The sequence below is a fragment of the Cynocephalus volans genome, chromosome 3 (assembly GCF_027409185.1).
Source record: "Cynocephalus volans isolate mCynVol1 chromosome 3, mCynVol1.pri, whole genome shotgun sequence".
Lineage (NCBI taxonomy): Eukaryota > Metazoa > Chordata > Mammalia > Dermoptera > Cynocephalidae > Cynocephalus > Cynocephalus volans.
In genome coordinates, this window is record NC_084462.1 from 9,938,743 (window position 1) to 9,992,233 (window position 53,491).

The 53,491-nt window shown below is 50.6% G+C and overlaps 4 protein-coding genes and 1 long non-coding RNA gene across 8 annotated transcripts; 1 reads left to right on the forward strand and 4 right to left on the reverse strand.

The window, feature by feature from the left end:
- Positions 1–240: 240 nt before the first annotated feature.
- UBE2S (ubiquitin conjugating enzyme E2 S) lies at positions 241–5,069 on the reverse strand. The gene is made up of 4 exons (XM_063090495.1): positions 4,734–5,069; positions 3,939–4,086; positions 2,412–2,602; positions 241–738 (listed from the first exon to the last, which is right to left on the reverse strand). The coding sequence occupies exons 1-4, from the start codon at positions 4,734–4,736 to the stop codon at positions 412–414; spliced, it is 669 nt and encodes a 222-aa protein (XP_062946565.1). The 5' UTR covers positions 4,737–5,069; the 3' UTR covers positions 241–411.
- LOC134373055 (uncharacterized) lies at positions 5,049–8,320 on the forward strand. Of its 2 annotated transcripts, XR_010022942.1 has the most exons (4): positions 5,049–5,083; positions 6,692–6,851; positions 7,503–7,572; positions 7,729–8,320. It is a non-coding gene; the product is annotated as an uncharacterized LOC134373055 (long non-coding RNA). The 2 variants fall into 2 exon arrangements; XR_010022941.1 differs by lacking the exon at positions 5,049–5,083 and having other exon boundaries at positions 5,496–6,851.
- Positions 8,321–16,455: 8,135 nt separating this feature from the next.
- SHISA7 (shisa family member 7) lies at positions 16,456–27,995 on the reverse strand. 2 transcript variants are annotated; one of them, XM_063091278.1, is made up of 5 exons: positions 27,316–27,995; positions 25,473–25,627; positions 23,830–23,895; positions 23,160–23,309; positions 16,456–21,295 (listed from the first exon to the last, which is right to left on the reverse strand). In XM_063091278.1, the coding sequence occupies exons 1-5, from the start codon at positions 27,993–27,995 to the stop codon at positions 20,649–20,651; spliced, it is 1,698 nt and encodes a 565-aa protein (XP_062947348.1). In that variant the 3' UTR covers positions 16,456–20,648. The 2 variants fall into 2 exon arrangements, with proteins under 2 accessions (XP_062947348.1, XP_062947349.1); XM_063091279.1 differs by lacking the exon at positions 23,830–23,895.
- A 9,091-nt stretch (positions 27,996–37,086) lies between these two features.
- ISOC2 (isochorismatase domain containing 2) lies at positions 37,087–44,789 on the reverse strand. 2 transcript variants are annotated; one of them, XM_063091037.1, is made up of 7 exons: positions 44,655–44,789; positions 40,384–40,548; positions 40,135–40,275; positions 39,790–39,999; positions 39,453–39,523; positions 39,173–39,290; positions 37,087–37,469 (listed from the first exon to the last, which is right to left on the reverse strand). In XM_063091037.1, exons 2-7 carry the CDS (start codon positions 40,423–40,425, stop codon positions 37,407–37,409), a joined length of 645 nt encoding a protein of 214 aa, XP_062947107.1. In that variant the 5' UTR covers positions 40,426–40,548; positions 44,655–44,789; the 3' UTR covers positions 37,087–37,406. The 2 variants fall into 2 exon arrangements, with proteins under 2 accessions (XP_062947107.1, XP_062947108.1); XM_063091038.1 differs by lacking the exon at positions 40,384–40,548 and having other exon boundaries at positions 37,088–37,469.
- A 1,302-nt stretch (positions 44,790–46,091) lies between these two features.
- On the reverse strand, positions 46,092–53,261 carry C3H19orf85 (chromosome 3 C19orf85 homolog). The gene is made up of 2 exons (XM_063088881.1): positions 53,089–53,261; positions 46,092–46,611 (listed from the first exon to the last, which is right to left on the reverse strand). Exons 1-2 carry the CDS (start codon positions 53,259–53,261, stop codon positions 46,092–46,094), a joined length of 693 nt encoding a protein of 230 aa, XP_062944951.1.
- Between the last annotated feature and the right edge of the window lie 230 nt (positions 53,262–53,491).

Here is a 53,491-nt window from a genome sequence, read left to right on the forward strand (position 1 = left end):
ACCAGGAGCAGGCTCTGGGACCCCCACCTCACCTTAGATTAGAAATCTGACCTGAGAGGGATTATGACTTCTCCCTCCCACAGCATGGACAGAGGTGGCCCCAAACCTCAAACAGGAGGCCTGCAAACCAGATGGACCCAACACTGCAGCCTGTGAGCCTCTATGTGCACTGAGAGGGCCAGAACAGGGACTCCAACAGCTTTGAGCCACATGGCAGACCCAATGGTCCTGGGGTACCTGTGAGGCACAGAAGCTGCTTTTCCAACTTTATTTAGAAAAACAAATCAGGTCCCAGTGCTCCCCATGCCCTCCCCCACCCCGACCATAATTTAAATAACTTAGACACAGAGTTGGACAGAGGGGCCAGGAGGGGACAATGGTGTCAGGGGTGGAAAGAGGGAGAAGAGCCCACTACAGCCGCCGCAGTGCCCGCTTCTTGTCCGTCTTTTTCTTGGCTGCCAGCTTCTTATCTCGCTCGCCTGCATGCTTCTTGGCCATGGGACCCTCTGCTCCTCCCAGGCCCCCAGGGACCACGGGATTGGTGGAGGCTGTAGCACCACTGGCCAGCACCCGGCTGGCCTCAGCCCTCCCGCCACTGGGCCCGCTTGCCCCACCATGGATCTCGGTAAGCAAGCGGGCCCGGGCAGCGTACTCCTCGTAGTTCTCCAAGAGCAGGCGGCCTGCCTCCTCATTGAGCGCAGACTCAGGGTTAGGGTGGATCAGCAGGCACTTGATGGTCTGTGGGGAGAGGGCCCACCGTCAGGGAGGGTCAAGCAACCCCCAAGGTTCCACAAGACTGTCCAGCCTTTTGGCTTCTGCACTGGCTGATCCCTCTACTCCCAACTCTGCTTTCTGAGATCAGATTCAGGCCAAGCTCACACCCACATCCTTCTCATCTTTGCTTGGTGACACCCTCACTGGCCACCTCTCCTTTCCCTTACTTACAGTAAATGTTCTGAAAAGGAAACAATGCCAAAGGCAAGTCTGGCCTAATGGTTTAATATCCCTGGTTCTTTGAGTCCCTTGTTGAGTGATGGGGAAAAAGCCAGGCTCCTCTCTCAGGAGGTCCATTACTTGTCTGAGCCTGGGGCTTGAGTCCCATTGTGATTCAGAGGGAGAGCCAGCAGCCAGGCTGAAGTGGGTCTGGGCAGACCAGCCACAGCCCCTAAGTGTGGTGTCTGCCCCCTCCCATTTTCCTTCTAAAAGGAAACCTGTAACACCCCCAGGAACAAAGGAAGAAGCCTTGCTTTGAGTAGGTGACAGTAATCGTACTCCTCAGGGCTACTGTGACACATGCAGAGCACCTGGTTCAGCTGACATCACTAATGATGACCAGGGACACAGTATCCCACCCTAATTCTTATCAATGCATCCCTAAACTGGAGGTTTGGCTGCTCTTCCCGTGCTCCCTCCCCAGCAAAGCCTGTCAGGCCCAGGTGCAGACCCATCAGCCAGCAGGCCGAGTACTGCAGGGCTTGTTTTCCCTGTCTCACAGCTCAACTCCAGTGTTCCCAGCAGATGCCCCTGACACCCCAGGGAGAGAAAGGTGAAACAGGCGGGAGGGAGAGGTTTGGGATATGTTTATCTTAGAGCTCAATCTTCTCCCAGTTCCCTGCAAGAAACCCCAATTCCCCACCTGCCCCAGGGGCTCATTAGAAATTTAAATACATTTTTTTTTTTAGTTTGCAAGAGGGGTGACCTAAATGCTTTGAATGGCCTGGGGAAACCTGGGAGCAGTGGTGTAGTATAGGGTATCTCCACCTCAGCTGACACCAGGGTTGAATCATTCTGTGTTGTGGGGCCGTCCTGCACACTGTACATGTTGAACAGTGTCCCTGGCCCCCACCCTCTAGATGCCAGTAGCACCGCATCCCCCAACCCCGTTGTGACAATCAAAAATGTTTCCTACAATGCAAAATGTCCCTGGGACGAGGCAAAAATCATCCCTGGCTGAGATACAATGGCTTATGAAAACGTTCCAGAATACAGTGGTGATGGGTGCACAAACTTTGGAACTATTAAAAAAACACTGAACTGTATACTTAAGTAAATTTAAAAAATTTTTTTTTTTTTTGTCTTTTTCGTGACCGGCACTCAGCCAGTGAGTGCACCGGCCACTCACACATAGGATCTGGGAGTGTTCTGCGCTCACAGCGCCGCACTCTCCCGAGTGCGCCACAGGCTCGGCCCAATTTTAAATTGTTTTTAAAGCACAATGATACTTGGCACCCTGAGTCCAACACTGTCAATGTTTCCAGAATTTCCCAGAAATACTAGGAACCTGAATTTTTATATGGAAACCCTCAACTATTTCAGAGTTGTTTTAAAAAAAGAAAACAAAGCACCATGGCTCAGATATTACTGGGATGTCCAGAAGGAGGGAGGGGGCCCAGGCCCAGCCTGGAACTCACCAGCAGCACATGTCGGATGCCTAGCTCAGCCTTCCAGTCCCTCTTGAGCACGTTGACGCAGATCTCGCCATTGGCACCCACATTTGGGTGGAAGATCTTGGTTAGGAAGTAGCCCTTGGGCGGGGAGGCAGGGAAGTCCTTCCCCAGAAGGAGTTTCATGCGGAACAGACCTCCGGCATATGGGGTCCCCTCTGGTGTGGAGGGAGTGGGGGACTGGGTCAGGAGACTCAAGACTCCCAGCACCCCACAACACTCTGAAGCCCAATCTCCATAATCTGGCAGTGAGGACAGTGCCCTGACGTCTCCTCCACCAGGCTAGGGGATTCCTGAGAGGAGGAAAGGCCTAGGGTCCCAAGTGGCCACAGGAAACCCACCCCACCTCAGAGTTATGCCCTGTCCTACAGCCCCCACCTGTGTCACCACCAAGCCCTAGTCTACCCCCTACATACCCCTTCTCCTCTCTCCCAAGTGACGGCCATAGTCATGTACCCCTCCCAGAAGGCAGAGACACTTATCTTAGACTCATACGTGGAAGCCTTTCAGGCAGATGATCCAATAGTTCTGTCAACTTGTTAAGTGGGTTCTCTCATTCACCCACTTGCTTTGGTCAAAAGACCTGGGTATCATGGCTGCCATTCCCACCTCAGCTCCCACACCCAGCCCCATCAACATAGCTTCCTGACTGGTCTCCAGCTTCTATCCAGCTCCCCTCTCTCCACTGCAGTCAAAGGGAAATCTGTAGAGACTGGTCACAACCCTGCTTGAAACCTGCCACCAGCTTCCTTTCCAAACTCCTCCCCAGTCCCCAGTCCCCCAACCACCCCACATAGCAAGACATGAATCACCTTAACTGTCACTACCTCAGGGAGGTGTTCCCTGACTGCCTCCTAACCATCACCACTCCAGACTAGACTCTTTCTCCATACGCTCTTGTAACATCTTGGCTTACTTTGTAGAAATTCAGATGATAACAGAAATGTAGTTTGCATGAAACTATATTCTAAATCACTGCACAATTACACAGTTAAATGCAGACACTTGGTTATTACTTGTTAATCCCACAATGCTGTGTCTGGCTTGCTCCTTGCTATGTCTCCAGAGTCCTTCACACTGACAGCAGGACAGAATTTGAGATCATCTGGCCCATCCTCCAGACCTTTGCTGATGCTATTCCCATCACCTGGAATTCTCTTCCCACTCCTTAAACTATATCCGCCCTCAGGTCCCAGGGAAGCCATATTTAATAATCCCACCCCAAATCTGGGTAAGGTGCCCATTATATGCTATCTCAGCAGCTAAGAATTTCTCAACACTTATGGTAAAAGGATATATTATTTGTCATTTCTGATATCCTGCCCTGCAGACCATGAGCACCACAAGAAACTGTGCCCGTCCTGACCACCTCTGCATCTCCAGCACCTGACACAGGGCCTGGCCTGTAATGGGTGCTTTGAAGTCACCTGTCCTAGAGCTGAATGACTGAGGGACCTAAGAAGCAGCCTTTCCTTCTTTCGTTCCGAAACTCACCAGGGCCCTCGATGGTGACCTGCAAGTCAGTTAGGTCCTCCTCGTTGGGAAAGACCTTGATGCCATCGGGAGGGTCTGCAGTCAGCGTGGTCACCTCCTTGTATACCAGGCGTATGATGTGGGGGGGCAGGTTCTCCACGTTAGAATTCTGGGCACGGATGAGAGAAGAGGATAAGCAGCAAGCAGGGGTGGGCCTCCTGCAGGGTCTAAGGATGCAGTTGCCGCTCTAGTCTTGACCCTGCGGTTCCAGGTTGTCAATCACCCCTCGGCTCCCAGACACACATCCAGGATGCTTCAGCCGCCGTTCCCAGGCTGACTTCCAAACAGAAATGGGGTAAGCCTCCGAGGGGGCTTCCGGATGGCTCCACCTACCCCAGAAGCCCCCAAAGCCAGCTCCTAGTACCGCATGGACCCCCAATGGTTTCAAGTAGGCTAGGCCTGAGGCCTACCCTGTCTCCCTTCCCCAACTAATCTTAGTAAAGCCATCCTCAAAACCACGGCTCAGGCCTGGAGGTGGAGGCGAGGCATCCTTGCTCGGGATGACACCCACGGGTGGGCTGCAAAAAGCCCGAAGCCTTCCCGAAACTCGGCCGGGCCTTCCCCACTAGGGAGGCGGCGGGCCGCCCAGGTTCCTGCCCCGCCTGCGAGAAGTACCTTAGGCCCATCCCTGGCCCCGGACCCCCAGGCGGGCCCTCAAATCCCTCAAGGCCGCCCCAAAGAGGCTTCTGAGACTTCGTCTACTTCTCCAGGGGAGCCCCCCGACTGTCCCTTTCGGGCCCGGCCGCTCGCGCTTACCATGACTGCGGCCGGCCGGGGGCGGGTCCCCCCGGCCCCCTTCCTGCGCTTTTCGGGCCGCCGGCCGGGGCGGGGGGCCCAACTGCTGCCGCTGCAGCCCTGGCGAGGCCCCGGCAGCCCCACTCCACACCCCTCTGGCTCCGACGCCCGCCGTAAAACGATACAGCAGCCCCACCTCCCCAGGAACCCTGCCGCACTAAGCCGCTCGCGCGCGCACCACCGCCCTTTTATATCTGCCCGCAGGCCACGCCTACCCCCCCAACGGCCCCGCAGCGACGCGCCTCGACCCGTGAGGTCAGCGCGCACGTTCCTTGGCGTTCGAAGCTCTTGCCCAGACTCCTCAAACCACGGTCAGAAGCGGGAGGAGCTAGGGCGGGGGCTGCGCGGTGGGCCGACTATTGGGGGCGCGTGGGGGGGTCAGGGAGGGACCCCGGAGCATGGAAGGACTGAGAAGGAAAAGTAGAGAGGAAGGGGGACGAGGGAGGCGACGCGGGCGCTGATTGGGCCGTTTGAATGAGACACCTCCGCAGCCCGGCGTACGCGCGCGCGCCCTGACGCCGAGGAAATCACGCACGCGCCTAACGGTCGGACTGGAGGCCGGGGCGGAGCGAGGGGAGGAGGAACTCGGGGGTTTTAAACGCGTGATGGAAGGCGCTCGGGCCAATAGGTATACGCGATTGTGAACTGGGGGTCACGAGACTCGCACGGGCCAATCCCTGATGGAGAAGGCGGTGCGGGGGGCGGGGTAACAGTCGGGAATGGAGAGCGACCAATGGGGAGCCAGTTTAGTTCAGGCTAAACCGCTCCTAGCCAATGAAACCAGATGATTTTTTGTGTATACAAATAGAGGATGCGCAGACTCCCCGCACAAGCCTCCTCTCAGCCGTGGTGTGGGTGTCGCTGGAAATCAATTTACAGTTTTCTACCAGGTGCCATTTTGTGCTGGCATTGATCTGTGACCTGTGTTGCAGAAGTTCGATGGCCAGTTAGAATAACCTTGCCGGTTTGGACCTCCTGGCCCTTAAGTGTGTAACCTCTGACCCCACCAGGCCTCATGGAGGACGCCAGGCCTCAGTTTCCTCATGTTGCAAATGTGCACTGGGATCCTTTCTGATGCCAGGGAAAGGAGTCGGGAGAGTCCCAAGGCCTTATTCGGGGCATTTCTCTGTCTGTGACTGATCCATGGCCACCAGCCACAGGACTTCTCTGGGACTCGGTTTCCCAGTTTAGGGAATGGACACACAGTTGCCTGGAAAAGGGTGGCCAGAGCTGCCTGGGCAGCCCTTAGGATTTGCCAAGCAAGGAGGAAGCCCGGAAGCTGAACTTGGTCTGTTTGCTCATCTGTGCAGTGGGGACGTGGTGCCCATCTCAGTGCATCCCTGCCAGTCTGTGGGTCAGAATGCGAGGCAGAGGCATCCTCCGCACATCTTAGCACCTTGGTGCTCCCACAGCAGTTTAGTTTGTTGGCCTTTTCAGTCGTGCACAGGACCAGCAGTATCTGGGCCTAACTTGGCCAAAGGAACCTGAAAAGACTATTGGCTACCATCTTCCCTTCAAGGAGCCTCAGCTTCCTGGAAAAGGAAAAAGGAAGGTACAAAAGAAACTTTCAGCACAACAATCATCATCATAAGTACAGTTTGTGGAGAATTGGGTACATGTGGGCATTTTACACGCCTTACCTTCTATTTTAGCCTGCTGTGTGCAGACGATTCCAGCCCATTTAACAGGCAAGGAAACTGAAGGAGCAGGAGGTCAGGTGACTTGCCCAGGTCCCCCAGCAAGGACATGGCAGAGCTGGTGGTTAAACTGAGCTGTATCTCAAAAACCCACCCCAAAGACATAACGATAATGATGATAATACTACTGGTTATTATCTATTATGTGTGTGTTGTGTGCCAAGCACTGTTCTAATTTCTTTACATGCTTGATCTCATTTAATCCTGCAACAACCTTGTCAGGTGGCTACTGTGATCCCCTCTGGACATGTGTATTCGTTCAATACATTTTTTTGGAGAACCTGTGATGTGGCATGCAAGATGCTATGGGGATACAGCAGAGAATAAAAGGGACAAAACCCGTGCTTTCCTGGAGCTTACATCCTAGTGGCGCAGCCAGACAGTAAGCAAGTCTGTACTGTCATGTGGGTGAATGATGCAGACTGAAGAACAATAAATCAGTGCTAGGGGGATAGAGAGGGAGGGATGGGGCCTGTTATTTTGCCTTGGCTGGACAGAGAAGGTCTCTGTGATGAAGGATCTTTGGGCTGTGGGAAGGTCTATGGGAAAAGCATTTTGATCAAAGGGAACAGCAGGTACAAAGGCCCATTGAGGGTACTGTGCTTAGTGTGTTTAGGTAGCCATCAGTAGGCCAACAAGGCTGGGTTGAAATGAGCCTGGATTAGTAGAGAGATCTGAGGTCAGAGAGGTAAGTGGCACATGCTGGTTATATCATGCAGGGTCTCCTAGGTCATGATGAGGAGTATGTTCTATTCTTTGAGCATTGGAAAGCCACTGGTGGCTCTGAACAGGTCGTGACTCCATCTCACTTATGGACAGAAACGGAGGCCAGTAAGGCATGTGCATTCATCCATGCTGGGATGATGGCAGCTCTAAGCAGGATTGGTGGCTGTGGGGAGGGGGAGAAATGATGGGATTCAACAGGTGAAGTCAACAGGAACTGGTGTAGATTGGACCTGGGGTGAGGAGAGGGAAGGGATTGCCTGCACCCTGAATAATTGCTGTATGTGTGGGAATTTTTTTTTTTTTTTAGGCGAGTCAAGTGAAGCAGTGGGAGTGGAGAAAGAACAAAGAAATCTGTAACTGGTTGTGATCAATTTGTTGTAAGTACCACTGCAGTGGGACATGCCTGAATTTGTTTTTGTTAGGGTATAGGAAATGGGTGGGGAAATGTCACCTTGGGGTGTGCCCCTCCGCACAGGGAATGTCCATTCTAATCTTCCTGGAATAGTTTTCAGAACTTTTTCTTTTTCTTGAAGCTACTCTTGCTGCCAGCGGCCTCAAGTCCACTGCTGATTGGCTCCTCCCTGGAAGAGAATTTCCTCTTTTTTGGGGGGACACTCCTGTTGTCTGCCTCTTCAGGATCACTAACTGTTTCCTTCGGTGAAGATTTCTTTCTCTTGGGAAGATTTGTGCTGCCAGCTCTCTTCAAGATCACTATTAACCAGCTCCTCCTTGGAAAAAGATTACTTTTTTTTTTTTTTTTTTAAGATGACTGGTAAGGGGATCTTAACCCTTGACTTGGTGTTGTCAGCACCACGCTCTCCCAAGTGAGCCATGGGCCGGCCGGCCTTATATAGGGATCCAAACCCGTGGTCTTGGTGTTATCAGCACCACACTCTCCCAAGTGAGCCACAGACCGGCCCTAAGATTTCTTTTTTTGGGTTTAGAGAAAGAGGTAGATGGGTTTTCCACTCCATTCTCGAGGAGCCTCCTGTGATTTTTGCTTTTTTTTTTTTTCCCTTATGAATAATAGCCTTAAAACTGGGCCAGCAACCCTTTTCCAAAATGATTTTTCGACCTCGTGGCCCATTGGTCTCTGTTCCATCCTGCTCAACTCTGCTGCTGTAGTGTAGACCATAGACTATGCAAACAAATGGGTATGGCTCTGTTCCAATAAAACTTTGTTTACAGAAACAGGCAGTGGGCTGCAGTTGGCCTTCAAGATACTCACCCCTGCTTTAAATCACAAATCTGAATATACTCTGCAAAAACCTTTCAAGTGCCCACTACATTTTAAATAAACCCCAAACTCCCCAAGGTCTGTGAGCTCTTGCACCACCTCCTTGAGCCTTCATGGGCCTTTCTGTCCATTCCTGGAATAAGCCAAGTTCTTTCTCACCTGAGGATGTTGGAACATGCAGTTCCTTGCTTTTCAGCTTCTCATTCTTATCATCTGCTAGGCTTGCCCTAAGGTGTGACCTCTTCAGAGCAAGCTTTCCTCACTCCCATGATCTCTTCACCCTCTTTGATCTTCATGGTCTACCAGAATTTGCAATTATTTGCTTGCTTACATGGTAGCCTCCTCCTACTAGGAGATCAGTCCCAGGAGAGCAGGGATCTTGCCCTCAGCCCCTAACAGAATGCCTAACAGATTGAAGGTGTTTATTCATTCAACAAGTATTTATTGAGTACCTACTCTGTGCCAGGCATCAGTCTGGGTGCTTGGGATACATCAGAGAACAGACAAAGATCTTTGTCCTGATAGGGCTTACTACAGCGGAAGAAGACAGACACAAAAATGAAATATAATAAGTAAACTACATGGTATGTTAGAAAGGAATAAATGCTATGAAAAAAGAGAAGAATAGAGCAGAGGAAGGGGGCTTGGGAGTGCCAGGTTGTGTGGTGGTGAGTTTAAAACTGGATGGCCAGGATAGGCCTGACTGACCAGGTGTCATTTGAACCTGAGTTTTTTTTTTTTTTTTTTTTTTTTTTAAAGATGACCGGTAAGGGGATCTCAACCCTTGGCTTGGTGTTGTCAGCACCATGCTCAGCCAGTGAGCAAGCCGGCCTTCCCTATATAGGAACCGAACCCGTGGCCTTGGTGTTATCAGCACTGCACTCTACCGAGTGAGCCACGGGCTGGCCTTGAACCTGAGTTTGAAGGAAGTAAGCTATGTGCTTATTAGAGGAAGAGTGTTCTGGGCACCAGTAACAGCAGGAACAAAGGCCAAGCATGTCCGAGGAGCTGCAGGGAAGCCAGTGTGGCTGGAACAGAGTGAGCAATGAGGAGGATGGGGGCAATGAGGTCAGATAGATGTGTGGTGGTGGTCATGTGGCATCATGCAGGACCTAGAAGCCATCATTAGGACTCTGGCCTTTTCTCTGAGTGAACTGGAAGCCACTGCAGTTTTGAGCAAAGGAGTGCTGTGGTCTGGTTCAGGCTTTCCAGGTCACTGTGATGGTTGGGTGGAGAGGAGGGTGAAGGGAGGTGGCGGTGGAAGCAGAGAGGCCAGGGAGGAGGCTGTTGCAATAATCCTGAGAAGAGATGGCAATTTCTTGGACCACAGCTGGCCATAGTGGAGGAGGTGGAGAGAAGTGGTCAAGAGAGAAGTAGAGAAAGAGGGTCAAGGATCACTATGAGGACTTACGAACTGGGCAACTGGAAGGTGGCAAAGATGGTGGGAGAAGCAGATTAAGGGGGATAGGGGAAGGGCCTTTCAGGCAAGGCAGCACAGACAGAGGCTGGGAGGTGTGTTGGTTCTCAGTCCTTCTTTTAGATGCCAATGCTTGGAGTGTAGGGAGTGTGGGGGGGATTTGGAACTTGGTTTCACAGGATTCTAAGGCCCAGCTCTTTGCTTGGTACCACAGACCTCTTTTTGGAACCGGGGTTATAGAATGAGAGGAAGAGGGGCAGGTGGTGGATAGCACCATTACACAAGAGAGCGGTAACAGCTTGTGTAGCAGCATGGAAGGGTCCTTTGTGTCTGTGGCATTGCTAAACCAAACCTGATCCTTGCCTTCAGGGAGCTCCCAGTTTACTGAGGGTTACAGAGAGGCATCAGATGATGATACAAAAACACGCTTTCCCTTGTGACAAGGGCTTGGGAGAAGGTCAGCTCTTAGCTTATAACAGAGGGGAGCACAACCTAGAGTTGGGAGCCTCCGAGAAGAGGAGATGGCTGAGCTGAGGGCTGAAGGGAGAATGGGCATGAATAAGACAATGGGATGGAGTGAGAGGAGGGTGTGCCAGGTGGGGGAACAGCCAGCACAAAGGCCTGGTGCATTAGAGAAATCAGTGAGTGACATATTGGTGCCATTTAAAAAGAAAAAAATAATAAGAAGTGGAAGAGAAGAGAAAATAGCACAGTGACACACTAGAGTAAAAGTGTAGGTTTTCTGAAAGGTCACTGTATTAGTCTGTTTTTGATGCTTATAACAAAATACCTGCAACTGGGTGATTTATAAAGAAAAATGACATTTGTTGCTTACAGTTTCTGCGGCTGAGAAGTCCAAAGTCCATCTGGTGGTGGCAACAGTGACCCAGGGGTCTCACATTGCAAGATGGTGGAAGCAGAGAGAGCAGAGAGAGGGCAGAAAGCCAGACTCTCCTCTTCTTTTAAAGCCCTCAGAACCATGCCCTGTACCACCATTTTTAATCCATTCACTGCTGCATGGTCATACAACCCAATCACCTCTTTAAGGCCCTCACCTTACAATTACCATAATAGGATTTCCCACCCTCTTAACAGTCACAGTGGGGACTAAGTTTCTAATATATAAAACATGGGGGATACAATTCAAGCTTCAGTGAGTTTTGAGGGGACATAATTCAATCTCACTTTGGGTCACATTCTTGTGTGTGAGTAACTGTGTACTAGGTCACCTTATTTGCATTTCTTGCTATGGGCTGCAGTCAAAAAACATTTAAAAAAATACTGTGCTTCACATCACATATAAAAATTACTCTAAATGAATCAAAGACCTAAATGTAAGAGCTAAAATTATAAAATACTTAGAAGAAGACATAGGGGTAACTCTTCATGACCTTGGATTAGGCAGTGGTTTGTTAGATGTGACACCAAAAGCACAGGAGACAAATAAAAATAGGTAAGTTGGACTTCATCAAAACTAAAAGGCTTTGTGCTTCAAAACATCATCAAAAGTGAAATGACAACTTACAGAATGGAAGATTTTTGCAAATCATATACCTGCCAAGAACCTTATGTTTCGAACATATAAAGAATTCTTACCACCCCAAAATACAAAGATAAGGTGATTGATCTTCCACCTACCACCTGCCTGCCATTTTCTGCCATGAGTAGAAGCAGCCTGCAGGCTGTGCCAGATGCAGCTGTCCCAGAATCATGAGCCAGATAAAACTTTTCTTATAAATTAAAACTTGAACCCTTGACCTTGGTGTTACAAGGCTGTGCTCTAACCCACTGAGGTAACTGGCCAGCCCTGATTTTTTAAAAAAATTTTTTGGCTGCTGGCCAGTATGGGGATCCAAACCCTTGACCTTGGTGTTATCAGCACCATGCTCTCCGAAGTGAGCTACTTGCCAGCCCTAGCTGTTTTTATTTTTTAAGAATTAAAGAAAATTACTGTGATGGGAGGAACAGAAAAAAAGGGCAGAGTGGTGGGAGGATGGGGAAGAGAGAGGGAGATCTGAGGGAAGAATGTTCTGAGCTGGGAGAGGTGGTCAGGGAGGGGGTAGGTGCTGCATGCCTGGGAAGGCCACAGTGAAGAAGTGAAGAGCCCTTGGGATGAGGAGTTTTGATCCAGAAGTGTGACTGGATTTGGTACTCACATTGAGACTCTAGCTCAGGGCAGCTGTGTAGAGAATAAATTGGAGGGTCCCCAAATGGAAACAGAAAATCCAGCAGCAAGTTGATTATGGCTTGGGTGGTGGGCATGGCGTGGGGCGGGGGAGGCATGGAGAGTGAAGAGAAGTGGGAGTTGAGAGAAGGGGGCAGATTTGAGAACTAATTAGGAGGTGGCCTAGTGATGGGCAGCCTTCTGAGTCCTTTGGGAGACAGGAATTGTCAGAGGATGGGGTGGGGGTGAGGTGGGGAAGGGGGCCCTTCCTTTGCTAAATATTGGTAACCCAGAAATTTACTTTTGTTCAGTGAAACGTAAGTGGTCCCTTTGGCTTGAATTCTAGCTTCAGAAATTAATCTTCATTTCTTTTGTTCATCTGTATTAAATTACAAAAGAAATCTGCTTGGGGGGAAACTCACACAGTTACTGAAGCCAGGAAGTAAAAGCTGGAGGTGCTGCTCTAGCCCTCCTTCCCCTCCGTATCACACACCCCCAGGTAGCCACTGTTCCCATGTTGCTGTGTGTTCTTCCCCACAATTCCTGGAGATTTGCATGGAGCCTTATTTATCCACATACACACACCCTCCCCTGGCAGTTCATGTCGATCAATTTAGTTTCTTGACATTCTCCGACTGATGAGAATTCAGGCCAGGTCCAGTCTGTGGCTGGATGCTGCACTGAGCATCCTTGTCCATTTGTCTTCAGGCACATCTGTGAATATTTCTGAAGGAGAAAACCCCAGAGAAATTCCTAGAAATTCACGGGATCAGAGAGTATGTGTGTTTGCAATTCTGCCAAGTGGTCCTGGGCAGGGTTCTCCTTATTTGGATTCCCACCATCAGGATGTGAAATGCTCTTTCAACCCCTGTTTATTTCGTACCAGCCATAGGCTGGGCACTGTTCTGAGTGCTTGGGACACATCAGAGGACAAGACAGGACACAAAATCCCTGTCCTCCTGGGGCTTCCATTCCAGCGGAGAGACAGATAATACAATAAGTCCTGACAGTAGGGTGACCATCCCAGTTGGCTGGGTACTGAGGAGCAGCTGAGGATGCAGGACTTCCTGTGCTCACACTGGGAAAGTCCTGGGCTAGTAAGTCAGTCAAATTTGTAGTATCAAAAGATATTAATTGCTGTAAAAATTAGAGCAGGCTAAGGAGGTTCAGGAATGCTGGGGCTGAAGGGAGGTACAGTTTTAAATAGAGTAGACCTCATTGAGAAGGTGACATTTATTTTTATTTTATTTTTTTTAAAGATGACCAGTAAGGGGATCTCAACCCTTGGCTTGGTGTTGTCAGCACCACGCTCAGCCAGTGAGCAAACCGGCCATCCCTATATAGGATCCGAACCCGTGGCCTTGGTGTTATCAGCACCGCACTCTACCGAGTGAGCCACGGGCCGGCCTAGAAGGTGACATTTAAATAAAGATTTTTAAAAAGTGAGGGAAGAGGGGACTGGCTGGTTAGCTCAGTTGATTAGAGCGCAGCCTTGTAACACCAAGGTAGTGAATTTGGATCCTCATACCGGCCAGACACCAAAACACACACGCAAAACAACAACAAAAAAGAAAGTGAAGGAGCAAGTTTTGTGAGAATCTGGACGAAGACCTTTCCAAACAGAGAAAACAGCCAGTGTCAAAGTCCTGCCACAGGAGTGAGTTTGAATATTAGCAACCTTCAAAATATTTGGCAGCCAGGAGCAAATAAAGGTGCTTTGTCTTTTATTTACGTTTCTTTTCTTCCCAGTGAGGGTTAGCATCTTTTCTTGGGATTCTGAGTTCACGGTCTGTTGTTGCTAGCATGTTCTCTGACCCTTAGAAGTTTGAATACTTCTAAGTAGTCACTCGTGACCTTTCCAACTTGAAGTGATTGCACAAGCCAGGGTAGGTAATTGACAAGAACCATTTTCTTTTCTTGATGGCTGGCTGGTACAAGGATCAAACCCAGGACCTTGGTGTTATCAGCACCATGCTCTAACCAATTGAACTACTAGCCAGCCCCAACAAGAGCCATTTTCCTTTGTGCCTCAGAAGAAGAAGTTAGAGCTCTTCTGGGTGGGAGGGTCCCTAACTGATGTGTAAATATGCTCTTAAATGGATCGGGTGCTCCCTCTAATGACAGATACACCAGTAATTAAATTCCTTGCTTGGCTCTATACCCCTGCAGCAAACCCTAGAATGTAAGGCAGAGACTTCTCATTCAGTAAAAACACACTTTAGTGCATGAGGAACTTCCTTGAATGACTGCAGAATTGACACCTCTGATGCCACCAAGATTAACCAGAATAATGCCCAATGCTGGCAAGGGTGGGAGCAAACAAGCATTCTTACATATATGGGCTTGGCACACCGGCCAAGTTGGCATTGTCTAGCAAAAGTCTTCAAAACGCACCCGGTTTTCAATCCAGCTGTTCACCTCCTGGGAGTTCATCCTAAAGAAAATTAAGTGAGTACAGTAAGTGGTATGCAAAAAGGTGTTCCTCGAAGCATTGTTTATAGTAGTGAAAATTGGACTGGCTGGTTAGCTCAGTTGATTAGAGCACAGCCTTGTAACACCAAGGTCAAGGATTCAGACCCCTGTACCAGTCAGCCACCAAAAAAAATAAAAGTAAAAATAAAAAATATAGTAATGAAAGCAGGGGAAAACCCAAATGGGGCTGGGAAAAAAATTATGCTGCATCCATACAACAGAATAGTTATTGATAATCATTGATACCAGATCCTGGGCTGGCCAGTTAGTTCAGTTAGTTAGAGTGTGGTAGTGATAACACCAAGGTCCAGGTTTGATCCCTGTACCAGCTAGCTGCGAAAACAAACAAACAAAACCATCAGACAGACTCAAATGCAGGGACATTCTACGAAACAGCCTGCCTGGACTCTTCAGAAAATTTGTGTCATAAAAGACAAAGACTGAGGAACTTCAAGGTTGGAGGCACCTCAGGAGACACAATAACCAGATGCAACACCTAATCTTGGAGTATCATGTACTGAAAGGAAAAGTGCTCTAAAGGACAATATTGGGACAATTGGTGAAACACAAACATGGACTTTATCAATGTTAAGTTCTTGATTATGATAATTATACTGTGAATGTGTAAGAGAATTTCCTTGTTCTTCAGAAATGTCCCATAGGGGTAAAGGGGCTCAATGTATGAACTTACTCTCAAATGCCTCTCCCTTGGATTGAATGTTCTCCCAAAACTTGACCCACTCTGTGACAGTGTTAAAAGGGTGGGAAAGGCTATTGTGGTAGTTGGAAAGTGGGGCCTTGAAGAGGTGATTGGATTGTGAGGACTGTACCCTCGTGAATGGATTGATCCATTCTTGGAATAGTGAGTGTGGTTCTGAGGGCTTTAAAAGTAGAGCACATGAGGGCTATCTCTCTCTCTGCTTTTGCCATCTTGCAATATGATACCCTGTTTCGCTGAAGCTATCACCAAACAAGACCCCCGCCAGATGTGTTCCCTGGACTTTGGACTTCCCAGCCTCTGAAATTGTAAGAAATAAATTTCATTTTCTTATGAATTACTCAGTTTCAGATGTTTATGTTATAAGCAACAGAAATGGACTAATACAGCCTACAAAGAAAGAGCATGAATATTCATGTGGAAAGAAAACCATAAAGCAATGAGATCCCCTTACCGGTCATCTTTAAAAAAAAGAAAAAAAAAAGATGTTGGAGTCCCAACACCACAGCACCTGTGACTGTCACCTTATTTGGAAATGGTGTCTTTGCAGATGAGCAAGTTAAGATAAGGTCATTATGGAGGGCCCTAATTCAACATGACCAGTGTCGTTATAAAAGGAGGAATTTGGACACAGAGACAGACACATTCAGAGAGAAGATGATGTGCAGACACAGGGAGAACCACATCTACAAGTCAAGGAGTGGCAAAGATTGTCAGCAAACCATCAGGAGCTGGGAAAGAGGCTGGGAACAGATTCTCCCTCATGACTCCAAGAAGGAACCAACCCCACCCACACGTTGATCTTGGACTTCCAGACTGCAGAACCAGAGACGATAGATTTCTGTTGTTTAAGCTGCCCAGTTTGTGACACTGGAAAATTAATACTCCCCTCCCCCCACTTTAATGATAATTCAAATATAAGGAGGTGAGCTCTAGAATCTGCAAATAAATGTTTACATGTTCAGAAGGTGGAGGGCTTTCTTAGGAAGAAACCTGAAACCTAAAAGCACCTTATAATGCAACTCCCTCCCGGCAACTCCCTGACTCCTCAGCTTGGTAATTGACAATGTGGGAGGTGACCCTGAACCATGTGGAAACAGACACTTAGAAGCTCCTCCCCTGGCAAACTGCCAACTTGCTGTTAGCCACATCTATACTCAGCCATATATGTGGGATGGTGGGCTTCCCAATAACCCATAAACACGTGGGTGAAAACCCATCCGTTCCTGACAGTAAACCTGGAGATGTCAGATCAGGAAAACATCTGTTTATTCCAAAAAATACCAAGTTGCAGCTCCTCCAGCTGTTCTCACCAAGGAATTGCGGGAAGGGAGCCAGTGTTGGAGAGAGGAGTAGGAGTGGGAGGGATAAGGAGGGAGACAGAAGCTGGGGAGGGTCTTCTGGTACAGAAAGGTTTATCTTCTTCTCTCTGCAAACACCCCCATGGCCCCCCAACCAAAAGGGGAGATGGGTGTCTGTGTGTGTGTGTGTGCGTGCACACATGTGTGTGCTTGCGTGCATTTTATTCAGGGGCGGGGGAAGACTAGGATGGCGAGGTCCCAGCTCCAAAAACATCAAAGGGGAACTGGCAGGACACGGCCTGCTGTCTCATGCCCACTCCCCACTCTGAGACCTCTCCCCACTATGGCTTATTTGAGATAAGAGGTCAAGGCCCCAGGGTCAGGCTACCTGTGCAGGAGTGAATAAGGGGTGGAGGGCAAGATTCCTGGAATCCAGGCCAGGAGAGAGCAAGTTGAAGGGGGCATACAAAAGCTGAAAGGCCCCGAACCCCCATGTTCCAGGGGCTGGAGAAAGCTGAGTGTTCCAGGGGCGGTGAGTAGAGGGGAAGGACCTGGGAGTGGGCAGGGGCTCAAGCTGCCTCCTTTCTGGGGAAGCCACAAGCTGGGCATGGGGAGGCCCTAGAAGGGATGGGAGAGCCCATCGCAGCAGCTATAAGCAAAAGGATTGAAAACTTCGCACCAGGGTCTAGGTAGATTTGGCGTCACCTCCTGGTTTCCTCAGTGTGGTGGGAGCCAAGGGCCAGTTATGTGCCCAGGTTCCTGACAAAAAGGGATGAGCTGAGATGATAGTATTTGGGGGAAACATAGAGGGAGGGGGCGGCCCAGAGGAAGGAGAAGAGGTCCCCCTACCTTGCCCTGGGGGCTAGGGAAGGGGGGCATGTAGCCCTTTAAGAGTGGGGGAATGGCCGCCCCCTGCAACATGGCTATGTACAAAGAGAATTGGGGCAGATTGTGCATTAGGTGTTAGGGACTCCCTGAAGCCCCTAGAGGCTCCTCAGCATGTTAGGGAGAAAGATGAAGGAGCACCCCTGGCCCCTGCAGATGGTGCTGGCAGGGACTGTTGCTCTTCAGGTGTACCCGCCCCAGGACCAGGCCAGCAGAAGACAGCATTTAAGGCCCTAGGTTGGTTGTCAGCTGTCAGCTCATCCCACAGGGATCAGGGGTCTCTGAGGAGAGTTTGGCCCAAGTCAGCGGAGTGCTGATCCTGGTAGGGGTCCAGGTAACAGGGATTGGGCAAGGGGCAGTGACGTCATCCAAGGGCTGGAAAGCCTCATTTCTGGTGATGAGAGGTTGCTGGATTGACCCTGTCACCGAACATATGGCTGGGCAAGGGGCAGTGATGTTATCAGGTGGGACCTGGACACCTTCACGAGGGGGGATGAAAGGAGGCTGGCTGAGGCCAAGTTTGTGGTGGATTTGATCCAGGTATTATCCTAGGTCAGGAGTGAGGCAGTGACATAATCAAGAAGGGCCAGAGTGCAGATGATGTCATCAGAAGGGACAGATAGTCCCACCCTAGTTCATTTTGAGGGAATGGGAAAATGGTGTATTGTGCTGGTTCCCCTTGCGGGAACAACTGTAAGTGCCATGCGATCCCAGAGGATAATTGAAATACAGCCTGTTGTGGTACTTGGCCTCTAAGATGATGGATCCTGTGAGGCGATGGTACATGATTGCAGTGAATCCTAGGAGATGATGACTTTGTTGAGTGTCATAGATCCTGGCAAGTGATGACACTATGATTAAAGTGGATCCCGGGAGTGATGACACATGGTTGAAATGGATCCTGGGAGGTGATGACACCATGATATGGCGGATCTCAGTAGTTGATGACAGCATGGAAATGGTGGATCACAGTAGATGCTGACATTATTGGCTCTCATGGATCATAGGAAATGATACCACTATGGCTGAAGTGGATTATGGAAGGTGATGACACCACAGGCTGTCATGGATTCTGAGAGATGATGACACCATGGTTCTCATGGATCCTTGTAGATGATGAGGACATTATTATATGTTATGGATCCTGGGAGGTGATGACACCGTGGTTGACGTGGACCTTGGAAGATGATGGCACATGGTTGAAGTGGATCCCGGGAGGTAGTAACCCCATGGCTCTCATAGATCCTTGTAGATAATGATGACACTAGTAAGAGTTATGAATCCTGGGAGGTGATGACACCATGGTTGAAGTGGATCCTGGGACATGAAGACACATAATTAAAGTGGATTCTTGGAGGTGGTGACACAACAATTATGGGAGAAATGGGAAATGGTGGCATTATCAGTCCTAGTAGATCCCGGTAGAGGATGTCACCATCGGGCATAGTGGATTTTGGAAGGTAATGACATGATTGGTCATAGTAGAATCTGGGAGATGATACAAAGGTTGTGGGGAATCATGAAAGATGGTGATACCATTGGCTATGGGGACTCTTGGGAGATGATGACACTATTAGTCATGGTAAATCCTGGAAGAAGGTAATACCATAGACTTGATGGGTCATAGGGAATCCTGGGACATGATGCCTCCATCAGACATGGTTAACATTTGACCCCAGGTGCAATGCCTTCATGAATGGTGGATATTGTGTGGCATTCATGATGTCCTCAGCGAGGGCAATAACAGGCACATACCCCACCCACCCCCAACAGAAGGCCAGAACTTTGTTGAAACCAGCAATGATGTCTCTAGATATGCCAGAAGGAAGTGATGCCAGCCTTTAGGCCACTTCTGAGTCCCAGGACTCCAGAAGCCTTGTGTGCCAGAGTAGCCTCCTTAGAGCAGAAGCCCGTCTGGGGGTGCGGTCGCTCAGGAGTCACTGCACAGGGGTGGGACCTGAGGCCCAAACCTCCTTTTGGAGGGTCTGGTGAGGATCCTGTCAGACATATCCTTGGGGTCAGGGGAAGGAGCGACCAAGCTGAGTCATGGTAGGACAAGGCAGAAACTCTGGTGAAAACATCAGTAGTGATGGCCATCCAGAGTGGGCACTGTCTCTGAGGAGGAAGCTCTTTATGATGACATCACAGCATTGGGGGCGGGAGGGGGCTTCACCATCAACAACCTACAGACAGACCATTGTCTCTGGAGGAGGCCTCTGCAAATGGGGTGGCCTCCCCAGCGATGACATCCCTCAGATGATATCTCAGGACAGGGTACTTTTTCTGCATCTTTTCCAGGGTGGTCCTGGACTGTGACATGCCCTGCCTTCTCATGACATGCAGCAGCAGTGGAGGTATCTCCTGGTATCATCTCAAAGTGGGTACTGTCTGATGGTGACATTGCAGACGGGCCTTATTCTGGAAAGGCCCCAGGAGTGGGTTTTCTTCTCTGGTGATGACATCACAGAAAGAGGCGCGGTCCCTCTGATGATGTCATAGGGGAAGGCACCTTCTCTGGTGATGGCATCACCGGGGAAGGCACCTTCTCTGGTGATGGCATCACAGGAAGGAGGCAGAGTCCTTGTGATGATGTTGTGGGAAGGAGGCCTCATTTCTAGTGAGGACACAATTGGCAAAGCACTTTCCCTTGCCATGTATCCCAGGAAGATGGCTTTGTTTGTAGTGATGACATCATTTTGAGAAGACACATGAAGAAAATATTTTCCTCATGATGATGATGCCGAAAGGGGCCTTAGAGCTAGAGATGACATCATAAGGGTGAGACTTGTCTTTAAGTGACATCACAGGAAAGAATCTTTGTCTCTAGGGATGATATCAAGGGACAAGCATTATCTCTGCTGCTACATCACAGGAAAGACATCTTTGTGATGACATCATAGAACATAGCCATAGTTTCTAGCAATAACCTCATAGGTAGGTCTCTTCCTCTGTGATGACCCCATGGGAAGGTTTTGTCCCTGTGATGACATCACAGAACACATACATTTTCGCTAGTGATGACCTCATGGGCAGGCCTCTTCTTTTGTGATGACATCATGGGAAGGATACCTTGGCTCAAACAGTGAAGTAATAGGAGGAGGAGTCTTGGCTGCCGTGACATCCCGGGAGTTGGCTTTGTCTCCGGTCCCAGGGCCCATATGGGTCCCAGGTCCCTGAAGTGCATGAGCCTACGTCGGGGGATCCAGGCTGGGATGAGCAGGCCTGGGAGGCCACAGCGCCCTGACCCCCAGCCCCGGCCTCAGACAGTCACCTCATTCTTGCTGGCAGTGCGCAGGTGCTGGGGCAGGTGGTGGCCGGGGATGAACTGCAGCTGCTCCAGGGTGCCCTGGCGCTGGAAGGGCGGCCTGCGGGCCAGCGTGCCCCCGCTCCCACCAGCGTCGGACATCCAGGCTGGCTGCGGAGAGCCGTGCAGGGCATGGTGGTGGTGAGTGTGTAGGCCTGGGGGCTGCGGCAGCCCATGCAGCGGCGTTGGAGGCCCTCCGGGCCCCAGCAACAGGTTGGAGTGGGAGGCGGCCAGACTGGCACGGGTGGTAGGCTCGGGGGGCAGCACGGGGCTACGCGGTGGCGACAGCAGGTGCTCGCGGCTCTGGCGCAGGGCCTCAGGCGAGGACAGAAGCAGGTGCTCTTGCGACACTAGGCGTGCACGCGGCAGCGTAAACTCATAGCGCGAGGCCCGGCCCCCGTCGCCCAGCAGGTGCTCCTGGGACATGACTCGCCGCGGGTTTGGCGCAGGTGCCAGGCCCAGCTCCTCTGGCCCACCCCAGCCTTCCATGCGGTAGCCGCCCCCCGTGCCAGGTCGACGCAGCGTGTGCAGGGGCATCGTCCCGCGGGGCATTTCCACCAGGTGCGGGCGCTTCAGGTAGGCCTCGTCCAAATCCTTCTCGGCTTGGGGGAGAAGGGAAAAAGCCACAGAGGTGGGTCTTCTGCCAGCCCAGAGCCTTTCTCCTCCCCTGGTTTCCTTCCATCCCATCCCCATGCTGTACCTGTGCCCCCATCAAGACCCCGAGCATCACCCGGAACAACCTGGTCATTAACCTGGGCACCTGTACATGATTCTCAGATTTTAATCAATTAGAACTACCAGGCTAGCTATGTAGCCAAATGTAGATTCCCAGGCCCCAGCTGCAGTGTTGGGCCAGTAGATGAGGGGGGCTTCCTTGTTTTTTGGTTTTGTTTTGTTTTTGCCTCTGAGTATCCCCTTTTTGGGGAGCAGAACCCAACTCTCTTTTGGAACCATCTTCCCCTCTCTTCCATCCTGTAGCAGTGTTTTTCAAACTTAGAGTTGCAACCCATTGGTGGATGGTAAAGTCAATTTTGTGGGTAGTGATCAGCTCTTTGAAAAATAAAATCAAATAGAACAGAAGAGAAAACTATCAGAAGCTGTCCACATAATAAGGGTAAGTACCAGTTCATAATTTTAAAATTTCAGATAGGGGTGTGTGCGTGCGTGTGTGTCTTACCGAAATATTAAAAGTCTAAATGACATAATATCTGGGATATGTTTTCAAAGAATTCATCAAAAGATGGAGGGGAGGGAGGATAGATTAACAAAGTGTTGCTTATTATTAAAGTTCGGTGATGGGAACGTGGGGTTCATTGTATAATTTTATCTACTTTTGCGTATGTTTGAAAATGTTCATAATAACAAGTTTCAAAGCTTTTCTGTAATTAAATATGTGTGTGTGTGTGTGTGTGTGTGTGTGTGTGTGTGTGTGTGTGTCTTGGGTCATAATATAAAGAGCATTCTTAGCATGGCTCTCAGTTTAAAATGTTTGAAGGCTGGGGCCGGCCCGTGGCTCACTCGGGAGAGTGCGGTGCTGATAACACCAAGGCCACAGGTTCGGATCCTATACAGGGATGGCCAGTTAGCTCACTGGATGAGTGTGGTGCTGACAACACCAAGTCAAGGGTTAAGATCCCCTTACCAGTCATCTTAAAAAAAAAAACAAAAAAAAAACAATAAAATAAAATAAAATGTTTGAAGTCTACTCCACTGCCAGGCATGGGCCACAGAGAGGAAAATGTCCAATCAGAGTCACCAGGGTTGGTTCAGGGATGGGCATGTGACCCTACTTGGGACAGTGGGATCCAGGCCTGGGGTTTCTTTGGGGGGGGGGATTTTATTTTATTTTATTTTATTGGTGGCTGGCTGGTACGGAGGATCTGAACCCTCGACCTTGGTATTACAACACTGTGCTCTAATCACTGAGCTAACCACCAGCCAGTCCTGAGATTTTTGCTGGCATCATTGGGAGAGACTCTTCTGCCAGGGTCACTAAGCTGATAGAATGTCAATGTGAAAATTCTTGGGGCAATCTTTGCCACCACGAGGGGAGAATCTGTTTGAAAATGAGGTCAGTCCATTATTTAGCAGAACTAAGAGACTCAGAATACTGGAAACAGCTTTTGAGCTCCCGCATCCAGCCATACCTGAAGCCAGTAACCTGTAGACTTTACATTGTCAAGCCAACATACCAACGTAATTTTTTTCTGGCATAAGTTGTATTTCTATTAATTGCAAGTACAAGTACTGACTAATATGATAGGTCTTGGGAAGGTAGACCTAGAATTTGCCTTTCTAAAAAACCACAGGTAATTCTAGAACAAACTTGGAGAAAAACCTGAGGGAGGATTTAAAACTCTAGAGAGCTCTTGGGCCACTGTCCACGGTCCTGAACCCAGCCCCTGGCCCTGACTCTGCCCAGTCGCCCACCCTGGCTCCTCTGCCCGCTTCCCTTCCAGAACTCACCCAGCCTCTTGAGGGAGGAGTAGCGGTTCAGCTCAGATTTCACAGCAGCCTCGTAGGATGGGGGCAGATGTGAGAGGTTGTGGAAGGACCGAGAGCAGGACAGCGTGGAGTAATGCAAGGAGGGGCTGGGCGGGGGCACAGCCCGCCAGTCTGGGTCAGAGAGGACAGGGCTGGAGTCAGTTTGGCCCCTCCTTCCTCAGACCCAGGAGTCCAGGCCCCCAGCTCCCTCCTCCCTCATACCTAGCAGTTCCTCAGGAAGTTAGAAGTCTGGGGTCCCAGCCTCTCAAAGCTCCTGCAGTTTAGACTCTTCTTTACTTACTCCCCCACCCCAGGGGACAGGCTTGTTGCTGGGGAAGGAGGACATGTCCCAGGAGGAAGGGCAACAGGCATTTATCAGCACCCACTGAGTGCCTGGCCCCAGGCTGGGAGAGGTACACTCCATGCATGTCCCCCCCTACTCCAGGTGGGAGAAAGATGACCACTTCCAGTGTCCACATGAGGATACTGAGGCTCACTTTGTGACCTGGCCAGACCATGAGCACCGTATGGACCAGGCTCACAGGGATCTTACTCCTGCTCTGTTCTGGACAGCTGGCACGGGCTTGCCCAACACAACGGTGGGAAGGGAAGGAGCCCTGTTCTTCCCCTCAGTCTGGGCCCTCATCCATACCCAGTGTGGCAGCATGGTGCTTGGGACTGTTGATGTTGAGGTGCAGGTAGTTGTGGTGCAGATTATCTGAGGGGACCGAGAAGGGAGGTGATGTCACTGCCATTGCCCACCCAGCTGGCACCACTCTCCTGATCTCTCAGAAATTTTCTGGTCCTGAGCTTGATCCCACATCCAGGATCTCCTTAGAGCTCCACAGACTAACCCATGCTATTGGCCTCAAGAGAAAAACTGAGGCTGGGGGCCTTGAAGTGTGGAGAGTGTGGGCACAGGATCATCAGTGGGTGAGTGGGCTGTCCCCAGTCTCCACCACCCACCCCAATGCCAGGTCAAAGATCTGGGGGGTCTCCTTGCCATCTCGCCCCACTTCTCCACTCATGTCCACTTGATTGCTTCTCACCCCTGAATCTCTGCCCTGACCTGTTCTCTCCCTCCTGGATCATCAAACCAGCCTTAGGCCATCTGGCCAGTCCATCTCTAAGACCAACTCCACCACTGTAATTCTGACACCTACACTTGGCCGTCTACTGCTCAGAACCCTTCCTTGGCTCACCATCACGCATGGGACAAAGTCTAAACTGGGAATCATGTTAGAGGCCTTCATAATCTGACCCCAGTTGACATCTGCAGCCTGATTTTTCATCCCTCCCCACAAGCCACACTTCTCTCTGATGCTCAAATGAGCCTGGCTTGGTCCTGCCGCAGGGCCTTCACACATACTGTTATGCCGTTATTGCTGCCTTCAATCCCTTCATGCCCTCATTGCTTGAAGAACTCCTATTCATCCCTCACAACCCAGCTCAAATATCTCTTCCCTATTAGTATTCCAACTCATCTCCTGCTCTCCATCCCTGACCCCAGCTCAGGCCTCATCCTCTAATCACCTGAACCATTATCCCAGCCTCCTTCCGAGTCTCTTTCCTTTCATCTCTCCCCCTCACACGGCTCCAGAGAAATAGTTTTTCCACCCACATCTGACTCTGTGGCTCCCCATTTCCTTCAGGACAAAGGCAGAGCCCAAGGCCCTTCTTGAGGCCTCTGTCCACCTTCTCCCTGGCCTCAGGTCTGGCTGCCTTACAAGATCTGCTCCAGCCACTCAGAGCTCACCCAGTTCCAGTAACTTCCCTCGTCCTCCAGGCCTTTGCTCAAACATTACTCCCTGGGGGAAGCCCTCTTCCCCCTCAAACAAGAAGAGACCCTTTTCTGTCTCCCCTTACAGCTCCTTGTACTTCTCGATTGATGCACTCATCATAAAAGAATATAAGAATATCAATAATAATAGCTCACTCGATCATCCTATAAAGTAGGAAAGGAAAAAAATAGCTCACCCTTACATAGCATTTTTTCTGTGCTACACGTTGTTCTAAGCACTCGATTCATTAATCATTTGATCTCCACAATTACCCTATGAGGTGAGTACTGTTATGCTTCTCATTTTACAGATGAGACCCAAAGAGGTGAAGTTATGTATGAGAGTTAAGTTATGTATCACCGGTGTCGAATGGCAGAATGATTCAGGACAGGCAGAGGCTGGGGGCAGGGCCTGGGCAATGGGAGGCGGAGCCATCCAGGGAGGGCGGGGCTATAGGGACAAGGGGCGTGGCCAGAGACAGAGGCTGCAGCCACGACTCCCACGTCCTACTCACCGAGGTTTGAGGGCTTCACTGTGTTGTAGAGGTTCTTGGGCGTCCTGGGGGTCATGCTGTCGGGACCTCCGATCCCCGGGGTCAGAGAACTGCTTCGGGCCCGGTCCGGGCGGGTCCCAGGCCCCGCCTGATTCCTCAGAATGTCCACCAGAGCCCTAAAGGTGGAAGAGGGATGGTCAGCGACCTGAGGACTGAAGCTGGGAGCGGGAGAGGGAGGACCCAGGCCTCTTTCCCCGCCTTGTTTTCACTTTGGGGAGAATCTGTCAGCTCAGCTCTGCTTCTCGCCTTTGGCCACGCCCCTTCGTCACTGGCCTCGCCTCTTCTAAAGTAACCCTCTCTCGGGCAACACTTCCTGATCGAAGCGCCCCTTTCCCAATTCAATGGACGCCGCCAATGAATTGACTCTTCTGAATCTGGGACCCCATTCTGTGGTCTCTGCCACAGCCTCTACCCTGTGGCCCCATCCTACCCTGAATCTAGGACTCCATTTCTGTTCCTTTTGCAGCCTTCCCCATGACAATAAAGGGTGCCCCATTTGTCCGGTTATGCGGACCCCAAAGCTTAGAATCACCTTTGACTCTTTTTCTACCTCATGCCCTTCAGCAATCCCGCAGATTTAATCTCCAAAATATATCTCAAGTCGGGCCACTTCTCACCACCTTAGCTGCTACCAGCACCCTCTCGCACCTGGATCATAGCAACAGTCTCCTAACTGGTCTCTCCACTACCTGCCTTGCCCCCTCCATATGCACAGCCCGAGTCATCTTTTAAAATTGTCAGATGGGGGCCGGCCCGTGGCTCACTCGGGAGAGTGCGGTGTTGAGAACACCAAGGCCCCGGGTTCGGATCCCACATAGGGATGGCCGGTTCGCTCGCTGGCTGAGCGTGTCAAGGGTTAAGATCCCCTTACCGGTCATCTTTTAAAAAAAATAAAAATAAAAAAAATAAAATTGTCAGATGGCATCACGCCTGAGCTCAGGACCCTCTAGTGGCTCCCCATCACACTTCCAATAAACCGGGCTCTTGCCTGCTTCTCCTCACCTCCTCCTCGCTCACCGCACACCAGCTGCATCGTCCCTTTCCCTGTCCTGCAAACACTCCACCTCATGGGCTTTTGCGACTGTTATTCTCTCTGCCTGGAATGCCTTTACTCCCTTCTTTCAGGTCTCTGCTCAAAGAGGTTTTTTCTGACCACTTCATCTAAACCAGCACCCTCCCCCCCAGTCCTTTACGTGTTTTATTTTCTTCATGGCAGTTATGAATATCCAAAATTATGTTGTATATGTATTTGGTTGCTCACTGACTCCACCACTAACATTTAATAAGCATTTAACATCTGCCAGTCATCTATGTGAATCAACTCATTGCAATCCTTATTGCAATCCAAATAGTTGGAGACTATTATTAGCCTCATTGTACAGACAGGAAACAGGCACAGAGAGGTTAAGCCCACGGTCACACAGTCTGCAGGAAGCAGACCTGGGTTTGGAAAACATCCTCATCCACTAGGGCAGAGACCTTGTTTTGTTCACTGCTGTGTGCCCAGCTCCTGGGCCACAGAACGTGCTTGAGAAATATTTGTTGAATGAATGAGGGCCTGAGCTTTTCGCCACATCCACACCCCGCACTTCACATCACTCCTCAAAAGCCAGCTCGGTTCTGTCGCTTCTCTTGTTAGGCCTGTCCCCTCTCCCTGGGCATTCGCTCCCCTCTCGCCGTGGCTCTCAACTCTGTCTCTGAACACGCCTCTATCCCGTAGCCCCGTCCCCACCAGACGGCCCCACCGCCATTGGCCAGGCCCCGCCCCCAGGCTCCCTACCCTCTTGCCCAAGAGCACACGCACCTGGGTACGTTGATCTCCCGGTGCGCCCTAGGCGCACGGGACGCCTTGCTGAAGGCCACTTTGGCGCCGACGCCCACGGCCAGGGCGAAGCTGATGACGCCGCACACCACGTAGGCTGTGCTACCCCCGGGGCCCTCGCCCACACGTCCCCCAGCACCACCCGTCCTGCCCCCTTCCAGCCACCCGGCCTGGCCGGGACCTGGTCCCCCGCCAGCACCCCCAGCTCCCCCGGCGCCCCCGGCCAGCGGCGGCGGCGTGGTGGCCCAGCGCGGCGTGTCGTAGTTGGAGCAGGAGGCCTGAGCCAGGCGCATGTGGCGGTGCTCGCAGCAGAAGCGATAGTGGCAGGTGCCACAGCAGAAGCGGTAGGAGCCGGTGCTGCAGTTGAAGGTGGCGTCATACTGGCCCATGACATCGTAGTAACCGTGGCAGAGCTCGGCGGGAGGGGGCGCCCGCGCCGCCGCGCCAGCTCCGCCTGCGGGGCTGGTCCTGGTGCCGTTGGCTCCGGACCCCGCTGATCCCCCGCCGCCCGTCAGCGCCCCGGTCAGGCGCCGCAGGTGCGCCAGCAGGGCGGGCAGCGGGCCTGGGGGCTCGGCGCTCGTGGCGTTGGACGGGCGCGCCCCGGCCTGACCCGCGGTGGAGGCCAGGAGCACGAGGGTCCCGAGGAGCAGGAGGGCCGGCATGGGGCGTGTAGGAGGTCGGACCGGGCCGCCAGGCTGCGGGGAGAACCGAGAGTAGAGGCTGGAGGGAAAGAGATGGCCAGAAGTGAAGTGGTGTGGAGATGAGTGGCCGGAGTGGATGAGGAAGGCAGGCTGAGGGAAGGCAGAGGGGTGGAGAACACGGGCCAAGAGACAGGAAGGATGGAGAGAGAGCGACACGCGTGGGCCCAAGTTGACCGCCCCAGCTGGGTGCGGTGACGAGAGGGGCCGCAGGAAGGTAGAAATGATAATGGGGAGACAAAAAAAAGGATCAAAGTGAGTGAGGAATGGGGGATGAAAGGTTGAGAGGATTGACGGAGACCTCCGAGGGGTGCGCAGAAATTAGAGAGATGGACAAAAAGCAGAGAAGAAAGGTGCGATGGAAGGTGAAGGGAGAAGGCAAAGGAGAGAGTAAGAGTGATATGCAGGGGAGAGATGGAAGGCGCCCCCGTGGAGAGGAGGTTGGAATGAGGCAGTGGGGGATCAGGGAGGCGAGGGACACAGATGTGGGGTGGGAGACGGGGAAGGAGAGGGAGGGAAGGAGAGAGGGAGAAAGAAGGAGATGTTGAGAATTTAAATTTATAGACCAGGCAGGTGAGAAGAGGGTTTTTCAACCTGGGTGCTACTGACACTTAAGTGTTTATTGTGAGAGCCCATCTTGTGCATGTAGGATGTTCAGCAGTATCTCCTAGATGCCAGGAACATTCACATTCCCTCGCTGACAGCATAAGATGTCTGCAGGCATTGACCGATGTCCCCCTTGTGGGGGTGGAGGGGCACAATTGCCCCTGATTGAGAACCACTGGCTTACACCCATATGGTCATCAGTGCCCCCCAAATGCCTATTTATCTCCTTTATTTAGGTCTGATAATCAAGGGATCACAGGTCTCAGTCCCCTCCTCCCCCACCACACACACACACACACACACAGACACACACAGACACACAGACACACAGACACACACACACACACACACACACAGACACACACACACACACACACACACACACACACACACACACACACACACACCCCATTCTTACAATGTCTGGTCTGAAGTGTCTCTGTCCACAGCTGGAGAGACAGGGTATCAGGTTGCTTCATTTCCCAGCTTGACCACTTGCCAGCTGCCTGACACTGGACAGGCTCTTACCTAAGCCCCTGGTGCCACACTTTCCCCATCTGTAGAATAGGGGTAAGGATAGTAATCACTGGATGGTTGGGAGGATGAACTAAGTGAATATGTGTAATGAGCTTAGGACAGTGCCTGGCACATTGCAGGTGATTATATATATATACACTTACATATACATACATATATATGTATGAAAGTGTTTGCTGTTGCTTATTTCAGAAGAGAGATACAGGATGAGAGGGGGCGATGGAGAAGACATATGTGGGAATCAGGGGTCAGATGGGGCAGGGCATCCAGCTGTTTCTATGGCAACAGTCCAGCCAGGTCCCAGACGTACCCACCCCCAGGGGACACAGAGCAATGGTGGGGGTGGGGAGGGTGACTGGCCTGTTCAGGGAGAGGGGGATGTCTAAGTTCCACCCCCAGGTGGTACAACTGACTGGTTAAGAGGCAGGCTCTGGGTGGCTGGCCCCTCTCAGCCTCACTTTTCCCCTCTGCAAGATGATGATCTTAAAAGCCCCCCCACCCAGGGCTGGCCAGTTAGCTCAGTTGGTTAGAGCACCAGCATTATAACACCAAGGTCAAGGGCTTGGTCCTCATACAGGCCAGCATCCAAAAAAAAATAAATAAATAAAAAAGCCCTGCCCTGAGAGAGCTGCCAAGAGGCTTCCACTGAGCTTAGCTCAGCAGCCAGCAGTGTGTGGGACATGGATTTGTTCTGCAATTGTTCATTTGATAAATGTCTACTGGGCCGGCTTGTGGCTCACTTGGCAGAGTGCGGTGCTGATAACACCAAGGCCACGGGTTCGGATCCTATATAGGGATGGCTGGTTCACTCACTGGTTGAGCGTGGTGTTGACAACACCAAGTCAAGGGTTGAGATCCCCTTACCGGTTATCTTTAAAAAAAAAAAAAAGATAAATGTCTACTGAGCATCCTCAATGGGCCATAAACTGTTGTGAGCACTGAGGATACAGTGGTGAACAAATCTATAGAATTCCTGCCTTTATGGGGCTTATGTTCTAGTGAGGGAAGAGAGTCAGTAGACAGACACAAATTGGTACATATTGAAGACTATTGTGAAGACATTACAAAGAAAGCCATGAAGAAATGAAAGCAGCATAAGGGTGGTGGAGGGGATTAATTTAATAAATGTCATTAGGTATTATTTTTATTTGTCCTTTTCCATTGTGTGTGTGTGTGTGTGTGTGTGTGTGTGTCTAGGGACCATGCCACTGTCAACAATGTTGCTTGTTGTTGGGATGGGGAGAAGGTTATGGGAGGCTGAGGCTCCCCAAGCCTCAGTTAGCTCCACCCCCTCCCACTTGGGGCCTCAGCTTCCCTTTTTAGCTCCAGCTTGAACCCCCACACCACCTGGCTACACTCAGGGCTTGAATACTGAATGCCTCCACTTGGGTGTTTAATGGGCATCTTAGAAGTGGCTTGGCCCACTGTGTAAAAGAGTTAGGCAGTTCCTCAAAAAGTTACACATAGATTTGGATCCCCGTACTGGCCAGCTGCCAAAAAAAAGAAAGTTACACATAGAATCACCATATGACCCAGCAATTCCACTCCTAGATATCTACCCTAAAGAATTAAAAATGTATGTTCAAGTTGGTTGGAGTGCAGTGTTATAACACCAAGGTCAAGGATTTGGATCACTGTACTGGCCAGCAACAGAAAAAACAAACAAACAAACCAAAAAAAACCCCCAAACAAGAAAAACCAACCCAAAACCAGCCAAACAAAAAGTATGTTCACACAGAAACTTACACACGAATGTTCATAGCAGCACTATGCATAATAGCTAAAAAGTGGAAACAACCCAAGTGTCCATCAACAGATGAATGGATCAATAAAGTATGGCACATCCATACTATGGCATATTATTCAGCCATATAAAGGAACAAAGCACTGATACATGCTACAACATGGATGAACCTTGAAGATATTATACTAAGTAAAAGAAGCCAGACACAAAGGGCCACATAGTATATGATTTCATTTATATGAAGTGTTCGCAATAGTCAAATCCATAGAGATTTCAGAAAGCTGATTAGTAATTGCCTGAAGCTGGGGAGAGAGAGGGTGCATGGGGAGTGACCGCTTAATGGGTACAGGGCTTCTTTTTGGAGTGGTAAAAATGTTCTGGAACTAGATAGTGGTGATGGTTGAACAACACGATAAATATACAGTTATCCGTCAGTATCCATGGGGGATTGGTTCCGGGACCCCCAACAGATACCAAAACCCAAGTATGCGGAAGTACCTGTGTGAGACTGCAAATGTAACTTACTCCATCTTGAAATAAGTTACCACTTGTTATGTCCTTTGTGTGAACCCTGCCCACAGAAGTTATGCAGTAACTAGGGGTAAGATAGTCAAAACAATAGATAGAAAAGGCTTGCTGACTATAAAGGAGGGACCGAATGATTAAGTACTGGTATAGTAACAGCTGGTCTGGCTACCTGCATCACAAGATCACCAAAAAATAATAATAATTGTCATAAGTAGCAACATTAGCTTGTTTCTTAGTAATTGCTTCTTGGCTGTTTCCACTGCTTAGTGTGAACTGCCTATATAAACTTGGGCTTAACCAGGGGGTGATGCAGAGAACCTCTGAATATGCTCCTGGGGCTGCCCTCTCCATCCACTACCCTGTAAGTAGATTACCCTCTTAATTAAAATTCTTTGCCTTACTGCATGGAAGTGCATGCTTTGTCTTTCGGTCTCAAGATACCCTCTCAGTTTGGTGGGCATTTTGTCTTTGCTCCACCTTCAGACACCCTGATAGAAAATGACATAATATATGCATATAACCCACACATATCGTCCCATATACTTTAAATCATGTCTACATTACTTATAATACCTAATACAATGTCAATTCTATGTAAATAGTTGTTATACTGAATAACAATAATTTTTAAAAATCTGTACAGTTTCAGTACAGACACAATTTTTTTCCAAATATTTTCAACCCCCAGTTGGTTAAATCCATGGATGTAAAACCCGTGGATACAGAGGGCCAACTGTACTAAAAACCATTGAATTATACTTAAAAATGGTTAAAATGGTAAATTTTATGTTATGTGTATTTTGCCACAATTAAAAAAAATACTTCAGATGACATCAGCTATTTCCTTGTTGATTTATTTATTTATTTATTTATTTTTATTTTTTAAAAGATGACCGGTAAGGGGATCTTAACCCTTGACCTGGTGTTGTCAGCACCACGCTCACCCAGTGAGCTAACTGGCCATCCTATATGGGATCCAAACCCGTGGCCTTGGTGTTATCAGCACCACACTCTCCCGAGTGAGCCACGGGCCCGCCCTATTCCCCTGTTTAGACTATGCTTTGTCTTCCTATCACAGCTAGAATACAATCCAGACTCTTCCAGGAGCTTCGGGGCTATGCATGGTCCGCTCCTCCCAATCTTTCCTTTTTCCTTCATGCCTTTCCAAGACCATGCCGAAGAGATTTTCATTTTTCTGCCTTTGCACTTGCTGTTCCCTTTGTCTGAGAACTCCCTTCTCTCATATCTTGGTCTAGCCTGTCTCCTTTCTTTCTTCCTTCAGGTGTTGCTCACATCATCTCAGCAAACTTTTCCAGTCCTGTACATAACAAGTCTCAGACAAATCTGGTTTCCTCACTTGCTTTGTATCTTTTCATAGCTCCTATCTCTACTTGCCACATGTGTATTGACTTATTGTCCGTCTTCCCACGCTCAACTATAGACTCCACAAAGGCAGATGTTTTCGTCTGTCTTGTACAACATTGTATCTACAGTACCCAGCCTCAGGGCCTGCTATATAGTGGATGCTCAGTAACTATTACATAGATAAATGTTAAAAGAAGTATGAAAGATGGGTTTTCTCTGTCTGTCTCTCACACACATACATATTTCAGATGAGGACGCTGAGGTTCTAAGAGTTCCCATCATTTGTCTAAACGCCACAGATCCCAAGCAGTGGAGCTGGGCCTTGAACTCTAGCCTCTGAGCACTGCGACCTGTATAACATGAATGTCTTTATCCCACACACAGAGAGGTGGGTTGACACACATGCAGACACACCCCATCCGGGAGTGGCACATGCACACAGCAATGTGGATTCCTTCATTCATTGCGGGCTATCACATATGGTTGGGCAGGTTATGCACTGTACAAGGGGATTTGGCTGAGAGGCTGAAATACATGGGGGATCTGATCAGGCAGGGGTGGATGCCTTTGTTTCATCTGCACAAGGGCTGCTGAATGGGCCAGCAATTCTCCTGCTCACTCCCCGTTCTGTGCCAAGCCTCTGGCTGGGATCTGAACACAATTTCCTTCTCTACTAACAGAGTCCCATTGACTCCTCTAACTGCTCACACGTGCACACTCCTAGGGAGACACAGCTCCAGGCCATTGACAATTCCAGTGGAGGAGAAGGAGCAGTGGCACACTTCCCTCAAACCCAGCAATGCACCCAGACACAACACACACATAAGCACCTCTCTACACCTCTTGATGCAGGGCAGCACCTACAGGTGGGTGGAGAAAGAAACACACCTGCAGACACAAAGATACAGGGGAAATAGTTCTTCTCTTACCTAACACCAAACTATGCAGAGACACAACGGAACTTACATACACACAATGGCATAGAGCAGAGGACACCCAGACACTGTTCTAACAAAACATGAAAGGACACCCAATGTCATCCTGGTGGCACACATAGACACACATACACACAACTACATATGGATACAACTGTGTATTTCTGCACATTTTGACCCATATCACACAAGACCCAGATATTTTGACACACTGGGACAATACACAGCTCAAGAACATGTCAGAGACCGCTCAACCTAGCTATACATGGACATGCAACCACATGTATCATAGCTCATTACCATGCAAACTCATGGGTGCATACCCATGTGTACAAACACACCCTAACCCAGCGGAAGTAGGTATAGTCTGGGAAGTAGGCATGTGACTCTCCACCCCACACCCAGATGCAGCCCACCCCCGCCCCCACCTCCAGTTCTTGCACACATAAAAGGCACTTTCCACCTCCACAACTGGGGAGGAAGCGGGCCCAGAACCCCAGTCTCCTCATTCCTCCAGCTTTCTATGTCCCCCTCCACCCAGCTCAGGACATGAGAGACACAGACATGAGAAGACAGATCAGGGGAGCTGGCCTGGGGAGGGAGGCCCAGAGTAGGCCCACGTGGTCCCTGGGCTCCTGGACGGCCCCCGTCCCCAACCCCATACCTGCCCCTCTGCCCAGCTCTGTGCTCCACACTCCATCCCTCCTGCTGTCCCCTCCCAATCTTGCCAGCTGGGGGCCAGGGCTGGGATGGCAAGAGTGGGATGGGATGGGATGGGTGGGGTGAGGATGAGTTGCCTCCTGAGATGCCTGTCAGAGAAAGAGATGGAGCAAGACCCCGGGAGAGGAACATGAAGAGAGCGCCTTGGAGGTGTCTGTGTATGGAGTATGCCCAGAAGCCCAGATAAAGGGACAGAGATACTGAAAGGGGAAACAGAAGCCCAGGAAGAGGACAGAGAACCAGAGGAGAGAGTCAGAGAGAGAAAGTGAGAGAAAGCAGGGGGTACAGATACCCAGAGAGAGAAGGACTGAGACCCAGAGAAAGAAAGAGGGGGAGGTAAAGAGGTTGGTGGGGGGGAGAGAGAGACAGAGACAGAGACAGAGACCCAGAGAGAGAGACCCAGAGAGAGAGTGAGAAAGAGAGAGACAGAGAGAGACAGAGAGAGAGACCCAGAGAGGAGAAAGAAACCCACAGCAGGAGGGTACATGACCTATGGGGTGGGTGCTGGTGGGAGGTAGACAGAGATTGAGAGGGAGAGAAAAACCGGAGAGAGAACAAAGACCCAGAGTGGGGACAGTGAGCGGGGGAGGTAGAAAAACACTAAGAGGAGGGGCAGACACCTAGAGAAGTGCGGTTCAGAGAAGGGGGCAAGTGTAGAGAGAGAGGAGGACTGAGATCCACAGAGAGGAACAGAGACCTAGAAAAAGAGTCAGAGCCTCTGGGATAGCTGGGGCTGGAGTGGGGTCGGAGGTGGCTGAAGTGGGTAGTGGGGGAGAGGCTGGGGATGGGTGCGGGAGGGGCGCGCAGGGTCCCAGTGCAAAGAGGGGTACTTCTAAGAATATCTGGGTTGACGGGTTGGTTTCGGGTAGGTATGTAGAAAGCTGGCTGGCAAGAGGGGGCAGGGATGTGGGTTCAAGAGAAGGTGGACTCCAGCGGGTGGGGCAAAGTGGAGGGACAAGGGGAGGTGTCCGGGTGGATCTGAGTTCCAGGCACCGGGGGCGGGGAGATCCTAGGAGCTGCAAGGGGGCGCTGCCCCTCGCTCGTCTCTGGGAAGGCGGGGACGGAGCGAAGGAGGAGGACCCTCCCCCAACACTCAGCAGGCTGCGCCCCTGCCCTGGTGGTGCCCGGGCCTTCCGGTTTCTTGTGTCTCTGGGCATCTTTGCGTCTCCGGGTCCCGGGGTATCCCTGTGCACTCCTCCTCCCGGACCCCCGCCTCCCATCGTCCCCTCCTTCGGCCCACCGGCACGTCCCAGGCTGTGTCTCTACATGCTTCATCGCATCTCTGCGTCTCTCTCTGTCCCATCGTCTGTCTCATTCTGTCCCCTTCTTTGAGTCTCAATTTTCTGGGCCTCCATTTCTCCCCTTCCCCCCGCCCTGTCCCTGTCTCTGTCTCTCTGCGTCTCCCCCTCTGTCTCCATAGCCATATCTCTATTTCTCTGGCTTCATGTCTCTGTCCCAGGTTTGCTGTCTATGGATCTGACCCTCTGAGTGTCTCTGTGTCTCCCCTCACCCCCACCCCGGACCCCCGACCCCCGTCCCCTGTCCCCCCACTCTCTCAGTCAGGCTCGGGTTGGTGGGGTGGGGTGGGGGGGCGCTGCGGCGGGAGCTGTGTGTTCCCAGCGCAAAATAGACTCCTGTTGCCATGACGACGCGAGCGCGGCCTCCGAGACGCGAAGCTTCAGGCTGGGGGTGAGAAGGGGGGACTCCTGGATCCGGAAGGCGGGGGCCGGGGGCGCCGACGCCCGGTCCCAGGGGCTCCTAGGGGAGGGGGGAGGCTGGGACTCCTAAGTCCCTGGAGTGGGGGTGTTAGACGCTATGACACCAGGGTCCGGGGACCGGGCCTTCCGGGAGGGGTCTGGGCTTCCAGGGTCTGCGGTGGGGGCTCTGATTGCTCACCGGGGGGCGGCTGGCTGATTGCTCTGACGCCCTCCGTCCCTGGGGACTCAGGGGTTACCTTCTTAGGTCCCCAATGTTGGGGAGGGGGCAAGGACTGCGAATCTCAGCCGGGAAGAGGGGGTGGGAGGGTTCTGACTGGGGAATCTAGAGTTCCAACTCCCAAATCTCCATGGGGACTGCAGAATTCTGGGAGCTCCATATGGGCTCCCCGACTCCTGCGTCTTGGGGGAACAGGGACATTCGGCTGAAACTGTGTCCTTACTTCCGTCCATCCATCCATCCGTCCGCATGCCTAACCCTTCCTCCCCGTCCCCATATCCCTCGTGCCTCAGTTTCCCCCTCCGCACCAGGGTGCGGTCGCGCTCACCTCACTTTCTCCGGATGCGGGACCCTTGGGGAGTCGGGGGTGGTGCCGGCGTCGGCAGAGCGAGCGCGTGTCTGCAAGCCAACGGGCTGGGTGTGTGCGCGCGCGCTGATGGGGGGCAGCCGGCAGCGTGTTGGACGACCCCGGGCCGGCAGTTCTTTTTTCCGTGCAGATGCGCACCGACTTCCGTGCAGATGTGGCAGAGGCCAGCCCTTGCCTTTGCCTGGAGATGGTTTCAAGCTAATAGGCACCTCCCCCTCCCCACCTGCTGGGGACCCCTCTTTCTCCTGCCTGCAGACCCAGGTCGCCCCCAGGATACCCCCAAAGCCAAGAATGGTTCGGTCCACAGCCACATCAATGTTTATTCTGAGTCGTCCCACAGTCAGTGACACTCCTTCCCCCTCCCCTTCCCGCCCAGTGAAGTGGCCCGGAGCTGAGCTCCACCTCCACCTCAGCTAAGCCAACTCCCACCAACTTCCAGGAGTCTCATTTGCATTTCTGGGAACAATTGCCCAATGGGAAGGAAGCACCCCGCCTCCTCTCCTGAGGGGGTGGTACTCCCGGTGGACCGCACCACTCTTGGGATCCAAGGATGGGGGGAAAGCGCTTCCAGAGGTCGGGCAACTGTGAGGGTGGTTTTCCCTGAAGGCAGGGTCAGGAGTTCAATGGAAGAGGGAGTTCTAGCCTTGGAAGAGGCCTAGCAGCCCGCTGTCTGGGGCGGGGTCCTTGATGACCTTCTGGATCTGTAGGAGGAGGGCAGAGTGGGTCAGGAAGAGTCAAGGGTTCCATCTCCATGATGACAAATCTGAGGGATGCTTCTCCATCTTCATTTCCCTGACCCTCTTGGCAGCAGCTGACCAAGCCAACCATTCTCTGTTCTCGAAAGCTTTCCTGGGGGGTGGTCTCCCTTTCCTCACACCTGCCGGGTATAGTGCCTAACTGCCTGCCATCTTGGTTCTGCTTTGTTGGCTTGGACCACTAAAGGTGGACAGCTCAGTCCCAGGGCTTCTTGTCTACACCTTTCTCTTCTTAAGTAACCTTATCTCTCCCTTCCCTTTACTGGGCCCTCAACTCCCAAATCTAGCCCAGGCTTTGCCTTTGAATGCCATACTCATTTACCCAACTGCCTCTTAGAAAGACATGAGCAACTAACCACATTTTATCCATCATCAAGTCCCGCCAAGTTTATCTCCAGAAAATAAAAAAAACAAGAAACAAACAACAGAAGACAAAGCCTGCATCCCCACTGTCTCCACCCTGGCCAAGCCCCCAATACCACTTGCCTAAATGCCTGAATAGCTTGCTCACTGGCCTTCCTTGTCCCCTCCATGCCACTCACCCTCATCTATTGGCACAGCACCAGTGATCTCTGTAAACTGCTGATTTCACTGTGGCCAACTCCCCTGTGCAAAACCCTGATGGCTACCCACTGCTAAAATCCCAACTCTTTTTGAAGATGGTTCTGGCTCCTGCCTGCCTCCCCTCCTCCCATACCCACCCAGTGCTCACCATGCCCTGCTACATTTCCTTGAATAAGGTAAGCTCAGTCCCACCTCCTGGTCTTGCCCCAGTTGTTCCCTCTGTCAAGAACACTGTGTGAATGACTGGTGGCTCTTTCCTCTCCAAGTTTAGGCTTCAAGGCATCATTTTTTTCTCAAACCCTCTGCACATTCCCTCTCCAGTAACAGTTGTGTAACTGAACACAGATTGGCTTTTTACCTCCATGCTGTGATGCAAACTCCAGGACGGCTAACCCTGTTATTATCCTGGGAGCTGGCAAACAGTAGGTGCTCAATAAATGTTCAACCAAACTGAACTAAAAGGAGGGAAAGGGGCAGACCTTGGAGGACTGGGGAATGTCAAGTTCTGGCATTTCCCCACCATCCTGAGGACCATGGGTTTGGGGGCGGTGAGTTGCAGGAGTAGTACCTGATGTGACCTCAGTACAAGGAAGGCCACTCTGGTGGTGGGTGTGGAGGCTGAGAGATTGGAGTATGAGGTGACAGGGCCTGACCCAGGCAGAGGCCAAGGTGATGGAAAGTTGGGGAGGAGTGTGTGTGGGACGTGGGTCAACGGGCTTCCACCTACAGGGTCTTTGCCCTTGTCTGCCTGGCTCCCTCCCTTCCTCACTTCACTCTAAAGTCAGCTTCTCCAGGAAGCCTCCCAGACCACCCTGTGAAATCTCCTCCTCTGCACCCCGACACTCTGGATTGCCTCCCCTTCTTTATCTTTCTCTACAGCCCTTATGGCCACTTGCCATCTCCTTTCATTCATTTACTGTGGTGATGGGCAGTCTGCCCCACCGGAACTTAGTTCTCCTAGAGGTGACAGCCTGCCATGTACCTCGATGTACAGTATTCCACAAGCCCAAAGAAAAGATACTAGTATTTGTTGGATACATAGGAAGTGGGGATGGCCTGGGTTAGAGAGTGCAGGGGGCCATTACCTCCTTGAACTGGGGGTGGGTAGCATCACTCACAAGCTGCAAAATAAGCCCTTCGCTGGTGGAGAGGAAAGCCCCGCTTTGCCGCATGCGGGCCAGTGCCACCAGACGGTCTACTTGGCTGTGAGTGGGGAGAGAAAAAAGGTATCTAGGCCGTAGTTGACACTGAGGCCTAGATACCTGGACACTCTGGTACATGCAGTGGTAATGCCACCCTGTGGTCCTTCCCAGGTGCCCCCAGCTGCCCTCCAAATGCACCCACCCCTGGGAGGAACCCTCTCACCTGCGTGAGGAGCAGGCATCCACCACCACGTGGACTTCTAGCCCCCGGTTCAGAAGGTCCAGGGTTGTGTTCTGGGGGCAGAGAAGTCAAGGCCAACTCCAGAAAAGAGCAGGGGGCCCAGGTGAGGGATTGGGGATCCTGGGTCAGAATTCAGGACCCCAAATGGGGATGAGGGAGGTGTGGATCAGAGCAGAGGGCGCCCAGGTTAGTAGCAGTTCTTAGGGCAGGACGGGACCCACAGGTGAGAATGAATGCACCAGGTCAGGAGGAAGGTCATGGGTCAGGATGGGGATCCCAACTGAGAATAGGGGACCACAGAGGTCAGTCGGGATCTCACCAAGATGCAGGCCTGTGTCTCAATGCCACACAGCAGCACAGAGTGCAGCTGGGGCCTGCTGTCCAGCTCCTGCTGCAATACGGGCACCATGCTAAAGCAGGTCTTGGTGAATGGCTGTAGGTCTCCAGCCCCAAGCTCGGGCACCGTAGGACCCAGGCCTTGTGGGTACTGCTCCGTCAGTACAGCGGGCATCTCCAGCAGCCTGGCCACCTGTGCCAGGGGAGGGGGAACAAAGGTTTGAGTCTGAGGGAGGAGGGGCTGGGGGCCTGGACTCCTGGGTCTGACGGAGGAGGAACCGGGGGCCTGGACTTTTTGGTCTGAGGGAGAAGAGGGCCAATGCCATACCTTGAGCATGCGCGAGGCCACTGAGACGATCTGTGGGAAGTAGGCGATTTTGTGGCGGAACTTCTCCTGCATGTCGCACAGAAATAGGATGGCCGATCCTGGGTGGACTCGGCCCAGGCCTAACCTTGCTGCCGCCATTTCCTGGGGGTGGGCAGAGGGGCCGTGGGGGTGGCGTCAGGTAGGGAGGGGGGTTCTCTGCAGTCTGCAGCTCATGTCCAGGGCACCAGGCCCCCACCGCACTTGGCATACCTTCAAGGCCTTTGCATCTGCTGTTCTTTGATCCTGGAACATGCTTCTTTCTTATTTCTGTTCTATCCAGCTTGGAGGCCACTTCCTCTGGGAAGCCTTCTGTGGTCATGTCCACTCCAAGCTCCCAGTGTCACCCTCCCAGCCCCTTAGCCTTCTTCCTGGAGACTGTGCACAATGTCAATGTGTATTTCTGTGATCTCAGTTACCATTTGCCCAGGGGGGTGCTGTCAGCTGTCCTTCTATGTCGTGTGCCCAGCCCATTGCCCAGGGGACTCCTGAATGAAGAATGCAACTCTGATCTTCACCACTCCCCTAAGAGGAAACTGAGGCCTGAGTAGTGAAGTGACCAGCCCAAGAGCCCAGAGCTGGTAGCCCATGGAGCCAGGATCGCTGGAAAAAAAATGAGCTGTATTCTTTCCAGGCTCTGCCACCTCCTTCCTTCACAGCCTGTGGGAGCCACAGTGCTTTGAGATCCTTCAAGTCTGACTTCCCCAGTGAGGGCACTGACTTCTCTCTGAACCTCAGTTTACCCATGTGTAAAACAAGCTGGCTGAATTCCTTTCCAGGTCTTGTAAAGACAGGATGGTATACCTGTACAATAGACTATTATTCAGCCATAGGAAGTAATGAAGCACATGCTACAACACAAATGAACCTCAAAAACATTACGCTGAGTGAAAGAGGCCAGTAATAAAAGGCCACACGTTGTATGATTACATTTATATTAATTGTCCAGAATAAGCAAATCCACAAAGACAGAAAGTAGATGGGTGGTTGCCAGGGGCTAGAGGAGGGAAGAATTCAGGATGACTGTTTAATGGGTACAGGGTTTCTGTCTGGGGTGATGAAAATGCCCTGGAAACAGATAAGAGTAATGGTTGCACAATATCATGAAGGTACTAAATGACACTTAACTGTGCACTTTAAAATGGTCAAAAGGGTAAATTTTATGTTTTATGTATTTTACCACAATAAAAAAAAGAAAGAAAAGAAAAAGAAAGGATAGGGTTGGTGAAGCTTCCTGCCCAGCAATCCTTTCACAAAGCAGGAAACTGAGACCCAGAGGGGCCCATGACTTGCCCAAGGTCCTGCAGCAGCCAAGGAGTGCCTGACTCCCAGTCAGTAGAGTATCTACATGTCTGGGGCCCTGAGCTCCGTGAGTCCTGGCCTCTCCCAGCCACATCCCTAGGAGGCTTGTGTTTCTGGGTCCCCAAGTTGCTGTACAACTGAAAGTTCCGGCTGGGCTGTTGTCTGCAGCGCTCTTCCCCTCTGCGTAGGATTTGTTTGTACTCATTCATTTATCTGTTAATTCATTTGGGAAATGGAGACTCCTGGGGATCCAGAAGAGGCAAGACGGCCAACATCCAGAGGAAGCTGAGGGAGGCGGGCACTAAATGATGAACTGCTATTTTTAAGCTGGGTGGTGAATACGCAGTTGTTTATTATTATTCTTTAAACTCAATACATCTACCATAGAAAATGTTTCCTGTGTGCAGCATATCTCAAGTTTAAAAACTAAAGGGTGGTTAATATGGTCAATTTTGTCTCAACAACAAAAAAATTGAATGGAAATTCCCTCTAAAACAAAACCACGGTGAATTAATCAATCACATAATTATAACTGTGATAAGTGCTGGGATTTCAAGGGAACCTGATGCATCTTGGCAGGGTCTACAAAGTTCTCCTGAGGAAGTGAAGAGAGAAAAATGATCTTGTCATTTTTGTGTTTTTTGTTTTGTTTTGGGCGGCTGGCCGGTCCGTAGATCTGAACCCTTGATCTTAGTGTTATAACACTGTGTTCTAACCAAGAAAAATGACCTTTTTGAAAACACAAGGCTGACTCTGTTACTCCCCTGTCTCAATTCGCCTGCCTCCAACCCCCAGCCCTCACCGCTTCTCTGTCCTCAGGTCTACAGTGAAACCCCCTTCTGCAAGGATCTGGGGAGTCCTCCAGCCTTGGCCCAGCCATGTACCACCTCAGGGCCTTTGCCTGTGCTGTTTCCTCCAGCTGGAGTGCTCTTCTCACTCCCACTCACAAGTTAACTCCTCCCCTGGGCACAAGGCAAGACTCAGGGACGCTGAGGCACTTTCTTTCCTGAAAGTAAGATGAGTTGGAAAGCTGACAGACGTGGGTCACAAGAGCCCTGCAGTGGAGAGTCACAGAGGGTCAGATCTGGGGGCCAGACTGTCTGAAAGCCAATGACTAGTGTCTGAAGTGCCAAGGAGTTCCCCTTTGGGCTGGGAGGAGCGTGGGTTGCAAGAATTCCTAGGGAAAGCCATGTGGCCACATTTCTCAAAATTACGGATATACAATCCCTCTGACCCAGAAAATCCACTTCTAAGTTTTTATTGTGCAGACATTTCTGTGAAACAACACAAGGTTATTTATTACAGGTCTCTTTGGCAGAACAAAGGAGCAGAAATCAATCTAAATGTCCACGGTTAGGGTACTGGTCACATAAGTCATGGTATATTCATACTATGGAATTCTTTGCACCCTAAAAATATTACAAGGAGGGCTGGCCCGTGGCTCACTCGGGAGAGTGCGGTGCTGATAACACCAAGGCCCCGGGTTCGGATCCCATATACAGATGGCTGGTTCGCTCACTGGCTGAGCGTGGTGCTGACAACACCAAGTCAAGGGTTAAGATCCCCTTACCGGTCATGTTAAAAAAAAAAAAAAAAATTACAAGGAAACTCTCTAAGTAACAATATGGAAAAGTATTCAAGAGAAGTTAAGCGAAAAAGCAGAACAGCATGTATGGAATGCTTCCATTTGTGCCCCAAAGCGGGGAGGGAATGTGTCTATACTGCTTACATCTATATCTGCTGTCTCTGGCAAATATACACGGAATAGATACTCAAGTGGGGGAACCAGGTCACTGGGGAACAGTGTGAAGTAGACTTGATCTTCCCTGTGTCATATTCTGTTCCTTCTGAATTTTGGACAATGTGGAACAGGTTATCTAGCCAAGAATAAATACACAAGGTCATGGGTTCAGATCCCTGCACTGGCCAGCTGCCAAAAAAAAAAAAACAAAAAAGAATAAATCCAATAAAAGATTTACATAAGGCCAAAACCCAGCAAAACCAATCGGTGGCATTTGAAATCAAGATAGTGGTTACAAGGCCAGCCCGTGGCTCACTCGGGAGAGTGTGGTGCTGATAACACCAAGGCCACGGGTTCGGATCCCATATAGGGATGGCCTGTTTGCTCACTGGCTGAGCGTGGTGTGGACGACACCAAGCCAAAAGTTAAGATGTTAAGATCCCCTTACCGGTCATCTTAAAAAAAAAAAAAAAAAAAAAAAGATAGTGGTTACCCTTGGGAGATAGTGATGAAAGAGGAACAAGGGACTTCTGGGGTGTGGTGGATGTTCCACTTCTTGATTTGGATACTGCTTAAACCAGGGTGTTCGCTTTGTGAAAAATTCTTTGAGCTGTGTATTTGTGATTTATACAATTTTCTGTATATGTGGTATACTTCCACGAAAAGTTTTCAAAATAGAAAATACAACTAAGAGGACTCGATAGTACGGTGGGGCTGAATTGGAGGCAGAGGCAAGAGAGGACGCTAGGGCTGGGGACCACCAGGTCAGGGGGATAGAGAGGGGACAGGACAGAAAAACTCAGGGGGCAGGTGAGACTGTGGGGAAGAGGAAGACCCCCAGATTTCTGTTCCAGTGCAGGGCACGACCTGAACTTGGGTATCCCAGGTGGAGGGGAGCTGATTTTCGGGAGAAGATGAAAAAAATTGGGCGAGAATGTATGTGAGATTTGGGGAGGGAGGTCTGTGTTGCAGACAGATTTGGGGGTATCGTGGGAAGTGATGAGAAAGTTCAGAAGGAAGCCCTGGGTGAGGGTATCCAAGGCTGAAGGAGTCAAGGTCCGAGGTGGGCGGCAAACGCGGGGGTGGAGTGTAGGACTGTTTATATCTCCACGTGGCCTCGGGGAACCCAGCCCTGGAGCCCGAACTTCATGGCTGTGTGACCTTGGGCAAGTTTCACTCTGTTTCTTCTCGAAGCCCGTTTCCTCCTCGGAAAAATGGGGGTCAAACCCACCCACCCAGCAGGGCTGATGCCGACGCAGAGGCGGCGGGAGCGACCCGGGAGAGTTCGAGTTCCCCCCTGGCCAGCTAATTGTGAAGGGGCCAGGTGGAGTTCTGCCCCTGGTTGTTTGACCTCAGCCCGGGACGCCCTGGCAGAACCTCAGTTTCCTCATCTGCAAAGCGGGGAGGTCGGTCTCCAAGCAGCGCAAGTGGAGAGACTTACCCGGAAGTTGCGGGATTCGAGCCCGGGACTGCCCCTCCTCAGATTAGGTCTGGGGGACACCCGCCTCTCGGCAGTTGGACTTCTGCACCTCAGGCCCTCCCGCCAGATTCCCAGGCAGGGTCACCGTTCCGCTTGGTCGCCAAGCCGCCCAATCGGCGCTAGCCTAGCTCTGCCCCACCCCACCCTCCCAGCCAATTAGAGCGCACCACTGCCTCCGCCCCCGCGCGCCGCATCCCGCCCACTAGGGCGGAGCAGCTCAATCGGCGACCGCTCATTCTGACCCGCCCCTCCCTCTCGACCAATCTGCGCGGCGGGGGCGGAAAGGCAGCGCGACCGACCAATGGGAAGCTGCAGAGAGCGTGAATAGTGGGCGCCCGGGAGGAGTGGTGCGGTGGTCGCGGGGAAGTTAGGTTCTAGCTGCGGAGGGTGCGACGCTTTTAAGTGAGACTTGGCCCCCTGCTCCGTCCTTTGTTTTCTGTGCGGGTTCAGTTTCCTTATCTGTAAAGCACCTGCCTGCGTGGGTGGTGTTTGTAATATTTAGACTCTGCGCTTGGAAATGAAGGTTGAAAGAGACAATTTCCCATCGGTCTCGGAATAAAATCCAAACTCCTCCCAGTTCGTGGTCTGCCTTTGTCGACCTCTCCGACCTCACTTCTCATCACTGTCACTCTGTTTACTCCTCTCCAGCCACGCCAGCCTCCCTTGCCATTCCCCCAAAGTCCCACCTCAGGGCCTTTCCAGTGATGTTTCCTCTGCCTGGTGCCTCTCAGACCTTGGCATGATCGCTCCTTCCAGGCATTCGCCTTACCTGACCACCCAGTGTCAAGTAGCCAGTATACCCGGTGGCTGTTTCCTTTTTTCTGGCTGCTGGCCGGTCTGAACTTGTGACGTTTGTATTACAAGGAGTGTTTTATTTCATTACAGCACTAATTCCAATCTGAACTGGAAATTTATCTTGCTTTTTGAAAATGTATCGACGGTACTTATTCATTGTGAGTCTTCCCCCCACCCCCCAAAAACCCACACACAGACAGGCACACACAAATATGAGCTCCATGTGGGCAGAGATTTCGCCTGTCTTGTTCACTGCTGAATCCTCAAGCTCTAGACCTAGGCCTTGCCCATAGTGGGTGCTCAATAAATCTTTGGGGATAAATGAGATGAGACCAGACACTAAGTAGATAGATGAGTCAGGGTGAGAAAGAGAGACAGATGCTGAGATGGGGCTGGGAAGAAAGAATGGAGAAGGCAGGGGACCAAGAGCAGGAAGAAGCAGAGGTGGGGGCCTGGACCTGGGAGATGATCCGTAGGGCTGTGGTCTGAGATGGGAGTTTGTGCTTGGTTTATTTTGCCAGGGGCTGCCAGGAAAGGAGTGGATGGGTCAGGGGGCTCCTGGGTGGAGGGGGGAGGTGTCCTGGGCTGGGTTATGATTGAGCATCATGGGAAGCAGTTCCCCCAGCTCTCAGGAATCCCCTGAGAATCCCAGGCACAAGGCACCTCCCACCTGTCCACCCAACCCCAGTCTGGAGCCACCAGCTCTGTTCCTTCCCCCAGGGCATGCTGGGCAGGGGAAGGGGGAGCATAGCAATGTGGGGCCTGCCTCAGGTCCGGCTGCCTCCACTCTGGCTGTCCCAGAGCATGATAGGACAGATCCGATGCCAGCAGGGGAGCATCCGCAGCCAGAGGACACGAGGAAGGGTCAGATGGCATTGGGGGACACTCTGGAGTGAGCACAATGTCATCAAAGAGGTCGAGGGTAGAGGCATTCAGGGCAGCAAGGCTTAGGCCGGGGCCAGCATGAGGCACCTCTGTGGGGGCCACAGCGCAGGCCACCCCCAGAAAGGGGGATGGAGGTGGTGGGGGTGGCTTTCGGGGTGGCGGTTTCCGGGGCCGTGCCTCCTGAGACAAGATGGATAGGGCCAGGTGCTTGGTGGCAGCTTCAATCTTGGCGAACTGTCTGCAGAGAGAGATGCGTTAGCTGGGTGAACATGAACAACTCCCTCCTGTCTGCCATCTCAGCAGAGATTTGTCCCTTCTCTTCCTCCCCACTTTTCTTCCCCATGTTAATCTCTCTGCCCCTGGCTCCATTTTCTTGAGTCTGACAATTTAGTCTTTCTGACCTCATTCATAGGTAGGCTCTGAACAGCTGTGGAGGTTGTGCACTGCACAAGGCAGTGCATTAAGCCCACTTCTAGGCACATTTTTGACATTATAGATTTGTTATGACATTTCATATGACATATTCCAACATAAAAGTAAAATGTGTCTTCAGGAAGGGGTGCCTTTAAAAAATGTATTTGCACAAATGTGTGCTATGAGCTATTGGTGAACACATAATATTGATGACATGGATTCTACATTCTAGATAACTCTTGAATCTGCCACTTCTCAGCATCTTCCACGTGGATGACTGTAATAGCCACCACACTGGTATCCCCCCTAGCATTTCTTCCCCCTTGGTAACAATGTGGATGAGTCTTACAAACTGCTGTGGATTGAATTGTGTCCCCACTCCTCCCCAAATTCATTTGTTGAAACCCTAACCTTCATTACTTCAGGATATGACTGTATTTGGAGATAGGGTCTTAAAAGAGGTAATTGGGTTAAAATGAGGTCATTAGGGTGGGCCCTAATACAATATGACTGGTGTCTTGATAAGAAGAGATTAGAACACACACAGAGGGAAGACCATGTGAGGACACAGGGAGAAGACGACTATCTGCAAGTCAAGGAGACGTCAGAAGCAACTAATCCTTCCAAAGCTTAGACCTTCTACTTGTAGCCTCCAGAACTGTGAGAATACATGTTTCTGTTGTATAAGCCACACAGCCCGCAGAACTTGGTTATGGCAGCTCCAGCACAGTAACACACAAACAATGTTGAGTAAAAGTGGCAAGACTCACAAGTAGTGGCTGGCTTCATGACTCCATGTATAGAATGTTCAAAAACAGGCTAAACTGATCTATGGAGAGAGAAATCATGGCAGCTTATGGGAAGGAGAAACTAGGAAGTATCTGGCGGCAAGAAATGCTCTGTTCTTGGATCTGAGCATTGGTTACCCTTGTGGGCTCCCTTTTGGAAAATTCATTGAGCTCTACACCTACAATGTGTGTGTGATCATATGTGTGTTAAACTTTTTGCTTTTTTTTTTAATAGATGACCAATAAGGGGATCTTAGGATCTTAACCCTTGACTTGGTGTTGTCAGCACCACGCTCACCCAAGTGAGCTAACCGGCCATTTCTATATAGGGATCCAAACCCATGGCCTTGGTGTTATCAGCACCACACTCTCCCAAGTGAGCCAAGTGCCGGCCCTGTGTGTTAAACTTTCATAAAACGTTTATTTAAAAATATATCTGATATTGTATGATTCCATTTGAATGAAATATCCAGACTGGGCACATCCCTAGAGACAGAAAATAGATTAGTGGCAGTTCATTTCTCCATCAGCCAGGAAGCATGTTGGTATTGAGAAACAACTACTATAGCTTCCAGCGCTTTGATGCCTTCTGGCTGGGCGTCTGCAATTTTGTATCATGAGGGCATTTGTTGTCTCCCCAGGGGTTGCAGCTGTCTATAAGTTTGCTGTGGCTGAACCAGGAAAGAAGGCATATGCAGATTTCTACAAAGATTATGATTCCATGAAAGATTTCAAGGAGATGAGGAAGGCTGGTATCTTTCAGAGTGCAAGGTGATTTTGGAATGCAAAGAATTTCTTTGTATTGAGTTTCATAGAAGTTTGTCACTGACCTGTGTTCCTGAACTATGAAACATGAATATGTGGACTAAGGCATAGTTTCTCTGATAAGTAAATAATCAACAACAACAAAAAAGAAAGTAGATTAGTGGTTTCCAGGGGCTGGGGGATGGAGGGAACGAGGAGTGACAGCTTAATAGGCCACTCAGAGTCTCCTTTAGGGTAATAAAAATGTTCTGGAACTAGATAGTGGTGATGGTTGCAAAACATCGTGAACCTATGAAATGCTACTGAATGGTACACTTTAAAATGGTTAAGATGGTGAATTGTATGTTGTATATATTTTACCACAATTAAAATACAGTTATCCCTTGATATCTGTGGGAAATTTGTTCCAGGATCCCCTTTGGATACCAAAATTTACGGATGCTCAAGTCCCTGATATAAAATGGCATAGTATTTGCATATAACCTATGCACATCCTCCCATATACTTTTAATCATCTTTAGATTACTTATAATAGCTAATACAATGTAAAATGCTATGTAAATAGTTGTTATACTATATTGCTTTTTAAATATGCATTTTTCTATTGTTGTATTGTTACTTTTTATTTATTTGTTTATTTGAATATTTTTGATCCGTGGTTGGTTGAATCTGCAGATGCAGACTCTGCAGATATGAAGGGTGGACTGTATATCTGGCTCTTAAATAAATTGATGATACTTTCCACTTTTAAACTATCTTTGTTGCCAAAGAAGATATTTATGCTCTGCATGCCCCAGGAAAAACTTTCAGAGATGGGAGTTCCGTTTAAATGACAGAGAGACAGAGAGAGAGAGAGAGAAAGAGAGAGAGAGACAGAGAGAGAGACAAAGAGAGAGGACTTAAGATTCATAACAACCAAAAGCAATGTGTGTTCTGTAATTGAGCCCTAACTTTAAACAATCTAAGTATAAATAATATTTAGGGCTGAAGAGTCATGACATTTGTGATTTACTTTAAGCTATTTAAAAAAAAATAGTTGGGCTGGCCCGTGGCTCACTCGGGAGAGTGCGGTGCTGATAACACCAAGGCCCTGGGTTCGGATCCCATATAGGGATGGCCGGTTAGCTCATTGGGTGAGCGTGGTGCTGACAACACCAAGTCAAAGGTTAAGATCCCCTTACTGGTCATCTTTAAAAAAAAAAAAAAAAAGTTGAAGAAAATATGCTAAGATATTATTATGGACAGTAAAATCTAAGTGATAGGGCCGGCCCGTGGCTCACTTGGGAGAGCCTGGTGCTGACAACACCAAGCCAAGGGTTAAGATCCCATTACCGGTCATCTTTAAAAAAAATAAAACAAACAAACAAACAAACAAACAAACAAATAAATAAATAAATAAAATCTAAGTGATGGGTACAGGAGTGCTTATCAAGTTTGACTGGTTCTCAAACTTGAGTGCACATCGGAATCTCCTGGATGTGCTTGTGAAACACAGGTTCCTGGGCTGTGACCCCTGAGTTTCTGCTTCTGTCAGTCTGGGGTGGGGTCCAAGAATTTGCATTTCTAACAAGTTCTCAGGTGATGCTGAGATGCTGCCACTGCTGGTCAGAGGACCACCTTTTGAGACCATCAGACAATTGTCTCTCTCTCTCTCTCTTTCTTTTTTAAAGATGACCAGTAAGGGGATCTTAACCCTTGACTTGAGGGGATCTTAACCCTTGACTTGGTGTTGTCAGCACCACGCTCTCCCAAGTGAGCTAACCAGCCATCCCTATATAGGATCCGAACCTGTGGCCTTGGTGTTGTCAGCACCGCACTCTCCCAGGTGAGCCACTGGCCGACCCCTCAGACAACTGTCTTGATTTTTCTGTAAGTTTGAATTTTTTTACAATAAAAAGTAAAAAATCCATATGCATGGGTAGGAGGGGGTTCCTGAGGGAGGAGGCCTGAGGGGGGACTTGGAGGGAGGAGGAGATGAATGAAAAGATGCTGAGGACAGCTTGCCTCTGACCTGGATTTCCTCAGGCTGAGCCAGGGTCCGCAGGGTAATGTGCTCTGGGGCTGCTCAGGCTGCCCTCCAGGCACTGTAGTGGGCAGCCTGGGTCTCTGGGGAGCATGGGACAGAGCCAAGCATGGGAGTTGCTAACAGCAAGAACTGGCTCTGTGGAGTGAGGAGGCATAAGTGGGGAAGGATGGAAAATCTGGGAGTGAGGGGTTGGCATTAGCACAGGGTCCTAATCTGGGCAGGGAACCCTAGATGGGGGCCAAAGGTGGGAAGAGGGGCCTGGTGCCATTGATGAGGGTGCTGAAGAGGAGGTAGAAGTTCAGCTCCAGAACACTAGGCTAGTTACCGTTTGAGGAGATGTATGTTTTCCTCTTCAATGGTGGGTGATTGTGGTGGTAGCAGGCATTTCGAGTGTGGCTAGGGCTGGGCCTTCTGGTGGAAAGGAGGCTTGGAGTATGAGGTTGGGATGGATCAGTCTTCCATTTACTCAAATTTGGTTCCAAGATCTCCTGGGGTGAGATTCAGGGCTGGTTGGGAGGAGCAAGCTACTTACAGAAAAGTGGGTCCTTGCTCAAGTCATTTTACCTCTCTGTGACACAGTTTCCTCACCTGCAAAGCGAGGATTATAATAACACCTACCTCCCAGGGTTGGGGGCAGGGAGGGTTTAGTAAGTTAACGCTCATCGTGCACTGCCACATGTTAAGTATCGCACAATCGTTAGCCACCACTATCACCATCATTATCATCATAATCATCAGCACTATGCTCCTCATCACTGTAATCATCACCACCACCACTTTCATCGTTATCATCACTGTCACCATCACCACCACCACCACCATCATCATCATCAAATCCCTGGTGAAGCTGTATCCAGGCAGGATTGCCAAGTGGTAGAAAGCATGGAGTCTGAACTCAGACCGCCCGGGGTTGTATCTACTCATTAGCTGTGTAACCTTAGACAGGTCATTGAACCTCTCTGAACCTCTTTGTCTGTAATATAGGGACAAAGACAGAACCTACTGTGTAGGTTTGTTGGGAGCATTAAGTGACATATCATATGTCCAGGGCTTGGGTAGACTGGCCCACAGCAAGGTACTGCTGTGGTAACTTAGCACTGGTTACTGTCACATGGTGAGGGGAGAGTACAGGGAAAGGTGGGAGGGGGCTGGGAGGGAGAGAGGGTGGACTAGAGCAGAGACCTGAAGGATGCAGAGGTCCCCAAGCTGACCTCTGGGCAAAGGCATTGCTAGGCAAAGAAAATAGCATATGCAAAGGCCCAGAGGCCAAATGGTAAAAGGACAGATGGGGAACTGAGGCTGGCAAGGGGAACAGGGGCCGATGGAGCACAGTCTTTGTCCCAAGGGTAATGGGGAGCCATGGGAGGTACTTGAGCAAGAGAGGGACTGAGTATGGTGTCTGGGTTAGAAAGGCCTGCCTGGCAGCAGCCAGTGCCAGCCTTGCCTCTAAAAAGCTGCAGAGTCAGATCCCAGCTCCCTACCCTCATTCCCTGCATCCTGGTCTAAATCACCATCATCCTTCACCAGGATCATTGCAGTAGCCTACTCGCTGGTTTCTCACTTCCAACCTTGCCCCCTACACAGTCTATTCTCCATGAAGCACCTAGAAGGATCCTTTCAGATCTTACCACCAACCTTCTTAGAGCCCAAGTCCTTCCACAGGCCTACAAGGTCTCCATGACTGGGCCTGTTTTTTCTTGAACCCAGTTCCCTCCCTACTCTCCTTTTCACTCTTTTCCAGCCACACTGGCTTTCTTACTGGTCCTCAAGCATGCCAGGTATGTTCTGCCTCAGGGCCTTTGCATTTGCCATTCCCCCTGTCTGGATGGCTCTTCCCTCACCTCCTTCAGGTCTTTGTTCAAATGTCACCTCAGCGAGGCCTTCCCAGGACTTCTTCCCTAAAATGTCAACCCCTCCTCCAGCTCTCCTTCCCTGCCCTATTTCTCTCTCCATAACACTCATCACCTTCTGACATAGTAATTTGTAAAAATTGAGGTAAAATTTATGGGCTATAAAATTCACTTTTTTTATTTTGGCAACTGGCCATACGGGGATAAATTCACCATCTTAAAGTGTGCAATTCAGTGGCATTTAATACATTTACGATGTTGCACAACCACCACCTCTAATTCCATTTCTAATTTCATCACTCCAAAAAGAAACCCCTTACCTATTAACAATCACTCCTCTCCCTCCAGCCCTGGTTTCTGTCTCTATGGATTTGCCTAGATAGTTCATATATGTACATGGAATCCTACAATATGTGCCCTTTTGTGTCTGACTTCTTTCCCTTAGCATCTTTTTTTTTTTTTTTTTTTTGGTGGCTGGCCAGTATAGGGATGAACCCTGGACCTTGGAGTCAGCACCACGCTCTAACCAACTGAGCTAAGCAGCCAACCCAGCATCACGTTTTTAAGGGTCATTCACATAGTAGCATCATACCATATCATTTACTTATTCGTTTTGGTTATTTATGTCTGCCACCCCCAAGGAAACACAAGGTCCATGAAGGCAGGGAATTTTATCTGCTTTGCTCACTGAGTAAAGTCCTGGCACAGGGCTGGTACACAGTGGGTGCTCAATAACTGCACGTTGAGTGTCTCTCACATCCTGAAGTCTAATGCTCTCTGTTGTGTCTGGGACTGGCCTCCCCCAAACCAAAGGCTCTGGCATCTCCTCCCACCCTCTGTCCAGCTCCCCCCTCCCCCACCGGCCCCCTCACCTGCAGATCTGGTTGTGGAGGAACCTCCTGTGGTTGGGCCTCCTCTTGGGGGGCCTGGCGTGCCGGGGCTGCAGGGCCCGCAGCATGTGGGTGGCCGCCCCACTCACGAAGGCACACAGTTCTCGGGGGCTGGGCTCAGACACTCCGGGGGCTGCAGGAGCCCCAGGGTGCATGGCTGGCCAGTGTGATCTGGAGTAACTCCCCACAATACTGCTTAGAAAGCACTCCACCCCAACTCTGTAAGGAGGGATGGGGCAGGCAGACTGGGGTGGGGGGAGGTAAGTCACTGCTCAGGTTGGGGGAGGCGGGGCACTGGGAATTAGGATAAGGCCTCCCTCCTGGGCTCTAACCTCCTCCCTACCTCCCAGGAGCTGGACCCTGAGGTTTGAGGGATCAGCAGGTG

Coding starts and splice junctions, on each gene's coding strand:
- SHISA7 (XM_063091278.1), bottom strand. CDS start 27,995: ATGCCGGCCCTCCTGCTCCTCGGGACCCTCGTGCTCCTGGCCTCCACC. Junction 23,310..23,829: donor GCACCATGCTGCCACACTGG/GTATGGATGAGG, acceptor TCTCTGACCCAG/ACTGGCGGGCTGTGCCCCCG. Junction 21,296..23,159: donor CTCCTCCCTCAAGAGGCTGG/GTGAGTTCTGGA, acceptor TTCTCCCCCAAG/CCGAGAAGGATTTGGACGAG.
- ISOC2 (XM_063091037.1), bottom strand. CDS start 40,425: ATGTTCCAGGATCAAAGAACAGCAGATGCAAAGGCCTTGAAG. Junction 40,000..40,134: donor TGGCCTCGCGCATGCTCAAG/GTATGGCATTGG, acceptor CCCCTGGCACAG/GTGGCCAGGCTGCTGGAGAT. Junction 39,524..39,789: donor AGACACAGGCCTGCATCTTG/GTGAGATCCCGA, acceptor CTCTGCCCCCAG/AACACAACCCTGGACCTTCT.
- UBE2S (XM_063090495.1), bottom strand. Junction 2,603..3,938: donor GGTCACCATCGAGGGCCCTG/GTGAGTTTCGGA, acceptor CCTCCACACCAG/AGGGGACCCCATATGCCGGA. Junction 739..2,411: donor GCATCCGACATGTGCTGCTG/GTGAGTTCCAGG, acceptor CTCTCCCCACAG/ACCATCAAGTGCCTGCTGAT.
- C3H19orf85 (XM_063088881.1), bottom strand. CDS start 53,261: ATGCACCCTGGGGCTCCTGCAGCCCCCGGAGTGTCTGAGCCCAGCCCC. Junction 46,612..53,088: donor CTCCACAACCAGATCTGCAG/GTGAGGGGGCCG, acceptor CTCTCTCTGCAG/ACAGTTCGCCAAGATTGAAG.